Source organism: Rhagoletis pomonella, unplaced genomic scaffold (genome assembly GCF_013731165.1).
Source record: "Rhagoletis pomonella isolate Grant_MI unplaced genomic scaffold, Rhpom_1.0 Rhpom_scaffold_00011, whole genome shotgun sequence".
NCBI lineage: Eukaryota > Metazoa > Arthropoda > Insecta > Diptera > Tephritidae > Rhagoletis > Rhagoletis pomonella.
This window is the reverse complement of record NW_023458565.1, coordinates 3,746,288-3,808,336: the sequence shown is the minus strand read 5'-3', so window position 1 is coordinate 3,808,336 and position 62,049 is coordinate 3,746,288. Positions and strand designations below refer to the sequence as shown.

General features: G+C 32.7%; 2 protein-coding genes across 2 annotated transcripts in view; both read right to left on the bottom strand.

Moving 5' to 3' along the window:
• Positions 1-2,055: 2,055 nt before the first annotated feature.
• Positions 2,056-29,771, bottom strand: LOC118746988 (prostaglandin E2 receptor EP4 subtype-like). Its single transcript, XM_036480982.1, has 2 exons — positions 29,356-29,771; positions 2,056-2,296 (listed from the first exon to the last, which is right to left on the bottom strand). Exons 1-2 carry the CDS (start codon positions 29,604-29,606, stop codon positions 2,071-2,073), a joined length of 477 nt encoding a protein of 158 aa, XP_036336875.1. The 5' UTR covers positions 29,607-29,771; the 3' UTR covers positions 2,056-2,070.
• A 30,716-nt stretch (positions 29,772-60,487) lies between these two features.
• LOC118747292 (integral membrane protein GPR155-like) overlaps positions 60,488-62,049 on the bottom strand; it is a 346,226-nt gene continuing 344,664 nt past the window's right edge. The window contains exon 13 of the mRNA XM_036481295.1: positions 60,488-61,626. Coding sequence (XP_036337188.1) covers positions 61,425-61,626 — 202 coding nt within the window. The 3' untranslated portion in view covers positions 60,488-61,424. The remainder of the gene's footprint in view (positions 61,627-62,049) is intronic.

Below are 62,049 nucleotides of genomic sequence, written 5' to 3'. Positions count from 1 at the left end.
CACTTTCGACCACAGTCGAAAATCGAATGCAACTCATAATAGGGGCCTTTGTATGGAGAAAATGAGCCACACCTTCCACTAAAAAAATTGCCAAAAATCAACGCAATTCTCAAAAATTGAATGTGCTATATACCTGCATACTTGGAATTTTTCTTAAAAGTCTGATTAGAAGTGTCAATACGAGCGTATACGCAAGAAGCAATTCGGCCGATGGGGATAACTTAATCAGCTGACCACAAGGGTATATAGGTAATCGGCAAGTCAACACGTTCCCCCTCCCCTTCATCCACCTCAACAAACTTATTAAGCTTATCAGCCCTGTAAACCAACCTCTGACAACTGTCCCACCCGTAGCTGTCACGGAGTATTACATATATGATAAAAACGCATTTAAGGCTTTAATTTGTTTTTTTTTTTTTCGTTGATTCAAGATGTTTGCAAATGTCTTATTCACACGTTTGTTAGTTTTATAAAATAAATTAATAATTTTTGCACTAAGGTTCACTTCCTAATGGAACCTCCCATATATATATATATGTAAGTAGGTACTTAAGTAATAGCTCAAAAGAAAGGGCAAATATTCCTTTATATATACACATCAGCGAACAGTTTCGTAAATTGATTAAATTTAATATTTTTTAAAGCTTAGTAGACCTTTTTTTTTCAATTTTAAGACTCGATGAAGTTTCAGTTTTGTCATAACTAAATAAGTAAAAACTAAAGTATGTTTAATTTTTTAATTAGTTTTTGATCCCGAAAACAACCAATTTTCTACGAATTCCTTCAATCAAACATCATAAGGTAACTAACTGCAAAGAGATTGTTGAAATGCCTACCAATTTTGAGTAAAACTTTATGCAAAAACTAAAGCCTTCTTTGAATTAAACAGTTATGCTATATATGTATGTACATTAGACTGTCCAAAAAAACCAAAGTTATTTTTTTTAAAGCATACCCTCTCATTTTATTGATTTTGTCTTATAAACTATCCAAATAAAATTTTATGCAATTCGGCAACCCGTGCCGACTCGCAGTCAAAATTATCAGAATAATCTTTGTGCAGTTCGCGTGCTTTGTTAACTTCCTCATTTTACTTCTATATAAGGTGGTATTACTGTATTCGATACAGTTTTAGGGCACACTATTTAGTAAAACTGCGTTTTTAGTTTTTTACCAGTTAGTCAGGATTTTTCCCAAAGGACCATTAATTATAATATATTTCCAAAAGTTTAGACAAAATATGTAAATATGGGTATCAAAAAAAAAAAAAAATCGAACCAAGATTAATTATAACTTTTGTTTTCAATTATTCTTTTGGAACATGTCAAAAATGTCCGTTGAAAATATTATCCTTTAAGATTTTTAATTTTGAATGCATTTTGAAGAATCTTAGTTTAATTTAATTGCTATTAATAAATGTAATGTAATGAACTAATTCAAAATATTGACTAAAACTTTAACTAAAAGTCGGCACGGGTTCTTGTTATCCTACGGCCATAAAGCTGCATATATGTGCTATTTAGGCTATTAAGCACAAATATAGATCAAAATTTGCAAACAAATTTTTTTCCATATATTCTTGGGACAGTCTAATATACATATATATACTATGTGCCGCATATTGAGCGCAAAAGCTCCAAACTCTGCAGGGCTAAATTTAAAAAAAAAATACCTACACTAATTTAAACTGACTAGACTAGAGTTCTTAGTATCATTTTCTATCTTCTTACCGTTCGCAAATGCTATGAAGTAAAAAAGTAATTAAGTTCAATTTAAATTTAATTAATTTTGTTTGAGACGTATGAATACGATAAAAGTTTCAATTTTTCTCCCACAGCTTTGATTTTTCCCACAGGGATGTGAAACAAGAAAAATCCTAAAGTATATAAATAATTAATGCTTATATTTTCACACATGTATGTATGTACATATATGTATATTTATACAAATGTATGTATGCTTATTCGTGTGCACATATGTTTGTAAGTATGTATGTGTGTAGTACAAAATATACTTGTGGATATTTATGTACGCATGCATTTATGAGGCACGTGTTAAATTTATTTTAGACTAACTCACCTTATGATAGATGAAAGGCCGCGCCAAAGCCATCCAACGTTCAATGGCCATGACCGCCGCAATACAGCCGGAACTAAGTCCGAAAAAACGACACAACACCTTTAGGGTGCAATCCCAACGCACATAAGCCTTAAACTTATCATCAGGCACGTAAACTTTGAGCAACAGCGTTAACAGCATGCCAAGTAGGCCGATAAGATTATTTGAAGCTAAGCAACTAAAAGAAAATAGAACATAGCCATTATCCTTATAAGTATTTGTTGTCAGAAAATAAATTTATGCTATACAAATACAAACATATGTGTGTGCATACATACATACATACCAACCCATTAACCCAATTTGTCACAAAAACGAGAACGAGTTCAATTCGACGTGGGTTTGGTGAACTCGTCTGGGCGAATTCGAAAAAATATCAAAAATCAATGATGCGCGTTTTGAGCCACACGTCAAACTTGTACCCTATTATACAAAAATTTAATGGGCATTAAAACCGCTTCGAATTTTTCTTTAACCCCTTGAAGACCCCTGTTGCTAATAGGCAACATTAACATTTTGGAAGATTGCTTATTTCGGTAGAAACGAATTCGGCATAAATCTTGTAAATAGCATGAGTTCTTAATTTTATGGGTTTGGTTAAATCGCAAACAATATTCGTATGCAAACAAAAATAAAAAAAAAATACAAATTTTACTTTGAAAACATTGTGACTATAAAGAAAATCACCAAGTGGCTTTTTGAGTCACAATATTTGTCTATAATAACTCCATTTGAAGTTCCGTTGTTGCTTTTAGTTTCATTATTTTCACTTTTGGTTGAAGGAAACCGAGAAGATGCTATTACTGGATCTGAAATATCATGTAATAATATTATATATAAATTTTTATAGAAATAACTACAAAATAAAACAAAACTATGCTTCTGATTCAGATTTTTTTGAGTATTAAATTTCAGTATAACAAAATGCAAGTTTGGAGTTGCTAATAAAAATCGTGTTGGTTTTAGGAATTTTTTTCATGCATATTCTTCCACGCAAAAAAAAATAAAATAAAAACTCGAAAATACTTTGTATGTAAAAAATGCGAAACGCCGACAACAACAAAAAAAATCTTAAGAAATCAATGCAGTTTTCTAGAGACTTCAAACTTGAATTTTTTTAACTAAAATTTTATGGACTACAAAATTGCATACCAAAATGGTTGAAAACCCGCACGAAAATCGATTGAATTTTGCCGAGTTTAAAAATTATATATTTAATTTTTTGTTGTAGTATGAACCATGATAAAATGTGGTATGTAGCAAGAGCTGTCAAAAGATAAAATATTCTAAATGCTCTAAACTGCCCACAATATGTAGCTGTGGTTATAGTGTATTATATCTGATGTAGCTAGCGAAATAGCTTGTGGCTGCGGTACTACATTCTGTTTAAGAGAGAAAAATATAGGAAGGTAGATCCGCTGAGAGACACTTTTAGCATTTTCGACGTTTGCAAGCAATTTAATTTTAAAATTTTACACACAAACTCACACACATACATTGTCATTTTCAATCTCAAACAACAAAAACTTTGAACAATTAAGAAATTTCTTTTCCTTACTCTCAATTTTATATGATTTTAAAATGCTGGCAAACTTCGAAAAATATCATGGCCGACCAATTGAGAGAACGGTTCTACCTTACTATGTTTTTAATTAATCGCTGGTCATTGACCAAGATTATACCATAAAATGCCTCTGAGCTGTATGTAGAGTTGAAGAAAAAAATCAAATTTTACGTGTATTTTATATGGGAAATCTTTGCATGCCTTGGGCGAGTACTTAATGTTAATATTAAGGGTTCAAATTTTCAGCGAGTTTTTTAGGTGCTTTCCACAAAATTTCAAGGTAGGAATGAAAAATAACAATACTCGCAAAAAGCACCCTAATGTATATTTTTTAATTTAATTTGTGGAAACATATTTTATTTTCGTATTTTGATTATCATTTTCTTTTTTAGCTTAATCTGCAGATTTTATTGTTTAAAAGAATACATTTTTTTAATTCTTTTTAATTTTTAAAAACACTTTTTTTAATAATTACTTATTTAATCTTTTTCTTTTTTATTTAAATTTTGTTCATGTTATTATTTTTAAGAGAGTTTTTTTCGTTTTAATTTACATACATTTTTATAAACTTTTTCTATAAATTTTTTCTCTTATATTAAATTCTTTTCTTTTAGCTTTTAGTTTTTATTGTTTTAAAAAGAAAAATGTGTATATTTTTTAATTTCATTTAATTTTTAGTAAATTTTCTGTTAAAAGACAAAAAAATCATAAAAGACAGCCTGAAGCTCACTAAAAATTGTTTTATATAAAATACAGACACAAACGCCAATGGCCTCCTTTTTAGCAGATCTTTGAATTATGCTTTCGAAAGATAGAAAAGAGCTCTCAAGATTGTTGCCAGAATGAGCAATTGTCTGACGAAAGTGAGTTGAAAGACAGTTGCCAGAATTGCTCTGTTAGTTTGCCGACAAAAAAGTGTAGGTAATTTCGTTCGGAAATACATTCCATGCATTTAATTTCTTATAGCATTAATCAAAAACCGCAAAATATTACCACAAATTCGTACGTTATAGAACAAAATAAAACCGTTCTTATGTAATACTTATAATTGCTGTTTTGTACATCATCATTGATACTGGTATGTGAGCGCGTGTTGGTAATGTATGAAATGTTATTGAATTAACGCAAATTTATATTCAAATGAGTCGCGTAATTGAATGCTGCTTATTGCGATAGTTTGAATTTGTGTATAATGCTGGTCAGATAATGAATTTTTGATTTCTAGAGAAGAGTTATAAAATTCCAAATACAGAATTCAGCGTACTCTACTCTAGCAAATATGTACATTTACATATATATATGCCATATTTTCATAGTTTTTTGTTTTTGGCCAACATACAAAAATTGTTGCATGAAATTGAGTGCACACGAAAATACAACAAAAAATGGAAAGAAAAAGAAAAGGAGATCATCAATATATGTCTTCTTCTTCTTCTTTATTGGCGCTGCAACCGTCTAAGCGAATTTGGATGAGTCCAAAACTGACGCCAATTGGAAATGCCAAGTGAAGCCAAGTCCTTCTCCAACTTGTCTTTCCAACGAAGAGGAGGCCTTTCTATTCCTCTGAATACTTTCATAGCTGGAGCGTTTCTGTACATTCGAACAACATAACCTATGCCTCCGCGCCATATACCAGCTCGGGCAGGATGAGTGACTTATGGAGTGCGGTTTTCGTATGCCGAGAGAGAACTTTACTCCTGAATTGCCTACTAAGTCCAAAGTAGCACTTGTTGACAAGAGTGAAGTCGACAAATAGATGGTGTGTGTCGATGCTATTTTCGCGGATCTTTTCCAAGATTTGGCGTAATGTGAATACCAGATGATGGATTTTCCAGGTCTAAAGCCACACTTATAAGGCTTAATTAGTTCGTTGACGGTGGGCTTGAGTCTTTCACACAATATGCTCGATAAGATCTCGGTAGTTGGGCTGATCCCGCAGAGCAAACTTAAATTCCAATCGTCGGGCATGTGTTCATCTGACCATACTACTCTGTACAGTGAAAACAACAATCGCCTTGTGTGAACGGCCTTTCAACTAATCGCTTCTAAAATTGCCTGTGAAATCGCCTCATGTGAACACTGTTTAAGGGTTGATGCATACACCTTAAAAGCCATTTGCCGTACTTGAATAGCGCAGCTGTCAGTTCTAGGAGCTTTGTTTTTTTTTTAACCGTAATTGCTATTCGTAGCTCATCACAGTCCGGCGGTGGAACATTGACTCCATCATCATCGACTGGGACCACGGGTTCGTCTTCTCCACTACTTTTCGTGCTGCTACCATTCGGTATAGTGGAAAAGTGATCCCTCCATAATTTACGTACGTACTTGACACCAGTCACTAGGTCGCCATTGTTGTTCTTACAAGAGTTCGCCCTGGTTTTGAAACCTTCCGTAAGCCGTCTAACCCTCTAATAAAATTTTCGGGCGTTTCTCCTCTCGGCCAGCATTTCAAGCTCTCCGCACTCCCGTATTTCGGCCTCCTACTTCTTATTGTGGAAAACACGTTTCGCTTCCTTCTTCGGTTCACTTAGAGCAGTCCCACATATGCAGGCGGCATCCTTTTTCTTTGCAGCTTCTTGACACTCCTCATCGAAGTTGTTCCTTCCGGCTCGTTGAAATCCGACTACCTCTTCGATGGCGGTGCTTAATGAGCATATGTACTTAAATATAAGTAAATACAGATTTACATGATCACTCATACGATTTGCTATCTTGTTTATATGACAAAAATTTTAGAAGGGTGGCCCTTACGTTCAGCCAAAAGAAAAATATTTTTTTTTTTGAAAATTGCCTTCCAAAAATACTGTAGATTCAGGGGTGTACAGTGAACTTTTTTTCATACATACGTTTGTTACAGTTGTAATTAATATCGATACCATCTGACTCTAACGAACCTACTATGCCGAGCCTAAGCACTTAACGCCTACGCAAATTTTCCGTTATTTTATGCATGATATAAATACGCATACATTAACGAGTACCAATTTTGTTAATTAACAGTTGCAAGTTAAGTGAGCTCCAAGCTATGTTCAGCATATATACGTATGTATGTTCCTATGTACATACGTACATATGTATTGCATAAACACCCTAAAGGTAATTCAACAGGTGTCTATTTGTACACTAAGAAAAAAGTAATATGCTTTTTCCAAACAGAGTCTTTTTTGGTTTGTCCTTGTTTGCGAGGTGAAATTTTTTAATTATTAAGTTTATATTAAATTAATTGTATATGAATAACTTTTTCTTAGACAATTTTCGTCCTATCTTTGAAAAAGATTCTAAAAAAAAGTCGACAACATACATACGCTATGGTGCTTGAAGTCGCAAATAAGGTAATACATATAAACAACTTTATTTCGAGTGTAAATGGAATTAACGCTGATTTTATAAACAAATAAATATGAAGAATTACATACATACATACATATGTATATAAGTATGTATTACTTCACTTGCATATCTGATAAAAGTGCGAATCAGTTAATTCTAAATGATTGGCCAGGCCAATGTTTGTAATGCGTTTCATTGAGTGTTTGCATGACTTAAATAAAGTATGAACACGTGTGTATGTACATACAGTGACTCAAACCAACGTTCACGTGTTGATATTGTGTTTTAATGTTCACAATGTTTTTCAAGTTACATTATTTTCTCTATAAAAATATTGTCCAAGCCTTAGCCAAAATCAGGTAAAGCAAGTTTCGAACCCACAATAAAATTGACAAAGTTTCGAGGTTTATACAAAATTTAGGAAATTTCAACACATTTGCATAAAAATTTCGGGCTCTATAATTTGAATTTTTAGAACATTTCTGGTTATGCCGTCACCGAAAATTATTAAAACAACAACACGATTTTGTAGCCGCTTGAAACTTGCACTTCATTGCACTAGAATTGTATGGGCTATAAAACTGCTTACCCAAAAATGTGCTAAAGATTCAGATTAAAAACTTTGAAAATTTGTTAAAACTTTAATTTATATGATTTTGGTTAAAGAAAAACAAAAAAAATCAGCTTGAAAAACATTGCGAAGACAACAATAAGTAACTTGTTTGAGTCACTGTAAATAAGAATAATCAGCTTCCTAGTACGTTTTATCAAGTTTTAGCAATGTGTGTAATTATAAAACCATTTATATTTGTATGTAAACACATAAAATTCCATCTAAAATAAGTGCTGTAATATATGAATTCCTGAGTCATATTTTTTCTCTTATTAAATGGTTATTATCGAAATTCCCATGTAGTGGAAAAATAAACACTTTATAATAATTATTTTTTTTTGGTATTGCATTATAGGAAAACTACGACCAGAAATTACTATAAAGGTTCTCTAAAGAAATGATAAAATATTGTTAATGTAAAATGCTCATAACGGTAATGGCAAAGCCAACTATTAAATTAATTGGCAGATGAGGCCCTCAGTCATATAGTCTGTTCCAATAGCAGTCCGATTTACAGGATTTAGTTAGAATTTACGGGAAGTCGTTACCATAGACATAAAACCTGTTAAGGGGAACACTTTTGAGAATAAGAAGTTCCAGCATTTAGTCCGAAGTTTTTCTTCCAGTAAGTCCATGAAGAGTGTCAAACTATGGGCAGGGTTGCATTTGTAAACAAAAATAGAACGCGATGAAAACAAAGAACCTTACATTTGTTAAAAAATGAAAGTAAACAACGAAATATTTGAACATGTACGTTATTATACTTAACTGTATAGATTTTAATAATTATTTAGTGATCTTTCAGCCAAATCAGTGCTGTACCAATGGCATGTAAACAAACCGACAGATATTTTTGCAGAAAATAGTGATTTTTACGTTCCCGTCCTCTCTCACTTGAAAGAGTAAAATTTTAGTTTGACAGTTGCACAGGGTTTAGTCCGAAGTTCAAAGGAACAGACTAATAATAATGTAAAAACTTATCGCGGAAATTTTTTATATCTCACACATAGCCGCAAGCAAAACCGCAATCGAAATCGTACTATTTATTACGCAAGCCATGATGAATTAAAGCCCATTCACATCCAACGCCAATGATATGATCTTTCTTTACCAATGACATTGCGAACATGTCGTCATAAATTACTGGGTAAATTGAGTGTCTACTAATTTTATCAAATAATCCTTATTTCATTCACTTATCCAGCTAGGTACATTAGGGTGTATCAATTTATATTTTTCTTTGAGAAGCAATATGCCCTCTATATTTCTTCCTATTCACATAGGTATGTGAAAATTTTTCGGTACACTTCTCGAACGCCCCCATTCTCACGGTAATTAGTGAACAAACTCCCTCTAAGTAACATTTACGCAAAGTTTCCGTGTTTAATATTTTTTTTTGGGGCAGTTGTGTTCACTGAAATGAAATTTTGTATATCGTCCGTGATGTTATTCTAGGAGACTAATGGAATAGTCGACCGTAGAAAATTCGGCTGCTTCCGCACTGCGCAAACGCCAAAAGCCATTAAAGCCTTATTGAATCGAGTTTATCGAAATCCGCTGCGCAAGCCGGAAATGAAGACCAAAGAGGATGGCTGTCGTACATACATCATTAACAGTGAATTGGGTGTATAAGAGACACACCGCGAACTTACTTTCATAAGTGTTGGAACAAAAACATTAGACAAAATCGAAAGCCGTAAAATGGAACGGTTTTGGCGAAATCCTCTCCACAGGGCTTCTCCGATAGCAGCGCAGCTAAACTAACCTTACCTAACCTCACTTAGACAAACCATCCCTAAAAAGTGAAAAGCGTAGATTTACTGCGGTTGAGCTATAGCAGTATATATGTTCATATATGCACTGAGAGAAAAATCAACCAAAACTTGGTTAATATTACCAAATTCCAACTTGAAAAGGAATCAACGTGATTTTTGGTTAATATCAACCAATATTAATATTGTCTTGATTGATATTTTCAACAATGATTTGGTATTATTAACAACAATTTTGTTTACATTAACCAAACTTTTGGTTGGCGATTTTTCGTTTGAATAAGTTTATGTTCTGCACTTCACAGATGCTTTTTCATAATTCGAAGGTACAAAACAAAATTTTTTATTACCATTTTAACATGTTGCCTCTGACGGGATTATCAAATAACAGCAAGCATCTCTACACACTCAGCTACAACCGCTTTATAAATGTGTCTTCAAATATTCAACTTGAATCAATTTTCTTGATTTGGTTCTGGACTTCACAGAGGCTTTTTCGTAATTAAGAAAAACCAAATACAGAAAAAACAAGTAAGAGCAGCGCTGTCTTCGGCTATGCCGAAGGCTTCATACCTTTCATGAACATCTGCAAATTTTACTTTGACAGATTACTGCTTTTGAATACATCTGCATACATCGATAGAGGAGTTACATACTTATATAAAAAATCGCATCTAAACAATCAGAGGTATGGAAGATATACTTTATATGGCACCAATCTAAGTGATTTTCACTGCTATGTGATCGGTATGTAAACCGGTAACACAATTTATTGGGTTTAGTTTCCTACATAAAGGAGATATATGGCAAAAACTGGTATCTGAACAATCAGTGCTATAGGAGATAAAGCTTATACAGCATAGATTTTGATGATTTTCTCAGTAGACTTTGTATTATTATTTATAAAATATCTTACGAAATTTATCGGTTTTAGCTATTCAAATAAAGGAGTTTTACCGTAAAATCCCATATCTGATCAGATGTATGGAAGATATATGTTGTAGTCATCCGATCCTTGTTATTTTCACTGTAAGTATTCTGTAAATAATGAGTGAAAGTGGTGCGAAATTTCATGTTCCTAGCTGCATAAATGGAGGAGTTATGATAAAAGACCTCATATCTGAACAATCAGTTGTATGGGGTCTGCAGGTTATAGTGACCCGACCTTTGTTATTTTCACTGTAAGTCTTCTGTTGATAATGACTGAAAACAGCGCGAAATTTCATGGTCCTAGCTACATAAATGGATGAATTATAACGAAAAATCTCATATCTGAACAATCAGTTGTATGGGAGCTATAGGTTATAGTTACCCGATCTTTTTAATTTTCACTGTAAGTTTTCTGTTGATAACTATTGAAAACAGTGCGGAATTTCATGTTCCTAGCGATATAAATGGAGGAGTTATAACGAAAAATTTTATATCTGAACAATCAGTTGTATGGGGTCTATAGGTTATAGTGACCCGATCTTTGTAATTTTCACTGTAAGTATTCTGTTGATAATGGGTGCAAGTACTGCAAAATTTCATGTTCGTAGCTGCATAAATGGAGAAGTTACAACGAAAAATCCCATATCTGAACAATCAGTTGTATGGGAGCTATAGGTTATAGTAACCCGATCTTTGTAATTTTCACTGTAAGCATTCTGTTGATAATGGGTGCAAGTGCTGCGAAATTTCATGTTCGTAGCTGCGTAAATGGAGAAGTTATAACGAAAAATCTCATATCTGAACAATCAGTTGTATGGGAGCTATATGTTATAGTGGTCCGATTCTTCCGGTTCCGACAAATGATTAATACATTATAAAAATACACCCACCTAACAAATTTGATCCGGATATCTCGAAAACTGAGAGACTAGATTGCATACAAACAGACAGACAGACGGACAGACGGACAGACGGACAGACGGACAGACGGACAGACGGACATGGATAAATCAACTCAGCTCGACGTTCTGATCATATAAGTATACATTTTGATGGGTCTATCTCTTTTTGTTCTGGTACTTACAAACATCGGACCAAAGTTATAATACCATTTCATGCTCATGAAAGGTATAAATATAAAAATTATGTATCGCGCTGACGGCAGTCGCCACTTGTCATCGCCACTGCCATACATACGGACTTGTTCTCAAATGTTCAACTTCAACCACATTTCTTACAATTGGCTTATTGACCATGAAAAAAACAAACCATAACTTGATTGAAATAACCATTGTGCTTTTGGCTTAGTGTGCATATGTGAAAATTTTCATGTGTGGTTGCCTCAGTCTCGGGACCTGAAGGCATATCGATGTTCGCAAAAAGTTCCATCTAATAACCCATGCCACCCTAATGTATATATATAAGTGCTTTATATGTGAAGAAAGAAAGAATGACATTGGCTTTGATAACAGCTGTTGGTGTAAATCACACTCACGCACATCTGTAAATAAGTGTAAGAGGTATAATTTGTGGAAGTAAGTAAGGCACGAATGTCAGTGAAACCAAAGCGGCGGAAATCATTACCTTGTCTAAGATTTTTTTTGCTTAAATCCCATTTCATTGTGTGTCTGAGAAGAGCCTGCAAACGTTGTAAGTTTAGATACTCTTTCAGAGTATTACTTTTACGCTGGCAATTCACCCAGCACTTCACATTGGTGACCAAATCATCTCTTTTTTGCTAATCCCTTGTATTGAGTTAAACATGCATATATAAATATGTATTTAGTTAAGTTAGTTACATAAGTACTTAGTTTTGTATATTTATAGCGGATATCAATCAATTAAATGTGTTGTTGTTGTTGCTAGAAAAAGCTTTTTGAGACATTTCCATTCAAGTCAACCACATCCTGCGGCTTTTTCATCTTTAGCCGCCTTAATTTTTTATAACTGAACAGACAAATAAGCTGATTAAGTACATACATACATATTTATGAGCCGCTTAGGAGCATTAAAATATACATACATACGTATTATATGTATTTGTACGCATACATACACACTTAAGCGGATAATTTCAGCAGTAATTTCTTATTTATTTCATGTAATAGCATTAATTTTAATAATTGCAGAGTAATATCTGTCAGATGTAAATACCATTTAAAAGTGTTTACGTGCAAGGAATAAACACTTATGGATGCATATTGGTAAACAGTTATTGAATTTATGATTTCTCGTGTCAGTGATAATGACAGTAATTGGGTTCAGGCTGATATTCACTCGGAAGTGGATTGCAGAAGCTGCCTTATATTTTTGTATTTTGTTACTGAAAATTTTGAGTTTTACAACCGCGTTTTTACATTTTACAATGAACTTCGGTATGTAAATACGCAGATGAGCGAAAGACAATTGTAACTGTGAAAAAAACGGCCAAAATCTCGCTGTACTTTTTATTTTCATTTAATTCGTTACGAGTTATAAGATACTAACAACTGAGAATTAGAGTTTGTAAAACACTTTTGCAAAACCAAAAGCAAAAGTGTCGGTTAAAAGCGATGTGTTATTGACGTAGAATACGTCTTACCTTAAGGTATGGGGGCTATGTTCAAATGTTGTAGTTGTAATTTTTAGAGCTTCACAAAAACGCTTATTGCACGAGAACTAATAAAGCGATTTCAAAGAAAAGTGTGGCGTTTCAAAGATACAATTCCAAACCTGTCGACAGATTCATTTTTGTAAATAACCAATTCGGTTTCTGTCGTAAAAACAACGGTAAACATTGCCTTATTTTGGGGTCAATTTTGAGCCTTTAAAGTGCTCTAGCAACTTATTGTTGGCATATATAACTTTCATTTTCGGGATATAGGTTCTTTGGAGCAGTAGAAATATTATCGGGTACAAATTTTATATAAATTTAGCAAATATTGAGCATTTTAAGGCAAAAAATTGTTGAAAAAATTTGCAAATTTTTTTCATTACCAAAATGCTCGAAAACCGCTCGAATGATTTTGTTTTTGTTTTCTTTAATCAAAAATTCAAGAGTTTTCCTTTCGTTTGGTATATGGGAAGTATTGGTTGATATCTTCCATATATGTTTATTTTATTCAAATATATGGGCATAAATGATTTTCCATACAAAATCACCTCGTCATCATTTTGCAAACACGTGCATATGTTGGAAGTGAGGGAAGGAGACAAAAAGTATGTATGCGTATGTAATGCGGCTTTTGATAAACAGAGGCGCGCTATTTATAACCTAATCGCAGCGTGTGTACATATGTAAATACATACATACGTACATATGTTGATTGCAGTTAATGTGGATCTGTTTCTATTTTTAGTAATCTATGTATGTCTATACATTGATTTTGCTATCGATATTTTTGGAACTTATCGATATAATGATCGATATTTTTATCGATTTTGTTATCTCTTTATTATCGATTTTATTATCGATTTTGTTATCGATAGTTTTATCGATTTTGTTATCGATATTTTTATTGGTTTGGTTATCGATATTTTTATCGATTTTGTTATCGATTTTGCTAACGATTTTGTTATCGATATTTTTATAGATTTTGTTATCGATATTTTCAGAACTTATCGATATAATGATCGATTTTGTTATTTATTTTGCTATCGATATTTTCACTTATCGATATAATGATCGATATTTTTATCGATTTTGTTATCGACATTTTAATCGATTTTGTCATCGGTTTTGTTATCGAAATTTTTATCGATTTTGTTATCGATACTTTCGGAACTTATCGATATAATGATCGATTTTGTTATTTATTTTTCTATCGATATTTTCGGAACTTATCGATATAATGATCGATATTTTTATCGATTTTGTTATCGACACTTTAATCGATTTTGTTATCGATTTTATTATAGATTATTTATCGATTTTGATATCGATATTTTTATCGGTTTTGTTATCGATATTTTTATTGTTTTTGCTATCGATATCATAATCGACGTTGTTACCGATATTTTTATCGATTTTGTTGTCGATATTTTTATCGATATTTTTATTGGTTTTGTTACCAATATTTTTATCGATTTTTCTATTGATATTGTTATCAATAACCATACCACGTATTCTACGTTTAAATATAGCGGCTGTATCTCCGATACAGCCTGCAGACCAAGACGAAGGCGCTGGACTGTTCCTTTTTTTTTACTATTTCGTCAATTACGAATTATAGAACAATATGAATACCACAAGTGAAAAATTATATAGAAATGAATTTAAGTAAATATCTTTACATCGCAACTGAAATGGACAGTCATGACTAATATTGTTATTTTCTTCATAACATGATGTGGACAGTTGTAATTCGATGCAATCCATCATATAACTCAAAAAGTGAATTTCGAATTTTTTTTATTAGTTTTGACTTTTTACATTTCAGCGATGATGTTTGTTACGTCTTTTTGCATTTCAGGTGCCGATATGATAGTATGATAATATTTTGTAAATTTTCTGGTAAAATTCATAATGCCATCTTCCAGTAAAGCTCTATTAATTTTCATCAAACTTGTGTGTGGCCTGGTGTTGTGATGATGGGAAGAATTGCCCAGTTACGGTCGGCCTTTTTAATCGATTGTTGTAAGTTGATTAACTGTTGATAAAAAAGATGAAGATTTTTCGGCGGCACAAATAAAAAAAATCAGATAAAGAAGTTTTTAATATTGCATTTCCGAACTTGTTTAGCACTTTGATTTTAATTAGGTTTTAAATTTTTAATTTTTTAAATTGATTGGAATTTTTTTTTTATATTTACAAATGTATTTACAGTACAAATGTTGCTCATACAACATGGGGCATATGTAGAAAGAATTATGGTATATATAAATCAATTACCAAAAATAAATTTGGATGAAAATTAGAAAATGTTCACTGTTGCGCCTTCTAGTAGAAGTTTTAAGAAAAAAGTGCAGACATTAATTTATCATAACGAAAATCCCTTTATAGCATGTTTTTATACCTTCTTTAAATGCTAAAATGCTAAGAAATCTATTTTAGCAATTTGGCAAAATAAAAATTTATTTAATACTTATATTAAATTTGTTTAGAATTACACGTAGAATCCTTCTATGCTATACGCGCATAGTCAAAAAAATATTCCATACAAATTGAACCGCCCTAATGCACATAAATATTTACATATATCTGCAGCCAAGTCTTAGGAAAATGTCACTTTATAATGCTTATAAACATAATTCCTCTTTGTACGACAAAATTTCAGTTTTTCACTCTATACCATAAAAATTTACCGAAAACTTTGAGCGCATTGAGCGACCTCTAAATATATTTTATAGGTTATAGAACAGTTCCAGGGGGTGAGAGTACAAAAATTCCGACATAACTTCTTCATATATATTTTTGGACCACGCTAATATACATACATACGTAGATTTACTCTTGGCTCACTATGAACTCTGAAATTTCTATCGTATGAAAATGTTAGCTATTCGCAAGTTTAAAATTTTCTTGCTCTATCGTATTTTGCATTTTTCTAAAAGCAAATCGTGCAATAACCCCGTTGAAATATTTACTTGTTTTCTACGCTTTTTAAAGTTTATTTCCACTAAAGTCTTAACTTCTGTTCCCTCAAAACAAAACAAAAACAAGAACCAATTTGTCAACACATAAATTATGTCCTGAATCAGCATTCTGAATTAAATACATATGTATATCTTATTATATACATACATATATATATATATATGGGGCGTTCCATACTAAAACGGACGGGGTTCACGCTTCATGTGTTTGATTCGTTTCAAATTTTTAGGGTTGATGCGTAAACATAAATAATAAATAAATATGAAATTTGAGCTTGATTAATATATTTTTAAAAACTTTACAGCACAAGAACAAACACAAACCGATGTAATAGTTTTCCAAATATCTCGAAAAAATCACACATACACACATCAAAATTCTCTATGAAAAGAAATATTTTAAAAATAGTTTTTTCTTGAAAAATTTTTCACATACAAATTTTTTGTTGCACTTTATTATACTAGAATTTAATGAGCTACCAGACTGCATACTAAAAACAAATTCTAAAAATGTTAAAAAAAAATTGTAAATTTGTTATATACTCATTTTACTCAACTTCGGTGTAAAAAAAAATCATAACTCAAATTATTGTAGAGTGCACCCCATAATACTAAACTTAAATATTGCGAATAGAGCTACCATTGCGATTTTTGTAATTTTTTTTAGATGGCATATTTGAAAAAACTATTTTTTTTATAAAAAAATTTGTATGTGAAAAATTTTTCAAGGAAAAAAAATTTTCAAATATTTTTTTTTTTATAGAGAATTTTGATGTGTGTATGTGTGATTTTTTTTTCAATTTTTTCCTCGCTCCGTTCTCTAGATATTTGGAAAACTATTAAATCGATTTGTTTTTTGTTTTTTTGTGCTGTAAAGTTTTTAAAAATGTATTAATCAAGCTCAAATTCCATATTTGTTTATTATTTATGTTGGTGCATCAACCCTAAAAATTTTAAACAAATCACACAATGTGAACCCCGTCCGTTTTGGTATGGAACGCCCCATATATAGTATAGTATATTACGGGGACGCCATCATAGTCGACCATTAGATTCCTGTGCTCAACAAAAATGTGCTAAATCATACAAATGTTGTGTTTATAATTACGATGCCTCTACTCAAACAGCGAACTGTCATACGGTTTTGCATTCTATTTCTTTGGCAATATTTTTAAATCTTTATCATTTGTTTCCCAGCTTATGAGAAATGCGAACAACGTATACATACATACGTATATGCATCTAAATGCGTTGTTTGCATTTCTAAGCCGACGCGAAATATTTCATTTGGACATTGAATTGCAAACAAAAAATCTTGTCTATATTCGGTAATTGGCCAAGTCGCCATAACAGTAAATTTGTTATTCTAAAAATAAGTTATTTACATATGTAAGTATATTATATTCATATTTTTGTTTTGTAAATAGTAGTTAAATTAATTAGTGAATGTTTTGAAAATATATCGGAGGAAGAAAAATAAATACTTTCAAGTTGATTGATATTTGACGCAACAACAGCAATTCTTAGAAACGCGTAAATAATAAGGAATGAGAAGGTGCATAAATATTTACATACGTAGATATATGTGTATAAATATGTATGTACATATATGCCTGAATCTCTCATTGAGCTAAATTTAATATGCACATATACAAATATTTCTTACCAATAATTTTGGCTTACAATTGTACGATTTTGCCTTAATCCTTCATAAATGGATAACTTAGTTCATTCAAATGACAAATGACCAAAACATTCACTTAAGACTTTTCAATAAAATAAAATACAGTTTTCATAAATTTGTTGATTACAAACCACTTTGGTTGTTTTGCAATCTTGCCGGGTAGCGTTTGTGCACACCCTAATTGTAATTTAGTAGAAACAGTAACTGATTGATCACAGTTTATCTATTTTTGCGAGCTACCTTTATGCGAGAGGTAAGTTTGGTTATTGTCCCTTTTTGTCCTTCGCTCAAAAATGAAATACACATGCCCCGTTTCGTTAAGATATCTCAGTTTTTATTCTAGTTATCGTGTGTACAGATGGACGGACTGACAGTCACGGCTTAATCGATTTCTCTTTTCATTCTGAGCATTTATGTATACATTTGTCTATATCTATCTCGATTTTAGGCTTATACAAACAACCGTTATGTGTACAACTGCGCTCAGATATAAAAAGGACTTTGTGTTTTGAAAGTGTACCTAACTTCAATTGATTTCCACCTAATATATAGTAAATGTATCCACACACTGATTAGAAGATAAGATATTATTATTCTGCTGAAAAACTCAATTGAAATTAAAACCCCATACATGCATTGAAATATCTTCCCAGTCGGAAAAGTGGCAATGCATTACATGCGTGATAAATAATATAATGTATTTCTTATGCATTCTCGATAATGTTACTGTTAACTATGTAATCAGCATTCTAATGTTTTCAAAAAGTTCCAAAAATTTCATATTAAAACACATTTATTTCTCGATACTAGGTAATGCAAAATTGAGTGCCGCACTTTTCTTAGGATATCGCCCTGGGGGAGGAAAATCCATTTTCGAATGTGAAAAGGGTTGTTTTACTGATTATTTTTTCGATTACTATAAATTAAAATTGCCACCGGGTTACTGCGCATCAGAAGAGCATACCCATTTTTATTCCAATATTTACTAAACACTTATATGTACTAAAACACTTACTAATTAGTAATAAAGATATTCACAGCAATATGTGCGTATGCCATAATTAACGAGACATCATTGATTTAATAAATACTAAAATGCAATGCATAACTTTAGCTGTGTCATTCAGCATTTTCTCCGAAACATTTTCCAATTTATTAGAAAATTGTATGAGGCTGTCATACTGTCATGCAACAACAACTTACATTCCTCTAAATTATGCATACATGCTATGTACATTCGTAATAGTTAATTGTTTTTGTAAATATGCACATATGTAAGTTCAAGTATGTTTATACCAGTTTGTGCAATAATTTATGACGCTACGGGAATTCCCATGCAAAGTCTCGGTATTTTATTTTTTAGATATGGCTCATTCCACGGTAATCGATGCCGAATGAAAAGAAAATAGACTTAAGAATTTGAGTGTATAATACACTAGTAAGCAGGGGTAATAAATCTAATTTTCAAGACTGAAAGGCAAAATTTCGAAATTTATCTCAAAATCAGTTATGAGAGTTTAATTTTCTTCAAAATTTACAAGACTAATTTTCGTGGTCTATTGTCTTTTTTTGCATTGTTTAAACGGTCAATGGAGAAAACAATTCGTCAGCATTATAACAGTGTAATTTTCAAGTTTTCCGCGCAAGCACTAAATATTTAATTATACATATACACAAAATAGTTATTTTTTTGAAGGAAAACACATCTTGGACAGTGTAAAAAAGCTTACGAAAGTAACGCTATGACACAGGCGACTATGTGCGAATTGCTTTTTAGTATTTATATGCTTTTATTTTCGAAAAAAAAAACAGATTATAGCTGAAATACAATGCCGGCGAACGGCGAACTCACCACAGCGAAATTCGCACTGTCAAAATTAGAACACCCGCACGCATATGAAATTGAACACAGCCAAAGCGAAATGCGAAGTTCGCTTGGCGGCGTTTCATGGCGATAGATTTATTTCTATCGCCCTGCTGGGCGATGACAGCTGTGCGTGCCAAAGGTGGCCGCATTTCTTTTTTGCTTTCAAAGTTTTAAAAGAAAACAGCCTAAACACGATTTTTTTTTGTTGTTTGAAAAATATAGTTGTGGATTCGTTACATCTGGCTTGAAACAAATTATTTATAATAATCTTTCTTTGTTTTACATTTATATTTGTTATCATTTCCTCATTTCTAAATATGGTTTAGTTTTTTCTAAATATGGTCACCCAAATTATAAAGGCGACCAAATGGGATCAGCTGTTTTCGCTACCGCTCTAATTCTGTTTAAGTAGGCGAAATAACGGGTGATTTTTTTGAGGTTAGGATTTTCATGCATTAGTATTTGACAGATCACGTGGGATTTCAGACATGGTGTCAAAGAGAAAGATGCTCAGTATGCTTTGACATTTCATCATGAATAGACTTACTAACGAGCAACGCTTGCAAATCATTGAATTTTATTACCAAAATCAGTGTTCGGTTCGAAATGTGTTTCGCGCTTTACGTCCGATTTATTTTGTTCAGCGATGAGGCTCATTTCTGGTTGAATGGCTTCGTAAATAAGCAAAATTGCCGCATTTGGAGTGAAGAGCAACCAGAAGCCGTTCAAGAACTGCCCATGCATCCCGAAAAATGCACTGTTTGGTGTGGTTTGTACGCTGGTGGAATCATTGGACCGTATTTTTTCAAAGATGCTGTTGGACGCAACGTTACGGTGAATGGCGATCGCTATCGTTCGATGCTAACAAACTTTTTGTTGCCAAAAATGGAAGAACTGAACTTGGTTGACATGTGGTTTCAACAAGATGGCGCTACATGCCACACAGCTCGCGATTCTATGGCCATTTTGAGGGAAAACTTCGGAGAACAATTCATCTCAAGAAATGGACCGGTAAGTTGGCCACCAAGATCATGCGATTTGACGCCTTTAGACTATTTTTTGTGGGGCTACGTCAAGTCTAAAGTCTACAGAAATAAGCCAGCAACTATTCCAGCTTTGGAAGACAACATTTCCGAAGAAATTCGGGCTATTCCGGCCGAAATGCTCGAAAAAGTTGCCCAAAATTGGACTTTCCGAATGGACCACGTAAGACGCAGCCGCGGTCAACATTTAAATGAAATTATCTTCAAAAAGTAAATGTCATGGACCAATCTAACGTTTCAAATAAAGAACCGATGAGATTTTGCAAATTTTATGCGTTTTTTTTTAAAAAAAAGGTATCAAGCTCTTAAAAAATCACCCGTTAGCTGGGCGAACGGTGAATGACAGCATCGCCCAATTCGGCGAAGTTTGCCGTTCGCCGGTATTGTATTTCAAGCATTATGTTGGTCACACCCATCACTGTTTAAAGTTTGACAAATTTTAATAAAATTCCGCCAAGGACTGCTACCGCTACATATCTGCTGATCTGAAATGTATCATATATCTGTTTGTGATCACATAAAGAAAAAGATATGTTGCTCAAGCGATAGGAAAACTTAAGCTATGCTGTCTTGGATGAAAAGAAACCATCACTTCACTTATCAGGGCAAAAACAGTATCTCATACGGTTTGACAGGTAACAGCCTCATTAAAAGTGTAGGACAGACAGTGGATATGAAGAGTCCGATCAAGGATTATCCCGTATTTAGGTGGCAGAATCTTTTATGTGTTCGTAAAGTTCGATTTTTTGAGAAATAATGTTAGTTTAGTTGTTTAATAATGTGTATTCATGCTCAAAATAATTCATTTAACTCGTTTGGATTAAATTGTTTTCGAGTTTTTTTTTTCTAGGTAACCTATTAGAAAATACTCGTTTTAAATAATTGTATATTACAGTTTAAAATGTGAGTTGAAATGTCACACCCATAACTGTGGAATGAGCCATATACTGATGTATGAAGCATGTACATACTAGTATATAGTATATAGTACATACATACATGCATTGGGATGTGTAATATACATATATAAGTATATATATGTTGCATATGTTGTATTCGCTCCAACAACAATGATAGAAAAAGCCCAACTAACTTATCTATGAAACAGATCGTTTATTGATTATATTGCAGTTGAAAAACTTTTACTGGGAAATTCAGCTACGCTAAATTCATATATACATTAGGGCGGGTCAATTTTTATGGGGAATTTTTTGACTATGGACTAGGACTACGTGTAATTCTAAGCAAAATTGCCGAAGAAACAATGGGTCTAAAATTAGTTTGGAGTTTGCCAAATTGCGAAAATAGATTTCTCAGCATTTTGCTGTAGGTAGTGTCATAAACAAGCGCTTAAATTTTGTATAAAACATGCTATTAGGGGTTTTTAGTCCAAATTGAGGTATTAAATTTTTTTCATTTTTTAAAGAGTGGAGTCGTGTTTCTCGTCTCAGAATTTATATTATAAGTATAATATAACATACCAAAACTTTTTTTTTGGAACAAATGCAGTGGATTTTGCATGTTTTTTTCGAAGAGCACTATTTTTGGCAAATTTTTTTAATGTCAAAGAGTAATTGTGGCTCAATGCTAATATTTTTACGTGAAAGGGAATTACATTAGCTTACGCACACTGTGCGTCGATGATATTTCGCTTTAGTTCTTGGACTTGACATTTAAAAAAAAGCTAATTTCTTCTTGTGGGTGACCCGAATCATCATCTTTTCGCCTTCGTTTGTGTACAAGCGATTTATGAGGGGCCCAAGGATTGAACTCATTTTCTACAAATTCGAGTGACGACCCTTTCTTTCCCTTTCCTTTCACAAGAACTTCATTACTGAGGCCAATGCTAACGGATCTTTGAAATTAATTTTTTTGAACGGGAATGTCATCAGAAATAGTTATTGAATGCAAAAAAAGTAAAAGCTTGCAACTTACGCCACACGGAGACTTTTCAATGATTAACGGCCTTCTTCCCGCACCAATGAGAAATACTTTAATACTTTAACGCAAACATAAACATTGTTTCGACGTTGTCACGTACTCAATAAGTCATAATAAAAACATAAAATTTTCAAGTCCCTCCGACATACTTTTTGGTATGAGAATACGGCCGCAGATTTTGGTGTGCAATTTCTATTTTTAATGGAATTATTTCCCATCGTCATAAAACGCAAAAAATCTATTTTGGAAGCCAATTATTTTCATCAATATTTTTATTGGACCTAATAATATAAAAAAAAAAAATAAATAAATAAACAAGCGTCCGTGCCGTGCCACAGGGATTGAGCCCGTGACCAAGAAGTTGGCAGTCGAATATGCTGTAAAGAAGAGGATGCAAGTCACTTCTTCCAAAGTCATCGTATTAAGATAGACATAAACAATTTTGCAATTATTTTGTGTGAAAAACGGAAGAAAGAAAAAGTTTTTCGATCCTTCTTAACGAATTCGCCACACCAGAACTTCCGAATTTTTCAGAAATCAGAATTCTTCCCTACTTACCTTCGGATTCACATTCACGGCGTCGAAGAACATGGCGATATAGAGGTTTGTTTGTAAACCTGTGTTATAGAAGTGAGCTAAACTTTTTGTAATTTTAATTCATTTGTTCATTAAAGCAAAATAAATTCTTCTTATTTACATATATATTATATGCTATTGATTCGGTAATTGAATTTCCACTATGAGTACATATTTCTAAATGGAAAAATAATTTGATAAATCTATTTAGCCGAGCGAAGGGTAAATTGACACCGAAAAGCAAAATAATACAATCCAGACTTTATAGAAATGTTTCGATACTGTGAAATTTTTTTGTAACCCTATGTAATTAATTATTCAGTTGCGGTGTTTAAAACAAATAATAAAGCTATTTAAAATGTCTATAAACAGTTATATTAAAATTCTTCATTTGTTGATTGCTTTGTTTACATTTTACAAAAAAAAACGCATTCACAATAATACATAAATATGTACAGTTTTATTATTCTAACCGCAAAAGCTCCAAAATTAAACAACGACAAAATCCACTTAATAAGGCCCAGCCAAGCATTTCAACAAGAAAGTAGTAAGAGTTTATTAAAATACATAAATGAACTGTGCACAACTTTTATGGCTGGAATATTTTTTTTTCCTCTGGGTATATGTATGTATATATGTATCTTCTATGTACTATGCATTAAACTTTATTCTCTACTTAAAGTGGGAATTAAATTAGAAATTATATACATACATATATCCGCTAAAGTCAAAAAGAAAGCACCCAACTTTTGTAATTAAATAAGGGAGAAGGAAGCAACGTAATAAAATATCTTTTAATATCTTAAACGATTGTACGCCAAATCTGGTTTTAGCAAACGTTGTACGCACAGAAGTGCGAATAATGTAGTTATGTGTGTATTTTTGTTGGCTGCATATTGCTATTCGTTATGTTTTGTTAAGCTCACTCTTTTTGATTGCTAAACATCTATGTAGGCTACCTGGCCATGTACTCGCAAACAATGTTCTTCCTTCTTTGTACAAACTTTGTGCCAGAACCAAAGGCTTCATTCATATACACATACATACACATGTACATATAAGAAAGTTGAACTTTAATACATTTTTTCCACATTTTTGGCGTAAAAATATAAAATTCGAAACTAGCTACGGATAACTACTTAAATATAGGAACTAATCAATGGGTTTGAAACCTACTTTTTTGTTTAAAGTGGCGGTTTTATTTTTTCTCTCTGACGTCAGGATTTATTTTAAAGGACTTTGTAACTACAAAGATATGACTAATTCCAAAAATTATTGAAAAAATTAAATGCAATGTAGAATAAAAATATGGGTACCAAATGAAATTTCTTTAGAATAAAAAAAAAATAATTTTTTTTGGATTCACAAGGCCGAATAGGTAATGTTTTATGCTGATAAAGTTAGAAGGGCGAAATTCGAAACAAATATTGCGAAACTTCAAGGATACAATTTTAAAAGGACATTTTCAATATTTACCAGTCCTTATGCACCAAAACATTTAATCTGATTAAATTATACAGAATTTCTTCTTCAATTTGATACCCATACTTCTTCCCTAAGCACATTTCACTGAAATGATTAAATCATTTTTGAATTACTGACGACAAAGTGAAAAACTAAAAACACAATTTTACAATATTTGCCCCATGGTTTCGCGAATATATTGATTTTTGTGTGTAAAATTTACTATCACACGGTGTTATATGTATAATGAGCTAGACATTTATAAAAAAATATTAATTATTAAATAAAAAATAAATATAGCCAATACTGGTCAAGAAAAGTAGTTTCTATTATTGCCATTAGTGCAAATTACAAATCCCGAAAATCCCGGGATTATTATTGTATCTTTTATTGTACTAACCAGTATTAAGGAGCATTATGTGTTTGCATTAGAGAACAGTTTCTTTCCTATTTGATAGTACTACAAATTTAGATTTCTTAACTAAAATATACTATTTTATTGTGCTTGAATTTAATTCAACTATTTCAACAATTCAACAATGAAATTATTCATTTTCTTGTAATAAGAATAAAAATTCTCGAAAGATCTGTACGCATTTGTCGCAAAAAAAATCAAAACATTAACTACACTGGATCACAAATTTTAGTTTGGTTTTTGTTCCCAGACGTCGCTATCCAATTTCTATGTAGAATTGCTCGGTGATTCGGAAAATCGGGTTAATTTGTTTTTCTATGGATATGTTTTCGAGATATTTGCAATTTACCGTTATTCAGCTTAAAGCAAAAATTGTTTCCTTTTAATCACGTACATCTTACGAACCAATTTAACCAATTAAATAGACAAAAACAATACGGCAAATGAAAGCTAATGACATTCTCCATAAACCATATATACATCTTATTCCGATAGGACTGATAGTTTCTGACAAATTAATTAACCATTCCAGTTTTTTTTCATTTTTTAATGAAAAACTGAAAAAAAAATTAAACTTTAACAGAAGAAAAATTAAAATAACCACAAATTTTTGCATTTGTACTAAAGCCTGTTCTGTTGCAAAAAAAGAAACAAGTTACTGATGAATAAAATCGATGGATAAATACGAAATAATGGGTGGTCAAATGAAAATATGAGTATAAAAGCGTGTTACTCAGGTGTGCATGGCGTATGAGTAACTTTCTTTATTGCTCATTTTTCATACAAACAATCTGCGCATTTTCATTTGACCACTCATTACTTCTTATTTATCCATCGATTTTCTGCATTAGTACTTTGATTATTTTTTTTTAATATTTTAACATGTTTTCGAAATTCGCATCAATTTGATAGAAACGATGGATGCGGGTTAAATCAGGACCAGGAACGTACCAAACATAGCGATGTAAGGAAAGTGGCGTAAAATCCATTTCCACATCACGTCAACCGGCACAGTACGATGGTCGAAATTCTATAGGACAGAGTACAAAGATTAATGTCTTAAAATCATAACATATCCGCCTCCCATTGAAAACAGTGTGACCTTTTGAAAAGTTCAACATGTTGTCTTAAATATGGCGTCTAAACTAACCGTAAATTAGATTTTGCTTTTCAACTTTTGTGCCATCGGATAACCTAACTTTTGATGTTGCTGATTACGAACCCAGAGCATAATTTTAAAAATTCATAATGGCAAATCCAAAAAATTAAAATTGCCTCGGTGCGCTTGAAACATTTTTCTCTGGGATTCTTGGGGCTGCTTATTACGAAGTGGCCATCCTTGGTGAGGATATGTATCTGGGTCGCTCGGTTGTGTAGAACCGAGTGTCGTCGGAACGAAAATGGCAAGTATGATGTCCGCTTTTTTTTAAATATTCCACGGTTATTTTATTTGGAAAAATGCCGTTGTGCCAGTGAATTTAATAATGAATAAGCTTCGATATTACTTTAAGCCTTCAACTATTTTCAAACTTTTTTTGGGTACACCCGCTGGTCCGAGCAACATCTAAATTACAAAATTTTTTCTGAACTTGAAAAAGCTTCTCATAAAATCCATTTGTCGTTCGGAGGCGGCGTAAAACTGCAGGTCACTCTATGTGCGTAACAATATTAAGACGCACACCACAGTTTGGTGGAGACGGCCGGTCAAATACTTAGCAAAAGTATTAGCGCCAAAATAGTACTATTTTTATGTAGATATTTATTAGCAACATACATAGCGGTCTCATCAAATCTGCAGAATATTCTAACAACACATATTGTGTAATAAATCATTATATACCTACCTATTCATGTATGCTGCTAAGACATCGGAAATGACTGCGATAAGAGCTCTTATAAATATAATTCCTAATATTAAATAATATTTTGACTTTCTGAACTTTTTCATAGCAGATAGTCAGACGGCAACATTTGGTGTTATAAATTTGCTCAGGATCACTGGTGACAAGCTTTAATTAGTCGGAGAATAAAAATGTATACACATTGAGATTAACACATGCATGAGACAGGGAAAATTAAGAAGTTATTACGGTTTAGATTTTGTATTATAGCAGCTGAGAGAACGTATATTAAAAATTTAAGACATGTGCTCACGATTAAAAAAAAATCGAAGTTTGTTTTTTTCAAAACTTATTTTTTCGCTTCAAATAAGAAAATTTTAGAAAAAACTTTGCGTACTTTTTGGGCGATTAGGGCTTGATTTTTTCTTATGTATATTTTCTATTCAATTGTGACAGTTAGGAAATTTCACTCCAGAATGCGATCAATTGTGAATTATAACTATTTCGTCGGAACTTATATAAGAGCGAAAGATATTTTTTAACATAGAACTATAACTAATGTATAAAATTGCTTTAACAAAAATACCAAACGATTTCTTGATTTTATGTAACTAGAATTTGAATGAATGTGACTGGTGGGACACTGAAAATAGCATATTTTATCTTTGTGCACTCAAAGATGAATTCCTAAATTTCTAAATTTTGTAAATTTTCACGAAAGAGGTTTTTTGTTGTAAAATATGAACTATACGCTTTCGTTTTAAATAAAAATTACGTTAATATAATCTTCATAGAAATATAAAAAAAAATATTTAAATTTGTCTCCCACCATGTCCTTGTGATTTGTGTACAATAATTATGCATGAAGCAAAAGTTTCCGTAGATAAAAATTACAACTTCCTTCTTTTTTATATTTTTCAACAAATTAATGAAATTTAGTTATTCAAAAAGAGGTTACTACTGCAATAGAGGCAGTTTGGGCATTTTAAAATTTATTTCGTTTTCATCTTTTACATGGAATGGCCCATATCTAATAAAATCCTACATTTTGAATTGAAAATTGAGTCTGATAAATTTGTGAATAGCTGATACGTTGTCTTGGATTCAAAGATCATAACGATTACATATAAGAAATAAAATTAAATATTGCTGTATAACTATTACTGAACAATGGGAAAGTGGTTTTCGTCAGCTGAGACGAAAATCGTTAGACTAAAAACTTTTTCATCTTCTCCTAATAATATTCTAAGACTTTAATTTTAATTTTTAATTTCAATTTTTTTTCTCGCGGGACGATTATTTTACGGTGGACAATATTTTTTGTTTTCACATAATAATTATATGGGACTTTTATTTTTTTCATCTCCCGAGATGAGATTGAGATATTTGCGCTTAATTTCGTGAAATCGGCCAATACTATTAAGAGAAAACGTGGAACGAGATAAAAATCCTATATAATTATTATAAGAAGACGTAAATAATTTCCTTCTGAAAATAATCGTATCGAGAGACGAAAAAAGATATTTCTCGTAAATAATTATTAAACAAGTAATTTTTAGCAAAAAAAAACCGACTTCAACTCTCATAAAAAAAAAACTATATATATATATATATCTCATGATCCGCTGATCGGATCTGAACCAGATTAGTATGTGACCACCTCTGAGACACTACCTTTCCGATGCAAAAAGAATTATCGAAATCGGTGGTCCAAAGTTATGCGGTAACATACATAAAAAAAAAAAAAATATTTCGACGAACTGATAACCTCCTCCTTTGTTGGACGTCGGTTAAAAAGACGAAAAAATGTCTCTCAAAACAAGGCAACGTTTTTGATCCCAAATATTAGGATGATAATTATTTTGGATCTCTGCTTGGATTCGTTATTGTTAATTAGGAAAACTGATATCAGATACGTAATTAGCGACCTCGAATTTTAATAGTTTTTTATATTGAATTTTTAGTAGTTTTTTTTTTTTGTAGATATGTTCGTCTGTGAAGTCAAATTGAAAGTCTAAGGGCCCTCTTATCAACTGTATTTTAAAATTTATTTGCCCTTTTAAAACGAATTTTGTTCTGAAAAGATGTATTCGAAGGGCAGATCAATTTTAAAATTTACTTGCGAAAACGGGTTTAATAATTTTAAATCGTACCAAGATGCTTTAGAAAATGCTTTTGAGTCCGAATCTTATGTATATGTATCTAGTCCAAAATATGTCAACATTTCGAACTGGCAACGGTCCGGCAAATCCTTGATAACTTTGTAAAATGCAAGCTGGTTGACTGGGTATGGCTAGCCAGATGGGTCTAATAAACAATGTACTACCAAAACTGAATCTATTGAGGCAATTTATCGAGCGTGGCTCAATTTGTGAGCGAAGTAGCAGTGCGCTGACACACCAATAAAGTGTCCACCATGTCGCCTTGAACCTCATTTGAACACCAATCGGCCAGTGCACCAATTAAGTGGTGCAGCCGCTAATGCTTCGGTCCAGCGTTTATAAATGTGTTTGTATGTATGTGTATATGTTTGTATTAACAAATATTTTCTAAAGCAAGCATTCGCTTCGCTACCCTCTCACTTGTGGCATTACTTAGATTTCTAAATGCTTATACTACTTACCGCAACATTAACGTATATTTGCTATTTTTAGTAGCCTTTTTGCGCGCCAAAATCAACAACGCCAAAGAATTGCCAATAACGCCGAGCAGTAGTACAATACCGCTGAATAAGAAACGGCGGCGGTTGTGATAGAGCGCGAGCGGCTGGGCAATAACACTTGGCGATGCAGTTGAGCTGACATTCCAAGCGAAATCACTCGTCGACTCCTCAGCTTCGAGCGAGATCAATGAAAAAACACTGGTATTCTCCATATCAGTTATTTCCACTATTAACTACGTTTTTATTTATTTTTTTGTACAACGAAATAAAGGTGTTGCCAAAGCAGATGTAGGTATGTAACTACATATGGTCTTAGCCAGACATATGTACACTTAATAATATTTTTGTAAGTTTAATAGTTCGCAATGAAATTAAATGAAAAAAATAATAATAAATCGCATTTTTTTTTTGCTTACACCACAAGAACAACAACACGTTTCAATCAAAAACACTTTACAAAATGCCTTGAAGCACCTATGCTACCGGCAAAGTTTAGTTAATTCACAAACAATTTTTTGCTATTTATATGTGTTTATTGTTGCATAAATTACATTCAAATCCACTTAGACGCCGAGTGGCTTAAAATAATTTATTAGCTGCGTATTTTTGCATTTATTAATGTAGCACTGCACTTGGAAGCTGCTGCAAGCGAGCAGCAGCATTGGAGCAAAAGGAAACGGGTTTCGAATTACTTTTCGGCGCGTTTGAATCGAACTATAGTAGCAATTAAACAAAAAAAAAAAAAACGTTTTAGTAATTCTACAATTTTTTCAGTTAAATTATTTGATTTAATTGGTTTAATGCCCAGTGCCTACAATTATAGTGAGTCCCCTTCGTCTGCACTACATACATATATTACAGCTGAATTGTCAACAAATCGTTCTAGTTTACAAATAAATTATTTCAATTAAATCTTAATTTAAAACTCAACGTTTGCACAGATTCGATAAAATACTCGACTTCACACTTGACAGCTGTGCTGTGCGTACTCGAAATTTTCTGCATCCAATCGTTAGCGCGGCTCGTGGCGTACTGTATGAGCGTGTGCCACTGGAATGCTTTAATTGCCGGTAGCAGCATTCGAGCTGTTGGAGCAAACGAAAGCGCCAAAGGTGAAGCCGACGTCGACGTCAACACCAACGCCAACGCCAATGGAGCTACTTGATGGCGAAGTGCGCCAATAGTGTCGATAAGCGTGCACGCGTGCATATATACTTATGTACATATGTATGTATGTATGTATGTATGTATGTATGAGTTATGGAAATGCGCTGCTGCTGTGATAAGGCATACGAGGTAAGCGAAGGTGCTTCGCTGAATGGATGCTCGTACACAGTGTTGCCATAATGATTTTTATTTGTTACCAAAAACGCAAAAAAAATTAAGAAATTCAAACTTATTTTATGTACTGAAGCTATGCACATATATTAGGATGATTGATTCGGTTTTTCCAAGTCGGTTTCCATCGAACTTTTGCATATCTATAGGCGGTTTTTCGTTAGTGTTCGTTTTTTGAAAATCGAATAAACTGGATTTTTTAACCGACTTCAAAACCAGGAGAAGGTTATCAATTCGTCGGAAAATTTTTTTATGTATGTTACCGCATAACTTTGGACCACTTTAACCGATTTCTATAATTCCTTTTTTTTTAGGAAAGGTGGTACCCGGCTCGAGGTCAAATGTTTTTGGACAATTTTAATCCTGAGTTTTAATTAAAATTGTGTAAAAACATTTGAACTCGAGCCGGCACACAGTGCCGCGAAGGTGGACAAAAATACAAAAATCGACTGTCTTGAAACTTAGATGTCTTGATGTCAAGTTACAGCTAAATCTCCAACTAAGAGAAGTTCATAAGTTATTTTGTGATAAAAACAACTTTCAGCCTCACACACCCCCTCAAAGTACACCTATTTTCTACATACCATTTCATTTCGGCGATTCGCACATAAAAGTGGTCGCAGTTAAAAATTTGTTAAAAATACATTTTTATTCCTAGCAAGATCAACTTTTGCACTTTGATAAAGATATATGCGACAAACCAAGAAATGCATGGTTCATGGAAAAAAATTTATACAAATATTTTTTTTTTATTAATAAATAAGTATATGATTAAACATACCAAAATCCGAAAATTGGTAAACTTTGGAGACAAAAAAAAAAAAACATCTTGAAAGTTCGTGAAATTTTTTTTTTGGTTATGGTAGTTTGGACCTTCTACTAACAGAAACAATCGAAATCTCTTCCAACTTTTTCCAATATTTGAAAATTTTCAATTTTGAAAAAGTGACTAAATGCCTTTTTTTTTGGTATTATTTTAGCTGATCTATATTTACAATACTTTTTCTGAATGCCCTAAGATCTAAAATTTTGGTTCGCTTTTCAAAAATAAGGTATTGAATTAAAGCTAAAAGTGCCAAAAAAAAAAAATTAAGAGGTACAGGGTGCTTTGAAATGAAAAAAATTATCAGCTAATTAAAATACTTAAATATGCATCACGGTATGGGAGCCAAAAACAAAGGTATACGAAGATTTACATATATATATATACATATATATATATATATATATAGAGCAATGACACCAGTTTACAAATAATATGTTAACCAATGATTAGACGAAAGGCGAACCAAAAGCAAATAAAAATAAATAACATACCTATTACTCTTCATCTGCATAAAGAGTACTATTTTGCTTAAGCAGCAAACAGCTTGCGAAAATGATAGTACAAATGTATGCACATCATGGAGGTCCAATTTTTTTATATATTTTTTTTTTTGATTGAGTCTTTTTATAATTTTGTTCACCTAACTAATTACATTACGTGTGCAAAAATTTCAACGTTTTACTATTAGTGGAAAATGTAGCTCAACGCGAGTTTAAAATTTCATGAATTTTTCTCTGGTGCTAAGAGTCCTCTCTTGTGGAAAACAAATAAAAACCCAAGAGTTTAGTGTTTTGTTGAACGAAACAAGAGAGTTATACCTTAGAAATTATGGTTGGTATAACATGCCAAGTTCAGTGCATAAAGTTTTAGTACGTGGACGTGATGTTATTAAATACTTTGATTTACCAATAGGTAATGATTTTAAAGCTATGTTTTCATTTATTTTCTTATTCTGTATTTCCACCTATTTTATCAGGTTCATTATCAGAAAATGTTCACACAAAAACATAAGAAAATATCGGCTTAATCGTTCTCGAAAAACTGGAAGACTACAAAGCAATACGGATTTAATGACTCGTTTGATATTATCGTCAGATCCATTAGTTGCATTTAAAAGAAATATAAAACAGAGAAACAAATATTTAAAGGGTTCTGATCTCAGCTTTAATAAATACATTGTTGAAAGTGACGAAGCAGACAAAAGCATGGAATCATTTGAATCAGTGATCACTTCCTCCTCTTCTGAGGACTCTGAAACTGAGTGATTATAACAACTAGTTCGGTTTTTATTAACATATTATATGTTATTACCATATAACAGCTATTATTACTTACTTACTTAACAGTGATTATGCTTTATTTTAAATGAAATCAAAAGAATTTTTTTTTCTAAAGGTTAACATGTAAGGAAAACCGACTTAATTTTTCAAATTACCATAATGTATTCATTTAGGAAGTAAAGTTTAGACGAATTTTGACTATTAAGACTATTTTTCTGAACACTTAGCAACAATGATATGCCATATTTCATTTTTAAATAATCATGTGCAAAAACTCGGTGTTTTTTTAATGGGTACCCGTTACAAAAAAAACGATTACTTTCTTAAAATTAGAGTAATATAGACACTTCAGATGTAAAGTTTCAATAAATTCTGACGACTCCTTCCTGTTTTCGTAAACACCACAATCAGCAATGATTATGCCTTATTTGTCTTTCATATAGTAATGTAAAAAAAAATCTTTTTTTTTTAATGGGTACGCGGTACTGAAAAATCGATTTCATTTTTGAAATAAGCATGGGTTAGTCCTTTTAGGTGTAAAGTTTCAACAAGTTCTGAATACTATTTCGGTTTTTATAAACATATGTCTACAATGATTATGAGTTATTTTACCTTTTTATAAAATTGTAAAAAAAAAAATTTTTTAATTAAATGGTAACAGATGCTGAAAAACGTTTTTTTTTTTCTTAAATTGCCGTGATATAGTCCTTTCAGGTGTAAAGTTTCAGCCCATTCTGATGCCTCCTTCCACTTACATCAACACATGTCCACAATGACTATTTTCATATAAAAATGCAAGAAAAACTCGGTTTTCTCGAAATGAGTAACCGGTACAGAAAAACCGATTTCATTTTTGAAATTAGAGGGGCATAATACTTCTAGGTGTGAAGTTTCAGCCAATTCTGACCACTCCTTCTATTTTTGTCCATCATTTGTATGGAGTCGCGGCACTGTGCGGCACAACTAACAAGTTAAGAAATAAAAAGGTCGCCAAAACCATCATGATACGCTTAAATTTTTATATGAGAATTGAAGTCGACTAATTTTAATAATGCCAAATTTTGACATGTGTCACTTTTGAAGGTCGTGTGCGATTTCGGCATGATGTGTGACTCAGATTCTGATGATAGCAATGATTGTTATACTGACGACCCGAGCCCCGAACCATCAACCTCGAAAAGAGCTAAAGTTATATTTATGAACAAAAGCATACAAAAGTGGTTGCATATTTCAAGGAGGCACATTTCCTTTTTTATTTTCTGTGGACTTTTACATTGATTGTATAAAGATTTTGTCTGAAAATATTTCACCTCTCTATTCAGGCTTTCCAAAAAAAAGGTTCATGAAATTTTAATGTATGTACACAAATTACATACGTATATATCTCGTTCCGATATTAATTTCAAGGTTTTTTTCCACTTTATTCTAAAAACAAGCAGGCAAAAAACTGTTAACTTAATATGGTCATAGAAAATTTTACCTGAGAATGCAAAATGATTTGAAGGGTGTACTATATCTCAAAGAGATAAACTTTTGAAGGCTTGCAAGATTTTCTGATTTCCTATGTTAAAAAAAACTTCACTTAAAACTTCATTAATTAAAAAGTTGGATCTTCTCGGACAATCAGACAGCCATGATAGCTATGTGTGAATCATAGACAATGCAAAGGAAAGGTACAACTACACACAACCTTCTGTGAAGGAGCAGGTTGGGTATGGCAATAGCCGCTTTTGAACAGTTTGTTAGAGATGGAACAACTTTCGCAGGACTAGTTGCTGCCCACATCGTTGCAGAAACAGAGAAAAAAATGTTGTTTCCTGTGAAGACTCTTATGGGTCTCTTACAAATATGGAATCAGAATAGCTTTGTATTGATCTATGGATGTGAGTGGAGGATATATTTACTCTTCTTAACAAATATATAACACGGAATCGATAAAGTTACCGAACTGAAAATAGATTACCAAATTTTATAAGGATAAAGGAAAAAAATAACAATTTCGGTAAAAAATAACCAAACGGCAACACTAGTCGTACATTTACAATGACGTTGACGCCTACGGCGCTGTCGACTTCGATACCAAATACATATTTACCAACTTACATGTACGCAAACTCGTATATACATATGTATGTATATAGATATGTACGTACATAAATACATATGTATATTCAATATTTTGTTTATCACTACTTACTTGCCACAATGGCTTTTCTATGCGTCTGTTGCGCTTCTGCCTGTAATTATGCGAAGTTTGTTATATATGTAGCTGTTTTACCACAATAGTTGGCCCAATTGTCTCGAGAGAGAGACTGAGTTGTAGCATTTCTATACTTTCTAGTAGAAGGGATGCTTCCAAAGTACATGAGGAAGATACGGATTTTTTTTCATTTCGTTTTCCTAATCTTTGTTATTTGATGCTACTGTTTATTTTTGGAAATAAGCTTCACAAGAAATTTCACAAGCATAGAAAAATCAGAAGGACATATTGGTGCCGTGCGAGAGATTGCTTGTGTATGCTAGAACAGTGGAGACAGCCTCAATCGGAAATTATTTTGTTATGAAAAGGAATTTAAATTCTATTCACAATTTTTTTTGTTTGCAAAATACTCATACTGGTTCCTTTTATAATGTTAATAGAAGTGTTTCATATAGCTACATAAGTATGTACTATGTACATATTAGTATATAGTGCAGTAAATTACAAAAATCTGAATGGCTGTAGATTCTTATTGAATACTTTATGGCCAGACTTGATTTGCGAGAGTAAAGGGGTTTTGAAATCGGCGTCATCTGGATATCCAGCCAACGTTATTTCTTCTCAGGGCTACAGTCATTTCAAGACCTCAACTAAACTATGCCCAAACGTTAGTATCCATACGTAGTAGTCTAATTCCGATACGATTTTTCTCAACTTTATAATCTTCACCCTCATTGCGCGAGTCGTGTCGAATGCAAGTCGTTTTTCGAGAGTCGAATCGTATCGAAAATTTCACGTCATTGCCTAAAATTTCCACTCGACTAGTGTATTAAAACGGAAAAACTTGGCAGCACTGTACAATTTTCGACAATTTTCGTCCTTTATTTATTTCAGCACGACAGTAGACAATGCCAATGTTGCCGAGTCGTATAATTTAGCCTAATTTGCGACTTACACAATGAGGCTACTTTTTTTACAGCGGGATAAAGTTTTGTCCTTTTGGTAAAAAATCCAATTTTAAACAGATAAAAAGCAACTTCAAACATAATTATTGTTTTAGCAAAATTTTCAACCTGCTGGCATCAAAATACTCCTTGACTGGTCACTGACACAGGGACATACCTGACAACTGTATAGGCGATGAGCTGGCAAGAAGAGGGACGCAAATATCGGATGCTGAACTCATCGAGGAGGTAAACGTCAGGTGGATTATGGAAACCTACGGCCAGGCAAATTTGGCCAAAACTTGTTGTAAAGCGATCCATAGCTTTTGCCTGGTTGGACGGTACTTCTCTCAGGTTAATAGTCGAGGTAATCGCCGGATACTGCCCGATGGGCACGCACGGAAAGTGGTTGGGCTACCCAACCAGCGATTTTAGTCGAAGCTCCAGAGACGGCGAAGAGGTGAAGAGCTTCGAAAATTATCTCTGCCACTGTCCCGCTCAATCCAAAATGCACAACTACTTCTTCAACAAGTACTTTCTATATTGCTTAGCCGACTAAATTTTCTGCGCTGCATAAATGAACTCGGTGGATCAAATTATACAGTAGTAACATAACGGCCTAACGGTAACATAACTCTAACCTAACCTAGTAAAATTTAGCAATTTCAATTTATTTTTTTCATAGAGCGTTTTATCACATTAATTTCAACCAGAAAGGATCGGTTTGGTCTTGTTTTGAAAAGATGGCGATTAGTGGATTAAAATGTTCCACAAAGATGTTAAGCAAACACTTAGGCTGCGTTTCTTTATACATTCCGGATAAACCCATTTCACAACCAGAATAAACAGAATGCCATTGAAATATACGTTTACATATCATCAGGAACGTTCTAAAGAATAAGTAAACAAAAAAGTTTATTCCAAACGTTCAGAATGAATAAAGAAATGCAGCCTTAATAAAAATATCTGTGACAACTACTTTTTCTAGGTTGGTTTAGGTTCAAGTGGCGGCTGGTGCTCCTAGCAGCGCACGTAGGCCTATAGGGTAAGTCCTTTGTGATACCACAGATATCACGAAACTCCTACTCCATTTTGAACCACTTCGCGAAGTCAAAGAATATGAGCAGTTGCCTTAGGTTCAACTTCACCACAGCGTTTTGATCGTTTAACATCTCTGTACCCAAATATTTTTCTCATCTTATACATAATGCAGGACATTCACAAATTAATGCCTAACAGCCTCAAGCTCTTTTTATCTCTGGCAGCTTCGACAGAAGTAATGGGTACAATGTCCTGGCATTGCTATCAGATGCACAGCGAACTGCTCTCACATCACATAGATGTATTTGCGGCAGTTTGCTACCATTTGCGAATTGATCATGATGACGGCATTTAGTATCTTGATGAAGGTTTGACTGTCGGTGTAGATATAAATTTCAATTGTTTTGGCAACCATTAGACGAAGACTATCAGAAGCTTCTGTATAGCCACTAGTTCTACCTAAAATATACTACAATGGTCTGCAAGGCAGAAACACTATGCCAGTTGCTCAGTGTATACCATGCCTACTCAACAAAACCCAATCTCTGTATGATGCACTTTACTAAAAGTGAGCGTTGTTACGCAGTAGTCCGTTTTACCCGGAAAATATTCGTTTTCAGGAATGGTATGATCACCTCTGTGTGCTTTTCAGCTTTTTAGCTCTTTCAATATGTGGGTGCATTGCATGCCCACAATGTAAGTATGGCATACGTAAGTATGCCAGTCAATGAGTTTTCGTATAAAACATGAACAGGAAAGAATGTTACTCATACGCCATGTACGACTATTATGGCTGCGTTTCTTTATACATTCCGGATAATCCCATTTCACAGCCGGAATAAACAGAATACGTTTGAAATATACGTTAACATATCATCAGGAATGTTCTAAAGAATAAGTAAACAAAAAAGTTTATTCCAAACGTTCAGAATGAATAAAGAAATTCAGCCTATAATTTTAAATGTTTTGCCCTGTTGAAGTTTGGTTGTTTTCCATTCACAATGAAAACTTAAAATGAAAATATCTTTGGAAAATTACCTGATCTAGAAAAGCGGTATATAAGTAGATCCGTATTATTATTATTATTATTTTAAAGAACTTTATAATAACAAAGATTATTTAAAAAATTCAATGCAATGTAGAATAAATAATATGGATACCAAATGTAAGAAGAAATTTCTTTATAATTAAAAAAAAATAAAATTTTTTGGATTTACAAGGACGAATAGGTAATTTTTTAAGCTGTTAAAGTTACATGGACTAAATTCGAGGATGTAATCGAGTTTATATACGTCCTTACCATATAATTTGTTTCAAAAACAAATATTGCGAAATTTAAAGGATAAAATTTCAATACTTACCAGTCCTTCTGCACCAAAAACTTGGAATCTGTTTAAATTCTATAGGATTTCCTTTTTAATTTGATACCCATACGTCTTCTCTAAACACATTTCTTTGAATTTTTAAAATCATTTTTGGATTACTGACGTCAGATTAAAAAACTTAAAACGCAATTTTACTATATTTGGCCAATGGTTTCGGGAATATTTGATATTTGTGTTTAAAATTTACTATCGAGTGGTGTTATACGTATGTATAATGAGCTAGAAATTTATAAAAAAATATTAATTATTAAATAAAAAAGGAAATATGTATAGCCAATACTGGTCAAGAAAATGAGTTTCTAAAATGCCAATTACAAAATACCCGAAAATACCGGGATTATTTGCCAAGAATCCCGGGATTTTTTGGGACTTGAAAACGCCGGATTCCCGGGATTAACATTCCTAGTACGAACCCTTGGCTGTTAATTGTTGTCGCATACTAATTTAGCATGATGGATATCTTCATAAATACATACAGACATATTTATGTATAACAGTCCGTTTGTTTCTTTGCTCGCCGTCGGGTGTCAGAAACTGCTCAATTGTTTTTTCACACTAGCTCGAGGTCGTCTGGAGTTTTTTACGGGCGAGTTTGTGAAACTATCAAGTTCTGAGAAGAATTTTGAAAAAAACGATAAATACTTAAACGCTTATTTTGCTACATATATTCCTTTGAGTTACACTTAAGCGGAAAAGTATCATATGACCAATCAATTTAATCCGGTTCACTTTATTGCCGCTCAAATTTAAAATATTTAAATATATAGATATTTTGATGCATTTTCTGAATTTAAAGTTTATTTTCGGTCACGAAAATTGGTTATTTTCTTCTCTTTTGTTACAGTATTTCTATTACGCTCATTTGTCCGAAACTTTTCCAAAAATAAAAAGGTAATTAATATCACTGGTTTTTATTATTTGATGAATACTTTTTGACAGGCATCCGGTTTATACGAGCATCAAATTTGTCGCTGCGGACATCAAAACACAGTAAAGAACAGTAAAATGTAGTTTTGGTGGACAAGCTTAAGAAAAACGATAAGTAAAAAAATGAAAATAAAGGCAAATATACAAATCTACATGGAGTCGAGTGTGAGAGAAGTATGAGGACAATGACACACAATAAAACAGGCCAGCCGGCAGGCAAATTTCCATGTTTGCTTTCATTCGCAGACATCTATTTAAACAAGAGGCGGATGGAAAGGCATAGGTACCTATCTAAATACATATCTGCTGATATATGTACATACATACATAGGTAGTATATAGTATACATACGTAAGTTAGATAAATTTGTGAAGGCGTTGATTTGCACTTAGTATATACATTCACTCGTATTCATACATAAATTTGTTTGTTTATGTTAATTTGTCTTTGACATTAGGATCCTTTCGTTATCACAAAAAAAAAAGAAAGCAAAAAACAGCAACTGGCGTGTGAAACCTAAATAATTCGAACCTTCGTCAATTTTGACCCCGTTAGCTGACATTGTGGCGTGTTTTTGGCAACTCAGCTCACTTCAATTCGTTTAATTTATTGCTCGATTATCCTGGTTGGAAGCTAATTAATTTAGATTCTTTTCGAAATGCAATTGGATACGGGTATTTGCACTGATGGTCAAGCATCATTTACCACCAGTAAATTTTTTTTTGCTAGTTGGAATTTTGTAAATAAATGAAGAAAATTCAATTTTGTATTTAAATATAGCTCATATGTACTATAACACAAACTATATAAATTAAAATTTCAAATTTTGTATAATATAAAAAATATTTAATTTTCACAAAAATGTTTCTAATTTTGAAATAAACTATATCTATAAATCAAAGTTACAAACTTTTTACAAAACTAAAAAATAATATATAAAATCTTCACAAAAATGTCTCTAAATTTTGAAGAAAACTTGTGGAATGTTTCTTAATTTTGTTGAATCTTTTATTTACATAATTTTTGCTATACTTCATAAAAGAATAGTGGCGGTAGGTTATGCTTGACCGCCAGTGTATGGGTTTATTTCTATACAAATGTTCATTTCGTAGCAAATATGTCATATATATGTATATACATACGTATACACGCGCCCGCATTTTCAAAAGGTTTCATTTAGGGTCTTCACAACGAGCTTGATACTCGGTAACTGGGTGTTCGGTAATTTTTCCCCATGTATTTCGTTTGTGTAAAATTATTTTATTATCGGTTCACCGGTTACCGAATTATCGTGGTGAAAGCTTGATAATCAGGTAGTTGGTAAACTGCAAGCAGCTGTTCGATGTTTATCCAATTTTAAATCCGCCCGCTGCCGAAAGGCGTAAGGCATATGAGTGAATAAAATTCCTTACATTTTCTGTTACAATTACTTTTTTTTATAGGAAATCAGCTGTTGATAAACTTAATTACCAGACTAACAAAAGAAAGCTGAAAAGGACGTTCACAGTTGATAAAATTACCGAGTACCAACTAGCAGCTGTGAAGACCCTTATTATTAACAAAAACCTGACATCCATTTTACTCATCAATCAAAGCAATTTGTCATTTCTTTTTTATGATCAGATATATATCGGCTACTTCACTGGTGCCTTCCCATATTTGTGGCATGTGTTGCCTGGTGTTTGAAGTGCGTCGTCATATTTTGTTGCGGAAAATAAAGTTCTACCCTATCATCGTTGGTGTTATTACGGAAATCAAAATTCCTCTTAGTATGGATTCAGAGGTTTATTGCACAAGCGGAGTGTTATCCCGTTCAAAGATGGGGAAATGTTATGTTTATTTTGACTCCCATTTTACTTTATGGCTTTCTTTCAAACTTGAGACAGAATAGAATGGTTACACAACCATCCTTATAAGACCCCATTTTACTAACTTATTGTAGCATTTTTTCGAAGGAATGTTCGAAACATATTTACATACTATATATGTATGAGATTTTCTCGAAATTGTGTTCTTCGACTTGCTCCCAAAACGAGTTTTAGGATGGCTTCGGCTGAGACTTTGTTGAACTCGGCCAAAATGGCCTAGGCGGTTTTAGCGCCAGTAAAGGAGAAGAAAATAAAAATTAGCAAATTCTTTTTAAATTACTCCTTATGTAGAAAAGATTCCATTTTTAAAAAATCGAATTCAATTTGAATTAAAAAGAGAATTAAGTAACTAAAATGTGTTTAAATGGGTTTAAAAAGGCTTTATTAGTGAACTATATTTAGGAGTGTTGTCACGTGTTTCAAAAATCAAATTCAGCTCATACATCTGTATCTGTGATCTAAGAAAATTTTTGTTTGAAAATAATTTTCGAGATGGTGGACAGTGAGTGCCAAACGAACGGTTTTTAAGAAAACTCAAGTTTGAAAATATTTTTATTAGTGTTGCCACCTATTCGAAAAGTAGTATACATCTATTTATGTACAAACATATTTTTTAGATTTTCAAAAATGAGGCGTTAAATTATTGGGATTGTCCTATAGATGTGTTAAGTTAAAACTTTTTAGTGGTACACCGTAATTTAAAATTTGATAAAATTAAAAATCAACATCATGCGGTAACTAATTCTGGACGGGTTTGAACGCGACTTTTGGATTTTTTTTTAAGTTTTGGAATAGATTGCCACCTCTTTACAAAGTTTAATTCAATATTGGTGTTTTAACACGATGTTGATTTACTAGTAAAATTTATAATAGGTACTTGAAACATTGGCCCAAAGTCTTGGCGCAAGCAAACTATGGCGGCGGCTGTATTGCAACGATGTGAGTTGCATACAAATTAGTCACTTAAATTTTTAGCACACAATTAACGTCTTGTCCACCACTCACCACTCACCACCCACCACGTCATAATAACTGAATCGCAATACCGGAAACTGAAATAATTTGTAGGCATGCATGCTCGCTCGTATGACTGCCAAACTGCATCGCGCCAATTGTGATGCTTTGTGTACGTTGTGCAATAAGTTAAGTCCACTGCGCATGCGTTCTAGGCCTATCCAGACTCCATCGTCAGTGGCTCCGTGCTGCTGCTGCTGCTTAAAACGCTTGCTGAATTTTATATTTAAACAATAATATTTGCCCCCTTCCCCACCACTTCGCTACTTTGTGACTAATTTTGCCAATTAATGAATTCATTTGCATGCCATAAATGAAATCAGAAATGTAAATTTAGTAAAATTGAAATCTTTAATCTCGTACACAAAATTCCAACGTACACTGAATGAACAATAAATGTTATTGTTTGGCAAGCACAATTTGCGTATGCACACGCGTTTCGGAGCTATTCTGGATTCGTGCGAGCATGCTTGAGTACTATTGCAAATGCATAAAATGCATACATAGTACATAAAACATATGCACACCACACACATTTTAATCAGATCCACATACCTACACATTTAGAAATATATGTATGTATGTATGTATGTATGTATGTAGTTAAGTGCTTATCCCAGTGGGCTTAATGAGAAGCGCTTTCATGCAAAGCTCCTTCTCCTTAGACGCTGAGATTTAAGAGAAAGGCGGTTGTCCAAAGACCAGCAAGTCAAATAAAGAAAATAATCGGAACATGTCTGCTGGTAAATTAAATTTAATTTCTTTAATGAAAATTTTCTCCTTCTAACTGAAGCTGAATAAAAAGTGTTTAAGACTCTGGCCATTTGATACAAAAAAAAAATATATATGTAGTAAAAAATCGAACTCGGAAGTGGTGCCATCTCGGAAGATCAAAAATAATGGCTTCTAGGAGACTTCTTTACTGCTCTTTTGGTTGACTGGGATTTACGGCGTATCACTGCATATCTGGAATTTGCATTCTAGGCGCAATGCCTAAATGCAAATCTTTGGATGCTACAAAATTAAGAAAAGAAAAAACCGCGAGTAAACTACACACATTCATACATACATGCTCGTACATAGCCACATGCCAATCTGATTGGAATGTACTTTTGAACTTTATAAAAGCACAAATAAAATGTAGTACTTGAATAGCGATGACCATGGATTGCAGCAAATAAGTATGAAGTGGCAAAAGGAGCAGAAAATCTTGAGAAAATTATTGTGGCAGTTCGCCTTTGTGCAGTATAGACCTCATTAATTTTAAGGTCAGCTAAAGAAAAGAGAGCTATTTCTTATTGCGCCTTTTTTAAAAAATCTGTTTTTTTTGGGAAATATCGGGGTAGTAGTATTCAAAGGAAAACGGTCTTGTATGAATCGTTTTTATATACCTTTTTATGTGCAAGAATTCTAAAGCGCATTTCACGTACTCGGCAATTTTGGATTTGTTTTCAGCTTTAATGCGAAGTTCAATAGACTGACGTCCATAAATACATTAAAGATATTAAAGAAAAATTAATATTAGAAAAACAGAAGCCAAATCAACATGTTTTACAATTGTTGTCTGCGCATCACTCGAAAACTAATATTTTTGTCGAAGGTTGCCACCTGTTTGAAAATTGTAAGTTGATTTAATTGATAAGATAAATTAAATATTGCAAAATGGCTATCAAACTCAAAAGGCTTGGGAAAGTTTTAAGTAGTAGTAGTTTTAACGAGGGCTTCCACCTGTTTGAAAAATTTTATTCAATTGTTAAAATGATAAGAAAAATGAAATATTAAATACTATACGAATATTAAGCTGAAGAGGTTTAAAAAGTTTACTGTCGAATATATTTTTGTAGCGGGATGCCACCTGTTTGAAAAATTTTATTAAGTTAAATAGATAAGATAAGGTAAATACTGAATTAATACACCTTTGAAGAGAGTGCACGATATGCAAAATCGAGTTGGAGCATTTTAAATTAAATTTCCAGGATTAAATACCTTCAAAAATATATTTAGTAACACTCACATTCATAAAAAATAAAGTATCTTTTATAAATCAAAAATTTGTTTGAAAATCTCACTTCATAAAGCTCTTAAAATGTATTTTAATTTTTACATTTGCAATTGTATACCGTATGAACCTATATTTTTCAATATGATTATACATTGTTAAGTTATTTACAATAGCTATAATCTTAAAGAGGCGCCGATGCTTAACAGCAATTTATCCAATGAATTGAATTTCGATATGCTCTTAAAATAATAGGTACATACATACATACATATATACTTATTACACTGCATCACTCATCCTCATACAAAAAAAGAGTCTGTACTGTTTTGCCACTGTAATTATAAAATCTATTATATTTAAGACTTGCACCAAAATATTTCGGAAAAATATTAAGATTTCCGTGAGCCGGACCGATTTGAAAATACCTCAAAAAGTTTAGTTTTTTATGAAGAAAAAAAGTTTTTACCTCAGATGACAAAACAGTTTAAGCTTAAAAAATTGCTTAAAAATATTAAAAAAAAAATTTTTTCAACAGAATCATAATTATGAGATTTTTGTTGCTGTTTTGGAACTTTCTTCAAAGACTGGTTTCAGAAAAACTTGAATAACTTAGCCAAAAATTTACCGATTTAGGTTTTTATTTCTTTGCAAATAGGCTCATTCAAAGCATGGAAGACAAAGGTAAGATAAACGAGCGTCGCTCCATGTTCAAATAAGACGTGTGTTGGTATTTGATAAAGAAAAAATTGTGACGTGAATGAGTTTTTTTTGCAAAGAAATAAAAAGGGTGAGAAAATACCTTTCCACAAATACCTCACAAGTCAATAACGGTATAGTTTTGGCCCACTTATTCAAATTTTTCTAAAACAAATCTTAGAAAAAAGTAAAAAAACAGCATCAAAAATCTCATTATTATGATTCCGTTGAAACATTTTCTTTTTAAATATTTTTATGTAGATTTCGTAAGCTTAAACGGTTGTGTCATCTGAGGGGATTTTTTTTTAATCCTTTAAGAAACTATTTTTAATAAAAAAAAACTCAATTTTTGGAGGTTTTTTTTCAAATCGGTCTAGCTCACGTAAATATTAATATTTCTCCGAAAAATTTGGTGGAAGTCTTAAAATATAATAAGTTTTGTAATCCCGGTGGGAAAACCGCATCTTTTTTTGGTGATGCAGTCTAATGTATGTATGTATGTATGTACATTGTTTGTACTACAAACGTATATAAATATGGTCTCCATGGCGAATACGTAATTTTAAATTTTCAGTGTTTGTATGCATGCACTTACATATGGGCATTTCCAATCTGACATAACGTGAAATTTGTATGACAAAATTTATAATAATTTACCTGAATAATTTTTCTCTTTTTAACCGCCTTCAAAAAACGGAGGAGGTTATCAATTCATCGGAATATTTTTTTTATGTACATATGTTACTGCATAACTTTGGCCACGTTAAACGATTTCGATAATTTCTATCGGAAATGTGGGGCCTCAGGGGTGGTCCCATACTAATTTGGTTTAGCAGCAGTAGTTGGCAGTGCAGCTGCTTTGTGGCTGCAACAATATGCCAGTACGCATTATGTCGTTATCGCTAAAGATTCCCCCTATACATACACTGAGGGAAATAATGCATAGTAAAAATGAATACTTAATATTTGATTATCGCTTGAACATGTTCGTATTTAAAAATAATATTTTCATACACACATTCACATTTCGCATTTGAGTATGTATATGTTAGTGCACATATCCAGCCAGCAAAGGAACGTAAATTTTGCCGACAGTGTAGTTTAGTTCAATTTCCCATATCCGAAAACGAATAGAAAAAACTCCTACAGTTATCATCAATTTTCGTATCCGGAAAACGTTCGAAAAAGATGATGTCATTTGAAAGCAATAATTAGGAGTGTACTCGTACGCAAAACTATCAAATGTTTTAGAAAACTTTTACTGGTTTTGCAAAATGTGATAGAGAGCTGCAAATTTCTGCTGGAAGAATTTTTTGTCAGCGAAAACTTGCAAGTAAGAAAATCAGCTGATCACAAACATATGTATGTTTGTAATTAAAAAAAAGAAAATATGACCTTTTTGAGTTATTTATGGCAAATTTTATTATTAATGCTAGTATACAACGAAAAAGAGAGTAAAGTTATTAAGCACAAGGTTTGTTGGGTTTATTTTTAGTTAATTTACTATTAATCTCCAGTTTGTTTACTTTAATGTGTGCTGACTATGGTTGCCGTATGTCATTATTCGTTTGTACCATAATTGCCCTTTACATATACCAAAATAGATAAAAATTCAGTAAGCTGAAATTTTGTTGGCCGAATTTGTCAGTTTTGGTAGGAATTTTATTATTTTTGATCAGGGATGGGTGTTTGGAGGATATTCTCTTATTTTTGAATGCGCCATGATGTGGTATCACAAATAATTTTGAGAAATTATAATTAATTTGTATTTTAAAAAGGTTTTTCGATTCCAAAAGTATGCAATTGTATAAAATGAAAAATCGGAGAAAATTTACCAAACAGAAAATAAATTGCCAAAGGACCCACCATTGGCAACTGTGGAAGTAATCAACTGTTTCGAAGGCTGCAAGTTTTTGCAAATTTTGCCTTCTCGTACTTCCGTCGATATTTTGTCTCTTTGAGAGCGAATGCTGCTAAACTCTCAGAATTTTTTTCTGCTGGATAATTGTGTCCTCAATACGAGTGCACACCTAAATATTGTATATTTATTTCACATACTGTTGTCTGTACATACGTTTCTGCCGCACACTTTAGTTTGAATTGAATATTTACCAATATACAAAACTTTCGTTGACGTTTATAATAAGATCAATTACGTTTCTATTTGGCTTTAATATTTTTTCCCTCAGTGTACATACATAAATATGTGTGCATGGATGTAAGACATGGTACTTAATAATAAATCCTCTATTTGATGTACCCTAGGCGTGAATTACTGATTGCAATAGCAAAGTTTTCCATTAGATATGAAAGTAAGCAACAATTACAGAAACCTTGCAAGCATTTAGCTAGTCATAGTAAGGACATTGACCACTGCGTTTATGTACACAATATAAAAAACAAAAGCAGAACGTTTGAATTAAGCAAATTACACGCAAACTTTCACTGTCTGTTACTTTTACTACATTTTCTACAATGTCTACATACGGTGGCGAAAACATAAATAGGGTCGCGACATTTTAACAAGTTTTGGCTATTTTTCTCTTCTTTATTTAATATTTTTTATTATTTTTTTATAAAAGTATAGCTCGTTATCTAAACAAAAACCGTGTTAGTCCGAATTTAAAATTTTGTAGAATAGCTGAAACTTGTTAAAATATTAAATCTCTATTTATGTGTTCGCATCTGTCTACTGTGTATGTTTATGTTTTGACTGAAAGAAATCAATTAACATAAAAATTTGTGCCATGGCAAAAGATGACGTTAGCGGTGAATATTAGTAGGGCAAACGCAATTAAACACGCTAAAGATAAACAATAATAAATGTGTTTTTACGTACATATAAAAAACATGAAACCCTTCATAAGAGTAAGTATATCAGAAGCTATTTAATAAAAAACAACGTAGGGCCGCTTTCTCAAATAGTTAGCTTTTAAAAACTATCTACACTCCTATCGCATTTTTTGAGAACTAAATTTTTCTTTACCTAAAGCTGAAAAGGTGACAAGTGTATCTTTTTTTAATTGTTAAGGAGAGACGAAAAATATATATAGTTTCGCATTATTTGTCATTCTGCATCAAAAACTAAATTTAATAAAGAAGCGGACTTGCCACTTTTTCACCTTACGTAGCGTTTTGCTTAAAGGGCAGTAGCAACGCGAGAAAATTTCTTCGCCTTTTATTTTTAGGAAAATAATAAAATTGCGTTTCGAGATACAATTACAAAATTTTGGGTTCATTCTTATAACTCATGGGCTTTACAATATTAAAATACTAAGTTACTTGCTCAAGAATATACCGAAAATACCCGTGCGCGCGGTTGTATGGTTGACCTTGGAATGTTCTTTTCCTACTTTCTTTTGGTCGGACAATTATACAGGCAGATTGAGGTTAAAAGTTACAGACTTTGTGAGTTTTTTTTTCAATTTGAATATTCGTAAGGAACGCCGCTAATGTCCGCTAAATTTCATAAACGTCGTCTGCTCCGTTTCTAGTGTCTTAAAAAACAGTTGTGTGCTTTTCTAAACTGAAGGACAGATTTTTCAAAGAACGCAAAAGCGTTTTTATGAAAGTGGTGGTCAGAGGAGAGACTAAGCTTTAAACTTTGGCAAGAGAATAAAGGATAAAATGGCAAGAATCGCTCTCGTATGTATAATAACGGCTTTAGAGATTCCTCGCCTTACGTAATAGTAAAGCAAACCAAAGTTCCAATCTACGGGTATATACTTATCAGGCCATTTGGCATCTTAGCAACTATTCGTCACCGCCTTTGAACAGCTTTGCCAATACACCGCCAGCTCGGGAGCCATGCCGTGAGCTCAGGCTCTAAACATTGGCCTTGGTTGGCCTTCTTTATGAAAAGCAATATAGAAGGCATTGAAGCGCCCATTTAGTTTAAGAGGAGGTCTACGCATCAGACTACTACCAGAATGAAAGAATTATAATTCTAAGTGACAGTGAGGCGGCGCTCAAGGCACTATCATCCTCCTTAATTCTTGAGTGTATTCTCAATACTTCAACGCCCTAGCTTAATAAAATACCATACAGCTACTGTGGGTGCCAAATCACAAAGGTAAAGAGGGGAAAGAGATATAAGACGGACTAGCTAGAACATTGGCAGCCTAAGCTCCAATAGGTCCTGGATCCATTCCTTGCAATAGGTCTAGACATAATTAGGAAAGAGCTTAGATAGGGAACAAAAAGTATGACGGGAAACACATTGGCGAAGAACAAAATAATGTGACGGCGTTTGTAGGCGACGAATGAACCGCATAAACTCAATGTGGTCAGAGAGAGCACATACACGTATAATACAAGTATCTTATCCATATCGTAATTTAAATCAAATATTTACCAGTTACTAAAATTTTTTTACATGTACAAAAAAATTAAACCAAGTGCTTATCAAGGACTTCGCGATCATTTTCTGCCAAAATGCGTTTTTCATAATTCATACTACACGACGAGGTCACACGATCCTGGGCACAACTTTGCCTGTGATTTCGAACACAATGAATTTTACTCAAAGTATATTAAGTTTTCTAGGAAAATGTCTAAATATTAGTTAATTTTTTGCAATTATATAATTTCCCCTATCAGTTTTAGCAACGATTCGTGATTTATAGATTGTACAAAGATTACCGATTAAATAAAAGCCCTTAAGTGGGGTTGCGAAACAAACTGGCGAAGGTTTCCATTATATTTTATTAGGGACCTTTTTATGTTTTCATATTACTTATCAGCTTAAGAAATAAAGGACAAAATACGTCCTTTATATTGAAAAAAATTAAAAGGACAGGGAGTTAAAATAAAGGACTGCCCTTTAAAATAAAGGACGGATGGTCGCCGTACGTAAGACGACAGGCATATGAAACAGGAAGAAGCATAAGAGCAAAAATAATATTTACGTGCCTTTTGTGGTTGCTCCTGTTATCTAAAGTGTCAAAAAATATTATAATTTTTTTAAATATCATTGTGTTCGATGTGAAACAAGGTACATGAGAACAGCTTGAAGCTATTTTGAAATAAGCCAAACTTTTAAACTTTAAATTGTTTTATTTTTATTTCCTATTTTAATTCACTTTTGAATTTTAGAAGTGTTGTGCGGTTTAAACTTATTTAAATGTAACTGTGTGGTGTATGTTAATATGTTATAGGTAATAATCAGGGACATAACAGTTATAAGTTTTATCGCAAAAACGTTGCTCCATAACAGTTATTATATGGCAAATATTTTTTATTTCGTCGATAAGAGTTATAGCCCAACATTTATTTTTTACGTTGCCTGATAACTGTTATTCCGAAGAAATATTTTTTGCGTTGTCGATAAGAGTTATTTCCCAATGTTTATTTTTTGCGTTGCTTGATAAGAGTTATTTTACAACGTTTATTTTTTACGTGATCTGGTAAACGTTGTAAGATTAGGATATTGATGAAGATTGAGATGAAGAACCAGATAAAGATGATGAAATAAAAGTGAGAGAGTGAAAAAACTCTTATCCGACAACGTAAAAATAAACATCGGGCAATAACTGTTATCAAGCAACGTAAAAAATAAACGTTACGAAATAACTCTTATCGGCAATGGGAAAAATAATTATCGTTTAATAACTGTCGAAATACATTTTGCAAATTAAAAATGTTTGTGAAAAAAATTAACAATGTATGACAGTTTAGAGGCCAAAGAACCTAATTCTTTATACCTTAAGGCCCACTTAGTCTACACTTAATTTACGTAACGCAACCTAACATATTGGCCAACGCGATATATTTTTGTTCAGGAATTTTTGGGTATGGCTTATAGGCGCAAAGTGACAATCAGCTGAAAAGGAAAATATAAAAACCAAATATTTTCGCTTATGGCTAAGTTGACGTTATGAGTAATCATTGACGATTTCTTACGTCCTACTAGTTGCTCTTCAAGGCAATCAGTTTTAAAGGCGATTAAGCATTAATCCTTCTTTTAACCCATTATTAAATTTTTTTGTCAAACCAGCCGCGAAACTTCGAAATCTTCCACTCAGCAATCTTTGGAATGCCTAATACGGTATAAGTAGATATACATACATATTGTACTCAATAATAAATATACCTACTAATTAACAAAAGCAAAATTTTCTATTGGCTATGGAACTAACCATCAATTAGAGAAACCCTTGCAAGTATTAAGCTTAAGCTATGTAGTTGTTCAATTATCGTCATAGTAAGGACATTGACCACTGCGTTTATGCACATAATATAAAAACAAAAAGGAAGTTTCACTATTATGTTTTGACTAAAGAAAATCAATTGTCATTAAAATTTGTGTCATAGCAAAAGGGGACGTTAGCGGTGAAAATAAATGGGGCTATGAAAAAAGAAACCTTTATAAAATTTACCAGTAGTTAAATATTTGGTAAAAATCTTATGTCCGTTTTCTAAAGTCGTTAGCTTTTAGAATTTATCTAAACCCCCATACATATCTGTGTTTAAGAGCCGTTAACTTATCTATTTTAAAGTTTAGTTGAATCATTAGTTAAACTTAGCTTTAGAAATTTCCACAGAAAGCAACACAAGAAATCGACCCTTGAAAGTAAAAGAATTTCCCGAGAGCGCAAATTGAATTTGAATTTTGGTAATTAATGAAGTCATTAGGTAAATCTAAACTAAGCTTTTATAGGTCGCCGCTACTGAACTAATGTCATCTCGTTTTCATAAACGTCATCTGCTTCTTTTCAAAATGCAGCCAAGGCGCCACTTCTTCGGTAGCCATAGCTTGCTTGTGTTCTTCTCAAATTTCCTTTTATAAGTCGAATAAGTTGGTGGCTTTTGGTTATTTATTTGAAAGTATTATTTATATGTATGTACATACATACATGCATACATCATCAGTAGGAGACTATTATAATGGCAGACTGTTTTGTACCCAGCTAGCACAGTTGCCAGACATTTGCTGACATCAGACCATTCGGACAAATGTCTGAGCGAAAAGTTGATAATTTAGACAAGCCTTGCAGATTTCGTACAGATTTCTGGACGAAGTGTCAGGGGAATTTTATTTATTTCCTTATGCGACGTGTCTGATCGAATTCTCTACGATTTCGGGCAGACACGTTTGTTTTTCTTTTCTTCCACAGGCCGATCGGCTAAAAGTTTTTGGCATTTTATTTTAGTTTCACTTCAAAAGTGAGTGTGCTCCGAAATTAGTGCCATCAAATATATATTAACGTCCAAAGACAGGATAACGAGGCCGAAAAAGGAAGCGCAGCAATAAAAATATACATAGTCGCACAATTTATATTAAATTGAGTTAAATGGCATACGGAATAAATACATTTGATGTGAATTAAATCAGATTTTAATTGGACATTTCTCCCGAAATCTGTTAGATATCATTCAGACTCATCGGCAAATAAGTCAGAATTTCCGTCAGAATAGTCGGTAATTAAGTCAGAATTTCCCACGACGTATCTGTTAGACTTCCTGTCAACCTCTCCATATGCTTCTCTGACCGATATCGGTCTGAAATCATATTAAAGATTTCAGACACTTTTGCCGACGGGTCTGACGGATATCTAACAGATGTCTGACAATTTTGCTAGCTGGGTAATTAATAAATATTAACATTCGTATGTACATTAGGGTGGTCCAAAAATACATGTATAAAATTAAAGTCGAAATGTTTATGCTCTCACCCCCTAGGATTGTTCTATACCGAAAAATATAGCCCCATTTTGTTATTTGAAATCAAAAAAGTGCTCAGAATTTTCCATGTATTTTATATGGGAAAAGCCCTTTTCGTAGTAATGCTATAGAATTCTTGAAAAGCATTGTAATTCGATCGGGAAACTCTGTTTCTCTCATACTCTCTTATACTTTCTATTTTATATTAAGATAAGCACTACATGGAAGGAAATTTTAGAGGTACTTTAAAAATTCTGCGAACATATTGCCAACTGCATGCACATTTTTACATACATATACGGTTGGCCGTAGAGAGAACTCCGAGCCCGGCACTGAATATGGCCCCTACTCTCTTCCAAAAAAATGTAAATGCTTAAACGAATTTCCAATATTATTACTACATACTTGTTCAGTACTTTTGAAAAATACTAAGTATTCTTACCTTTATTCTCGTAGTATTTGAAGTAGACCTCTGCATGAGTTCATTCAAACATCTAGCGAAACAGAGTACAGTAGCCTTGAATTTTCTACTTCATATACAAAACACTCAGCGTTCTAAATTTTGTAAGCAATGAATATACATTTTGTTTTAAATTTTCTATCCTCAAATGCAAGAATGTGATGAATGATGAATTGATGAATAACATTAAAATCATTCCAACTCATTTTGTTTATAGTTTTTCCTACAAACAAGTTTGTTCGTATTGTAATAGGAGCGTAGCAATAGCTACAATAGGTTTGTTCCACAAACTACTTATAGAAAAACTCGAGGAAAGTTTAAACTGTCAGCGTATATCAAATAAACTCTAAAACTTACTTGCGAAACGCGTATGTGTAACTCGAAGTGGCTTCGAGTAGCTTGTGGAACAAACCAAATTTTTTGGATATTCATAAAATAATTTTTTTTTATTTATTTCAATTCAATTTATTTTCTTATTATTATGACGACACTCATATCGAAACAGGTATTCACTTAAATTCAAAAAAAAATTTAAGTCACAATCATTCATTCGTTTTGTTTATGAATAATTCATATGCCCGTTTTGAATGGCTCCATGCAGCCCACACTTTGGCTGAAAGGAGAATTGTTTTTGCTATACTGTTGTACAGATCAAGTGAATGTTTAAAATAGTTTTAATTTTCATTAGTTTTTAATTTTCTCTTGTTGTTAAAAACCTGGAATATGTACATATTCACTTTTACTATGAGAGCATATGTATGTATTTTCATAAATTCAAAACTTTAAAGTCATTTTTCTCGAGCTGTGCTCCTTTGAGTTATACCACTATTGAAGTAAATGAGCGATATGTATTTATATCGGTATCTAAGCATTGCATATACATAGGCATGTAGTATATGTATCATTGTTCTTGCGCTATTTGTGAGTAAAATTATTTATGTTTAAGTTTTTAGCAGGCTCCATAGCAAACCAACCATTTGTCTAATTTGTCGCTGATATCTGATAGCAACATAATTTGCGTCGCAATTTCATGAAAGTGTAATTAATTTTAGAATTAACGGAAAAGAAATTGTGCTCAAAACGCTAAGCAGCTTTGATGTATTTGACGCTATAACCGCCTAATCGATTTTGGCCGAGTTCAACAAAGAACGCCAGTCGTTTATCTTCTGCGCCAAATTGGAAACGTCAAAAGAAGCCAGGTCCTTCTCAGTGGGGGCTTCCCACTTCTTCTGCTACCACCAGCGGGATTCGAGTTGAATACTTTCAGAGCTGATAATGTAATATTTTGATGTATGTATGTATGTACATATGCATGTATTTAAGTTATTAACCTCGCTTGCCTTTTGGTGACAATTTTTCAGAATGTACGTATTTATGTATGTATGTATAAATGCACTGGTTTTAAAGAGCTTGTGATATTTTCATAAAAATTTTCGAATTATAAAGGAGATAAAGTCTTCTTTATTTTTTATGAATTTGGGTGTTAGTGTTTGAAAATGGATTTTCAGATTTACACAACGAATAGATGTTAGGACATGGACCCGAATAACTCCGTTATTTCTTGAAAGGCTTTCATTTAATGACTTATCAAACAAATTTTTCAATCGATTTCAATGTAATTAGGTAATATATTCCGAATATGACCAAAACTGGACCCCGCGCCATCTAACGGCTAAATTTTTTGTGAAGGTATTTCTTTTCATATAAGCAATTTATATACTTCCGTTCATGTATGTAAGTAATATAGGTTCTAAGTATGTACTAAATTAGACCAGAAATGCGGTTATTCCAAATATCTCGCCTTCTGCGCCACCTGTAGGAATTTTTTCCGAGAAATTCCTTTCCATGTAGCACCTACATATATATATGTACATATACCTCCCAATTCTGTGCACTTGGCGAATTGTTAAGCTTCACTACATATTTGTCAATAAATTTACGCTCAAAACTATGCTGCAAAAATTTACTTTTAGGCGCTTTACAAATGCACAACAAATTTAGCAACTAGAGACAAATCTTATCTGCATAGTTTTAAGCGCAAATTTATTGACAAATAGTCAAGGTTGATTTGTCAAGTGCACAGAATTGGAGGGATATACTAAATATATACTAAAACAGACCATAGATGTAGGTTTTCAAATTATATCGACGCCCCGCGTCATCTAGCGGATTATTTCATCCTCCATACTGTATTATCATCGTTGGTTAAATATTTTTTTTTTCAGGATTTCATTACAGACACCGGGATGTTAAATAACCGATTGTAAAAATGTTTTCGTTTTTAATGCCACCAAGCAGATTCCCTTCAGCCTACAAACCTAATCATATCACACGCGTTAAACTATCTGACAACTGCTTCGATTTGTGATTTACAAAAGAATTCTTGCCAGTATAAAAACATATCCACATAGCTTACTAATTGAGTTCATTTCGCGTTTCTTCTATCGGTGTTTATTTATTCAAAATTTGCATTCCAGATGAGAGCAGCATGTTGACGTTTGATTGATTTACAAGCTTCACTTGCATAATTTTCACTCAATTGGTGTAGGGACTACATATGTACATATGTATGAACATATGTAGTTGTGCTGAATTCAAAATGCCATCAATAAACTGTAAAAGAAATATATGTAGTAGGTACATTAGTGTGCGCCTTAACTTTGACCTAAAAAGCAAGACCGCCCCACCATAGAAAAGATCGTTTGGTCATAAAAAAGTGCTCTGCGAAAAATTTTCAAAATCAGATAAAGCAGAGGCGTGCCCCAGACGTACGAAATTTTTCATAAAGTTGCCTATAAGTCAGAGAGTAGTTTAATATGTTTTACCGGCACTTACAGGGCTAAAAATAGTAAAATATCATTCGTAAGAAAATTGAACGACAGATGGTAAGATAGTTCGAAAGACTTCTGTTATTCTAGCACAAAAGTCTTAGAAAAAAGGATTTCTCATTCACCATTCGTGTGGAAAAAGTTATTTTGAAAAAAAAGCACTCGTATGTCATTTAATTCGCATCGCTACAACAGTCGCAATGGTCGCAGAGGCATGCGATTCTTTTGTTAATTTTCTTTTAATTTGAATATTTTAAAGGGAAAAACATATTCCTTTTATTGCATTTTATTTTTAGGAATTTATTTTTTTCTCGTAATAAATTTTTTTGGACTAATTTTCTTCTTATTTTTTTTTTAAATATTATTTTTTGTATTTGATTTAATTTAATTTGTTTCTTTTCTTTTTAATTTAATTTGTTTTTCTTTTATTAATTTCAATTCTTAAAATTTTTATTTTACTGTTTTACAAGGAAAAACATATTTGTTTTATTTGTTTAAAAAAGAAAATCGTTTTTTAATGTACTTAAATTTTATAAATTTTATTTTATTCATTTCTTCCTTTTTTAGTTTAATTTGTTTTTTCTTGTGTCAATTTTATATGCTCGAAATTTTTATATTTTACTTGTTTAAAAAGAAAGATATATGCATATGTTCTATTTCATTTAATTTTTAGGGTGGTAGTTAATTTAATTTTTTTGCTTTCTCTTTTTAATTAATTTAATTTTTTTTTTTGAGATTTTGTTTTAAAAATAAAAACACTTTTTTTATTTTATTTTTTATTTTTGAATACTAGTTTCTCGTTTTTTGATAGTGTTTTTCTTTTTCTAATTTTTAGGTTTTATTCTTTTAAAAATAAAAATAAAATATTTAACTTTATTTAATTTAATTTATGTTTTTTAATTAATTTAATTTTTTTTAAATTCTATAAAAACGCCAAACATTCTTTCTATAATCCGATTTTCAAAAATTTTCACAGGACACATTTTTATGACTAAACGAACCTGTCTAGAGTCTTGCTGTGTAACTTAAAAAAAAAAACTTGTATCCACTCAAATTAGGCGCACACTAGTGTACACATGTACACACATGCACAAAAAAATCAAAAACTATACCCAGCCGGCAAAATATGTATTTTGGAACGATTTTCCGTCATCCTTTGTCAAATTTTTCATAGTTTTTAATAAATAATTTTCATATAAATTTAATTTGTTGACTCTAATGGCATTCGAACCTGGGAGCTCCTTGACGTTTTTCGGATACGAAAAATCAACCAAAATGGAAATCGCTTTCTGTACTTTTCCGAATATGAAAAATGTACGAAGACTGCACTGTCGCCAAAGAGTACGTTTCTCAGCTGCCTGGGTATTTATAACAGTAGGAGAAGCAAATATCTATGTTAAGTAATAATAATTGCAAATGCGGTCGGTATTTGTAGCTGCGCATATGCGCCGCGTGGATATTTACATGACCGCAACAGCTATTGATTGAATCATTGATAGCGCGTGGACGCGACTAGAGCCCAACGTTGTTGATAGTGTACTACATAGAACATATAGAGAGAGTGCTTGGGTGGACTTTTAAGGTGATTGACTGCCTCCAATTGTTTGTCGAATTAAGTACTGCGCCAAATGCGTTTGCACACGTTTCACTAAATAGTTATTTTATATCTGTATTCGCTATCTATGGTCCAGCAACATAGTAGGCACAATTTCTGTTGTTATTTGCATAGAACAGCGCATAAATTTTGCACAGCTCTTGTTGTCGTCAGAGCCACTTAGAATTCAATCAAGATTCTCGATGTGTACGAGCAATTATTTTATATGTATCCGCTGGATTGATGCGAATTCGTTGATTGAATTTGTTTTTTTTTTTTAAGGAAACACAGTGAGTGCGAATTTATTGCATTGTTTTTGTGTTACATGGAATATTTTATTTTGATTTTGGTTGAACAATGCATACCTTTGTACAAAATTAATTATTTTTAAAATATTTTAAATAATAAATAAATCTTCCAAAGTTAAGAATCGTAAATAAAAATGTAAGTTTTACCCATTATTATTGTTATTATTGCAGTTGAGATTTTTATTTATATTTCGAACACGTATCCACGCCGGGACGTATGTTGTCGTTCTGCATGCGCAATGAGAAGCGGCGTTCTTAGCGCCTTTTTTGTTAGTAGCGGCAAAACGATACATAGGAATTATCAAAAACAACATCAAAAAACACACCAAAACTTTATAGTACAGTCAAATTACGAAAAACTGACGATTTTTGGCATATGCGTCCAATACCGCGGAATAGCCTTCTAAGCATAGGTTACAAGGTCTTATCGAGCCTATTGTGAGAAATGCTAAACACCAACCCATCGAACTATTTAGGCCTTGCCAGTGGAGCCATAGACCTGATAAATCCACCATAGACCAGGTATTCACAATACGGCAAAGCTTGAAAAATACCCGCGAGAAGAAGGTCGACACTCACCATCTATTGGTCGATCTCCAAATCACTTTCGACAGCACGAAAATAAGTCGCCTTAATGCTGCGATGTCTGAATATGGTATCCTAGCGATGTAAAATGACATTGAGCAACACCATCAGGAGCTAATTTCAAAAATGTGAGATGTGCGAAAAATGTCGATTTTTCCGGAAAATTTCAGAGCCCGTATTGTCGGAGAATTTTTTTCTGTTTCATAGACGCCTATTGGCAACTGTGGCAATTTTTGTAAGGTGACAGTGTCAATACTGGAACTTTAATTTTCGATTAATGGCTGAGTGAAAGATCGACCTAACTGGACAGCCGATTTGGAAACGCCCTATCTCAGCAAATTTTTCAAGGGTACTCTTGGTTGAAGAACGGCCTACCTCATTTTTTTTCTTTCAGAACGCCCTAACTCAGCACATAGTACAAGAACGCCCTCAATCTAAATTTAATATATCGGCAGCTGAGATATGGCGTTTTTGGACCATTTGCTGATATAGAGCGATCTACAATTAAATTCTGAGATAGGCAGTTCTTCAACCAAATCCTGAAGTTTGGACCTGCTGCCGAGATATGTTGATCTTCCACTCGTGGAGCGCTGCTATTAATTCTGCGCTAATTGCATGCGCTCCCCCACTATGCCGCGATAGTTTTGTCACGAAGTAATATTATTACATATTAGGTTAGTTTCAACCCCAGATTATGAATATACTTGACTATTGCATCTGGAGTGAAATTGTTGAAGGCGCCCTCGATATCTACGAAGGCCCCTACGCATAATCTTTTTGCGTGAAAACTTCCTCTGACCACTTTACCAATATGTGCAGGGCGATATTGAGCTCAGGAAAGACAGTCAGGACAAATGGCGTTTCTTATTTACAGGTGTATCAATATCTCCAACGCTTTTAGTAAAAACGAAGAGAGAGCGATAGGCCTAGGGGAAGTGTGAGAGCATTTTCCGGCCTTCAGAATGAACGCAACACTGACTAACCTCCAAGCCTTGGGGATGTACCCGGTCCTCACGCAGTTCGCATAAATATGATCCAACCAATTGCACGACACCTTCAGAGCCCTTTGCAGCTGCGCAGTTATGATGCAATCGTTCCCCGGCGACTTTAATGGTTTCAACGAATTTATCGCCCAGGCCATGTGACGATCGTTCAATAGATCGGAGAACTACAGGACTTGAAGTACAAAATATCGCAAAGAAGTACGGTTGGTCCCATTATGTGTGAGTAACAGGGATAACAGTGCATCAACTGTTTTCATTACTGTAGAAATGAAATATATCCATCTACATAGGTTGCTAAGTTTCACCGGGTTTCAGTAGTGAAACCACCCTACCTACTAATTTCCACCCCCCAGGTGTGGTGAGCGACAAGTTGATGACCTCGGTGAGGTAGTTTACTCCGGCTGATCCCAGCTAACTTTTTTACCCCAATTTACTTTTGCGAATGTCGTTTCTTGTGAGAGTCGTTTTTCGAGAGTCAAGTCGTATCGAAAATTATACGGTATTGCCTAAAATTTCGACTCGACTAGACTAAAACGTGAAAAACTATCAGCACTGGATAGTTTTCGATGAATTTGAAGTGTTAAAGTGCAAAAATAACAAATGTTACTATTAACATTACTATTTAAATAAGGTATGAATACATAGCACAGAAATATTTTACAGCTCATCAGATAATGGTAAAATACAGGAGCTGATACAATTTCGAAGAAATTTGAGGCATGTGTGAAATTTCAGCCTTTCAATTTTTACAGGCAAAAAAAAAACCTTTTTGCTGTGCCCCAATTTGAGGTTAAGTAGATAAACAACGTTGAAGATTTGAGAAACACCTATTGGTACAAAACAATTGCTTATTTTAACCATTTGACAATGTATTTTCACTTATTCGACGACAAATGCCATTAAATTTGCCATTGGGAAAACAAGTTTTATTTGCAATATACTTACTTATATATGTATATGCGTAGATAATGAATAAACTAAGCAATTTAATTGAAAATGAGATTGACAAAAGCCATACCCATATTCGCGGCTACACCTATGCATACAAAATGTTCAATAAGTCGTAACATTTCAATTGAAAATGTCGCTGCAACAATTTCTAAATGCCGCATCAAATAAAAACACGTTTTGCGCATTTGATCTATCAGCCTCTTTGTGACCATAGCAAAATTTATTATTGATTTCTATTATGATTTGAATGTTTTATAAAATGCTTTCGTTTTTCACACCTGCTGATCAATTAAATTGTGCCGAAACAGATATACAAAACAATGCTTAAAAGCGCAATCACAATCGACGGTATCAACTTATCCTAAACAATTTATTTCTACATATACCTACATATTAAAATTTTACTTTCTTTCCTCCTTAAATATGCATCGCATTCCTTAAGCGCTAAAGTACTTCTGTACATAATTCCCTAATTTACAATCGATATTTGGCATAATTTCTAATAATATAAGAATAAGCAAATGATTGCACAATGAAATGTAAAACAAAATACTTAACAGTTGAACAATTAGAATAAAACTAATTGAAAGCTAATAAATCTTTGTGACGTGTGTGCTTACGCTATATATATATATATGAAGTATATATGTAGTTATGTTTACATAAAGCGGCAATTGAACACTAGATCGACTAGTTATTGCATATTCTTCATACTTAATAGTACATAGTTTAGAATAAACCTTAATATTTTACAATAATATATCAATTCATTCAAAAGCTAACGTAATTTACGTAAATTGAAAATACATATATCTTCATATAAAATTAATCACGTACATGGCTGCCTACGCGACTAACTTAACAAATTAAATTATACATGGTCGAATAAGAAGAGGTTAAATGAACTTATACAAATATTTGACACGCATCACAGCACCATGTCCTCTGAAATTTTAAACGCTTAAAAATTTAAAACTATAATCGCAGTAGCAATTCCTTAAAACTTTCTTGCATATACATATGTACATTAATATATATATACACATACATATGTGTGCATCTACTTATAGTAGGTATTTAAGCTTTCTTTATTACCGTAATATGCGACTAAAACATTTTATATACGTGCACAGAAATTATATAATAGCTGCTTGTCTTCAAAATGATATACATTGTTTATATGACGCAAAACACGTCCATCCACTAGGTGTCTAGCGTAGTGCACAGCCTCCAGACGGTCTTTAGAAAGACCCACCTCCATAAGCCAATCCACAAATTCGGTGCCGTAGAATACTTTGCGATAGACTTTGATACGCCACCTGAAGATGAAATAGAAATGAAATATGTATAAATACTCAGGATAGGAGTTACAATAGATGAAAACCGGATTTATGAGTATTATTTTTGACGCTCCCTGTATGTACATTAGACTGCATCACTCCTCATATAAAAAAAATCGGTACTATTTTTCCATCGGAATTGTAAAATATATTATATTTTAAGACGTCCACCAAAATATTTCGGAAAAATATTAAGATTTAAGTGAGCTGGACCGATTTGAAAATACCTCCAAAAATGGAGTTTTTTATGAATAAAAATAGTTTCTTAAAGATTTTTTTTGAAAAAATCCCCTCAAATGACAAAACGGTTTAAGCTTAAAATATTTGCATAAAAATATTAAAAAAAAATTAAAAAAAAATTTTGAACGGAATCGTAATGATGAGATTTTTGATGCTGTTTTT

What these genes read in the sequence shown, in the direction of transcription:
- LOC118746988 (XM_036480982.1), bottom strand. Translation starts at nt 29,606, where the DNA reads ATGGAGAATACCAGTGTTTTTTCATTGATCTCGCTCGAAGCTGAGGAG. An exon ending in AAATATACGTTAATGTTGCG is followed by an intron (nt 2,297 to 29,355) that starts GTAAGTAGTATA and finishes ATTTTCTTTTAG; the next exon opens with TTGCTTAGCTTCAAATAATC.